This window comes from Callospermophilus lateralis, unplaced genomic scaffold (assembly GCF_048772815.1).
Source record: "Callospermophilus lateralis isolate mCalLat2 unplaced genomic scaffold, mCalLat2.hap1 Scaffold_45, whole genome shotgun sequence".
NCBI lineage: Eukaryota > Metazoa > Chordata > Mammalia > Rodentia > Sciuridae > Callospermophilus > Callospermophilus lateralis.
This window is the reverse complement of record NW_027514398.1, coordinates 10,998,000-11,070,088: the sequence shown is the minus strand read 5'-3', so window position 1 is coordinate 11,070,088 and position 72,089 is coordinate 10,998,000. Positions and strand designations below refer to the sequence as shown.

The 72,089-nt window shown below is 33.6% G+C and overlaps 1 protein-coding gene and 2 pseudogenes across 1 annotated transcript in view; 2 read left to right on the top strand and 1 right to left on the bottom strand.

The window, feature by feature from the left end:
- Positions 1–11,420, top strand: part of LOC143388964 (coiled-coil domain-containing protein 144A-like) — an 11,562-nt gene extending 142 nt beyond the window's left edge. The window contains exons 1-4 of the mRNA XM_076842364.1: positions 1–242; positions 5,958–6,230; positions 6,933–7,103; positions 11,242–11,420. The exon at positions 1–242 is cut by the window's left edge and continues 142 nt beyond it. Of these exons, the coding sequence (XP_076698479.1) occupies positions 1–242; positions 5,958–6,230; positions 6,933–7,070 (653 nt within the window). The 3' untranslated portion in view covers positions 7,071–7,103; positions 11,242–11,420. The remainder of the gene's footprint in view (positions 243–5,957; positions 6,231–6,932; positions 7,104–11,241) is intronic.
- A 44,668-nt stretch (positions 11,421–56,088) lies between these two features.
- On the bottom strand, positions 56,089–56,564 carry LOC143387478 (small ribosomal subunit protein uS12 pseudogene; annotated as a pseudogene).
- Positions 56,565–62,137: 5,573 nt separating this feature from the next.
- LOC143387477 (small ribosomal subunit protein eS7 pseudogene) lies at positions 62,138–62,821 on the top strand (annotated as a pseudogene).
- The last annotated feature ends 9,268 nt before the right edge of the window (positions 62,822–72,089 follow it).

The following is a 72,089-nucleotide window of genomic DNA, read 5'->3' as shown; positions in this document are numbered from 1 at the left end:
CTAAACTACGAAGAGAAACTATATTGCATGAAGACCAATTGCATGACTATCAGAACAAAAGTGACAATAGAATAGATGGAGTTATTAATGTCCAAACGCAATTTTATGATGTTATAAAAAAACTTCAAGCTCGGAATGACAGGTATCGTCTCATGGTGGAAAACAAATATTTGGAGTTAATCAATGAAACTAATCATTTAAGAGAACAACTGGATCAATATGGAAAGGAGAAAGCAGAAGAAGTAAGTATCAAGCAAGATATCTCTATAAAGAGTCTTCAAAGGAATACTCAAAGTGATATCTGCTTATGGCTAAATGTTGATTCTTGATGAATATAAAAATGTAGATATTATGAATGTGTTTCTGTATCAACACAGAACTACAACCTGTTGTCTAGCAAAAATAACTTAGACATCATTTGCAGCACAACCAATCTGTGTTTGAAGTGCTAAGTATTCCAATTTCCCTGCTCTGATTCTTACACACTGTGTACATATTTTAAAATAACTATAGGTACTCATATGTCAACTAAACACAAAAAACTTAGTTAAAATGGATTTTAATATTTAAAAAGGAGGAAATTTTTGAAACTTGGGCCTGACCCTTCAATTTAAGAAATTGTTTCTTATAAAGATTTAAGAGGTTGAGTTAAGATTTTTTTGTAGGTTTATATGCTGCCATTAGTAATATGGTCTCAATAATGCTGAAACAATATCTAATTTTGGTGCCATTAATTCAACCCAAAGTTTGCACATGCTCAACACATGTTCTACCAATGAGCTACATCCCATTACTGAATAACAATTTTAGTGTCTTCTTGTTGCTATACTTGAAGATCACAATGAAACAAATAATGGAAATGCTCATACCTAGTTTCAAATAAATTAGTTACTTTTACAGTTCGTTCCAGATTTTCCAGTTGAACTGAAATGTAGATGCTGTGTTTTGTAATAGACTTTCTTCAGTATATTTTTGTATATTTCTAGTTGGTAAATTAATAAGTCATTTAAGTTTAACATAAATCTGAAAATAACTGTCCTGATATTTTTTGTTTTCATTCATGTCTTGTCCACCTCTTTAAAAGCATCTATTTGTCATTATCATAAACTGGGACTAATGTGATGAATTGCAGCAAAGCCACAGTTGATTTCATCTGTAATTTGATGCATATATTCATGATAACTTGCTAATAGTTTTCTTCATTTCATGGCCTAATTCCTATTATAGAGTGACTTTCAGTACAAAGATAATTGTAGCCATCTAAAATTCATTAATTTGGCACTGAACCCCCATGCCCAGACTAATGAGTGTGGCAGGGTTTATGTAAAGCAGGAGTAGTCTGAGGATCAGTGAGAAATCTAGGAGATGTGGACAGGCAGTGAGGTGGAGACCAGGTTACCTAGCATCTCCTTTATTCTTTGTGAAAGTATATTGGAATTATTTTAGCAAAACTTTAGAGATGTGAGGATGTGGGGTATTAATTTGAGTCTCTAATAAGAGAGGGATAATAACCTCTGTAGAATTCACCACTACCAATGAGACCTGTGTAACCATTATTGATTGAGATTTCAATAGTTTGTTAAACTATGCAACTTTATCAAGGGCAGTATGTAGAGATACAGGGCTCTCCCTGTTGTGTAAGGAATGTGATAGTGACTCAGCAGAAGTACACAATCTTCTATTTTCTTAAGGGAATTCAGAAATAAACAGCAGCTTACTGTTGTATGTAGTGATATTTTTTTCAGAGTAAGCATCATTATATAATAATAATAATAATAATAATAATAATAATAATAACAATAACAATAATAATAAATTTTTAAAGTGAGCTGAGTAACAAAATCATTAACAGAAATATCAGGTAGTTGCGAGACATCTTGAAAAACAGCCAGCCGGTACCCTGAAACTACAACGCGTATCAGAGTCTTCTCTAGAAGATTTAGCATATTTTCACATAAATTTAAAATATAAAGACAGGATTTAATGAAGAAACTAAGACAAATGACAAGTCAAGTATGTAGAAAATTGAACATGTCATCTGTAAATCAACACCTGCTTAAGTAAAAAAAGTTATTCTGGGATACTAATTTCAATGAACAGCTTTCTTTATATTTTCATTATAATTGATTTTTATTATATTTGGGGATCTTTATACTGCACTTATTTCTTACACTTAAAATTTTCTTTTAGAATTTTTCTCTTACAAAATCAGCATCTTTCATTAAAATATCTAGTCTGAGGAAAGCTGAGGCTTTTTTGTATAACCCAGCAGCTTTTCATGCTGTCTCTACTTCCATGGTACAACAAGGAAAGCTAAATTAGAGGTACTATTTAATAGAATGTTTCAGGAAAATTTGTTATTTTTACTTCATTTTTGTGCATCTATTCAAAATCTGCAAGTAATTACTAAATTGACTTTAAAAATGTGTACAAATTGTTTTATGCTTTTCTCAAAATACAGATATGTTTTAGGTTTTAGTTTAATTATTGAAAAACTTAGGCTATTTCTTTATTTTTTTCATTTATTTACATACATTATGAATCATATAAATATTTGTATTATGTCTGGACTGATATCCAAACTAGAGAATGAAAAATGTTAGCTAAGTGTTTTTTCAGTACATCTCTTAAAAGGCATTTTTATTATATATGTAATGCACCTGACATCGAAATCACCCATATAACATGGAAAATACAGTGTATTTTAGTACAGTAACAGAGTTGTGTAACCATTTACACAGTCAATATTAGAACATTTTCATTTTCTTGAAAAGAAACCTGGAACCTCTTAGCTGTCAGTTTTCTAATCCCTACACGTCCAAAGTCCTAGAAAACTAACAATATATTATTTTAGAAATTAACAAATGTAAACAATAGTACTTTTTATTTTTTATTTATTTTTTAACTTTAGGAATGACTCTATTTTATTTTTATGTGATTTTTAATTTGTTTTAATTAGTTACCCATCACAATACAATGACCTTGACATATCATACATTTGAATCACATGGGATAAAATATCTCATTTTTCTAAGTATACAGGTTGCAGAATCACATTGGTCATGCATTCACATATATACACATGGCAATAATAATGTCCGTTTTATTCTACTATCCTTCCTATATCCCCAGCCTTCCCCTCCCTTCCCATCACTTCTCTCTACCTAATCTAAGGTAACACTATTATTTTTTTCTCACATGTTCATACATGTATTTTGTATAACAATGAATGTCTCCTTCCACCATCCATGGAATTCTCTTTCTCACTCCTTTCCCCTCCCACCCCTCTTCCCTATGTAGAGGTAATCTTCTTCCCATGCTCTTCCTCTCTTCCCCATTTTGAGTCACTCCCCTTATATCAGAGAAGACACTCGGCATTTGTTTTTCTTGGGATTGGTTAACTTCATTTAGCATTATCTTCTCTAATGCTATTCATTTCCCTGCAAATGTCATGGTCTCATTATTTTAAGTGCTGAGTAATATTCCACTGAGTACATATGCCACATGTTTTTATCCATTCATCCATTGAAGGGCATCTAGGTTGGCTCTACAGTCTAGCTATTGTGAATTGTGCTGCAATAAACATTGATGTGGCTATGTCCCTGTAGTACACTGTTTCTTTATTGTTCTTTTTAGATATATATGGCAGTAGACTGTATTTGAATATTTACATCATAGATTATAACTTCACATTTTTATATTTGTACATAATGTGGAGTTACACTGGTCATGTATTCACATGTGAATATAGGAAAGTTGTTTCAGATTTATTCTACTGTCTTTTCTGTTTCCATTTTCATTCCCATTCCTTTTGTCTTAATTCAATGAACTTCAATTCTTTTTTCCCAAATTCCTTACTGTGTGTTAGCATTCACTTATTAAAGAGAACTTCCAGCCTTTGGATTTGGAGGATTGGCTTATTTCACTTAGGATGATAATCTCCAGTTCCATCCATTTACTGGCAAATGCCAAAATTTCATTCTTTCTCACTGCTTATTAATATTCCATCCTGTGTACATGACACATTTTTTAAATATATTCATCTATTGAAGGTTTCATAGCTTCAATATTGTGATTTGAGAAGCTTTAGACATTGTTGTGGCTGTGTCACTGTAGTATGATGATTTTAAGGATTTTGTGTGTAAATCAAGGAGTGGGATAAGTGGGTCAAATAGCGGGTACATTCCAAGATTTATGAGGACTCTCCATACTGCTTTCAAGAGTGATTGCACCAACTTGCAGTCCCATCAGCAATGTGTAAGTCAACATTTTCCCCACACTGCCACCAACATCTATCATTATTTTATTCTTTTCAGTTGCCATTCTGATCCAAGTGAGATGGAATCTCAGTGTGGCATTTGCGTTTCTCTAATTGAATTTTTTTTTCATATATTTTCTGAACATTTGCATATGTTCTTCTGGGAAGTGCCTTTTCAGTTTCTTTGCCCATTTATTGATTGGATTATTGGTTGGTGTTCTTTTGGTGTTAAAAAAGTTGAATTATTTGTACATCCTGGTGATTAATGTTCTATCTGAGGTGCACATGGCAAAGATTTTCTCACATTTTGAAGGCTCTCTGTTCATAATGCGTGATGGTTTTCTTTGCTGTGAAAAAAGTTTTTTAGTTTGATACCAACCCATTTATTGATCCTTTTTTTAAAAGAGCAAAATAGTTGTATATAGACCACAATATCTTTATTTTTATGTGGTGGTGAGGATCAAACACAATGCCTCACACATGGAAGGCAAGCACTCTACCATTGAGCTACAGCCCCAGCCCCAGCCCCATATTGATGCTTTTAAAAAATATTTTTATTTGTAGATGGACACATTATCTTTATTTATTCATGTGTGGTGCTGAGGATCAAACCAAGAGCTGCACACATGCTAAGCAAGCACTCTACCACTGAACTACCAGCCACCATTTGCTGATTCTTGATATTAACTTTTGCTTTTTGGAAATCTTGTTTGGAAGTTGGCTTATAGTTCTAACTCTAAAATTACTCTGTAATGGATATTTCATACAAGTGAATTTATACAACAGTAGGTATTTTGTTTTTTACCAGTTTCATTGACTTAGAAAACTTTTTTCAAGGATCCTCTGTGTTGTAGCAAGCATCATTATTTTATTTGTTTATGTTGTATAACAGAATTTTGTTTTATGACCATGTCACTTAGCCAGTTATCAGTTGCTAAACCACAAAATGCTTCCACCTCTTGACAATTCCAGTACTACATGACTGGGGGCATCCATTTACAAGTCAATATTTGGACATGCTTTTATTAGACTTTGTGGTCTTCATGAATTGTGCTGATTGTACCATATCTCTGTCTTATTCATGCTGTACTTTCTGACTTGTCTGTTTTTATTCACTTGATCATGTTTATTCAGAGATCACATAAAATGAATTTTTATTTTTCATGCTCTTTCTCTGACTTTTCTGTCACCAAAAGTGTTTGCATGGTGATTATCTTATTGAGATATAAATTCTCCCAAGGTGAGAGTAATATCTGATATCCACACCTATTCTAGAATGAATGGAAAATATTAATGCCTAATAGTTGCTTTAAGAAAATTACTATTTGATATCAATCAATATTTTTTATTAGTAGATTGGCCTGTTAAGACTTTTATTCTAACTATATTTCAGTGACAAAATATAAAATTAAATTCACTTAATCCAGTAGAAAATTCAGTATGGGAAAAATCATCTTCTATATAGATTTCCTCAACATTTATTATGTAGCCAGAATTGGGATTTATAGATGTGTAATCCTTACCAACTGAAAAGCTAATATACCTTATTATAGAAACTTAATCTACTCTTAAAAATGCTGGTATAGATTATGTTTTGTTGCAATTGAAATTATGTAAAATTTGTTGTTTGAGTTTGTGTCGAATATTTTCAGTATCTTACTTTCATATTGGGTTTTTCATACTTCTTTTATTCATGCAGATGGATGATCTTACTACAAAGATGAAAAATGCATCTTCAAAGCATTTACATTTGAGAACAAACTATGACTGTTTTATGCAGAACTTGTTTTTTATAAAAAGTATGCAAGATACATTTGAAAAAATAGAAAGGAATCAAAAGAAGTTGGAAGAAAATGTAGTAAACTTTCCAAGGCACACACGGAGCACTCGAGTAGAACGAGGCCAAGGAGTATGGTGGGAATGTGACATTGAACATCGAGCAAGATGGAATTTAGAGGAGAAGCAAAAACAAGTATTTCTGATTTTACAGGCTATCTTACTTATCTGCAATTTGCTTTAATTCATTTCATTGTAAACTGTATTTTGGATATACATATTATAGGTGTATTCTATATCTCTTGAGGAAGGATGTTGTGTAGATTTCAAAGAGAAGGAAGACATTTGATGCCCCTTCAAATACCACAATTTACATCATCCTTTCAGCTAATTTGATCTGAGTAATAATTTTCATCAGATAACTTTTGAATATTTGATAATAGTAGGCATAGTAAGAGTATGAGGAGAAAAATGTGATGCAGAAATATACTTTTGAATTGTTAAGTTAAAATTTTCAACTTTCATATTTTGAATTGATTCTATTATTCTTTAAATTGTCAGATAATCTGAGTGCTAATATGAGAATGATTCATTACTTTGAGCACAGATCAATGGTAGATAGCCTAGCCTGTGCTACATCCTGGGTTCCATTTGCAGTAGAAAGCAGGAGGAGGAGGGCAGGGAATGAGGAGGGAAAGGGGGAGAGGAAGAACTCTATTATTATTGTTTCAGATTTAATGTAATTGATACTGATGACAGAAGTTAACAGTCTAATATTTTTTTCTTCACATTTAAAATTGCTGTCTGAATTTTTTACACAGAACTAAATAAAATAACTACATAATAATTATTTGGGTTCTAATTATTTTTAAAATATATTCTTTTTTATGTTCTTTAGACACAAGAAGCAGCTGCGGAAATTACAGAGCAGTTCAGAAAGACTAATTTTACTTCAATAAGAAGTCAGATGGAACTCAGAATTAGCCATCTGGAATCTGAACTGAAAATTCTAAGAAATGCAACTGAGAGAATATAGACACTTCCATATAGAACAATCCAGATTCCACAAGTATGTCAGAACCTAGACTGAAAGAGAGCAACTTAGTCTCCTTAATTTGTATCTACTGCATAACTTTGAGACAGGTTGATGAGATTGGTAGCATGCAAAAGCTAACTAGACCCTATAATTTGTGTAAGTAATGTTATGAAATGAATGTACTCTTGAAATATTAGTCTAGGAAGTTTATCTTTCACTCACCTTTGCATTTTACATCTGAAGGTAAACTATTAAGTTTTCTTCCCTTAGTGTTCTCCTGTATGTAATCTGGTCTATTAGACTTTTAGTTAAGTATTTTTGAAGTTTTGTGATTCACATATTAATATTGTGACTGTTTCTACAGTCACAATTTTTGAAAGATTATAACTGAAACCTTAAGTGTCCAGTGTTGCTATGACTACACTCTGAGCACATTCTGACACCTGACAGATTAACTGATTTTTATTTTAATTGTTTAATATTATCCTTACATGGTATCTAGAGACAAAATGTTGTATATAATTTTTTTCTCTCTACATTGTCATACTTGTGATGATGGGAAGTATAACCTGCAAAGTGGTTAAAAATATTCTGATGATCCTTGTTGGGGCCTGTGAATGACAGAATGAATGGGCAGTCTCCTGAAGCCCTGGTAACAAATTTATGGGCCAACTTTCTAGGCAGCAGCTTTAATCTATCTTGATCAACCACTTACCTATCTTGTTCTGAACCAGTGGCTATTGCTCTGAATTGTCTCAGTGTCAAATGCTTAATTTATCTAGGTAATAGGTAGAATATACATATGATGGTAATAAATGCTTGACAATATCTTCAAGGAACATTCTTTAAGTGCTTGAACTGGTTCACTAAATATGAATCTTTCTAGCTTTACTAGAATTTTCTAGTTGCATATGTTTAAGGAAACCATAATGATTTAATATACTTCAACATAGTAAAATGACTTTAGTAGTCAAATAAACTAAAGTATACATCATCTGCTATATTTATCTTTAAAATACCAATATTTCTAATGGCATCCTCAAGAATCTTCCAAGGAGAGTCTTTCAAGAAGGCAGCATTGTTACTTGCAAAGTCATACATCGCTGATTTCTGTCTCTCTTCCACCAACATTGCTTTAATTGGAAGTTTGAAGCCCCCTAGAAATATGTACACTTCTTTAGAGAAATTACAAACCCATAATTGCATACACTGTCTCTGTTCTGATTCTTTTCAGTGTTGTGCCAACATATGGAGAATTTCTACCTACTCTCTTTTTAAAATATTTTTTTAGTTATAGATGAACAATACTTTTATTTTCTTTATTTTATGTGGTGCTGAGGGTTGAACCCAGTGCCTCACATGTGTAGGCAAGTACTCTACCACTGAGCAACAATCCCTCCACTTACTCTTATGGAAAATTTAAATTATTCTTTTATTTGATGAAAATTTTGAAAGTGCATTTTGACATAAATAATATTGAGGTTAATTTTGACATAATTTAACAACATGAAATGTAATGTGCTCTAATTCAGTAACCAGTACTTCCACTTTATCCCTCCTTCTTCCTCCTTGTGTTCTCTTTCTTCTGCTCTACTTATCTTATACTTATTTGTAGTTTTTACGTTTTTTTTTAATTATGCATTATGAATATACATGAAGGTGAAATTCACTGTGATATTTTCATATGGATTCACAAAAAACTTGATCAGATTCATTTCACAATTCCACACTGAGTGCTCTCCCCAATTCCCTGGCTTGGGTTGGGTTAGGGATAGGATTAGAGTTGCATTGTGTAACAGGAGCCCTTCAGTACAACCAGGTGATTTCCTTCATACTAAGACTTCATTTGAGTGAGTCAAATATTAGTCCAACAATGATGAGTTATATTTTTAAGAGTTGAAAAGAAAAACAATGTCCAGCTATTTTGAACCCATTTGAAGATATTTCTATAATATTTGACAATTTTTTATCAGGGGTATTATTACAATAATGAAATATCTGCTTGAAAATGAACAAATAAAAGATACTACTTTGCTTTCATGGCAGCTTGGTTTAGAGATTCCATGTTTTTTTTTCCATGTTTTTTTGTTTCTTTGTACCAGGGATTATACTCAGGGACACTTGACCACTGAGCCACATCCCCAAACTATTCATGTTTTATTTAGAGACAGGGTCTCAGTGAGTTGCTTAGGCCTCATGGTTGCTGAAGCTAGCTTTGAACTCAAGACTGTCCTGTCACAGCCTCTTAAGCCACTGTGATTACAGGCATGTGCCATAACACCCTGCTTCAATGTGTTTTGATGAACTTCTTAACACACAGTAAAGCCATGCATATCTATGTTAAATGTGACCTCAACTTTATTCTTTTATTTGGCGTTTTGACCTAAAAAATCACAGGAGAACAAATCTAAGCTTTATAAAACAATGCTGAAGTTAAATAGTTATGACAGAAAGAAATAATTTTAATACATAAATTACAATTTAATTTAATAGCTGATATATGTTTTTTTCAGTTTCTTAGCTTACATGAATATCTTTCTGAAAAAATGAGAGAATCGGTTTTGAAGTGCTTCAGAGTCATGAAATTGGATGACTATATACAAAAAGAGAATGAAAGTTAGTTGTTATGCATGTTGCAAGTATAAGTTGTTCTTATTAGTTCTTACCAGAAAAAATGAGATAATTTACCATTTACAAAACAATGATAAATTGTGTATGAATGTAGACACAATCCAAAGGGGATTTGGGAGGCAACTGTTTTTCCAATGTATTTCTGGGAGAAAGTGATGATTCTTTTTTACTTATGCATAAGCTAGTTTATTTAAAACTTAATGTAATGGTTCTACATTTCCTTGTGGAACATTAGTTTGCCATATCATGCTAGCCTGAATAGAAGAGTGTTTTTTAAACTCTCTCATCACGATACAAAGATATGTCTCCATAATCACTGTAGAATGCCTTCAAAGGTGAAGGGAGAAGGAGAGGAAAAAACTACTAGAGAGGAAGAGTGATCAAATTATTTTATGTGCATCTGTGAATATGTCATAACCACTTCCTCTATTATATATAGTCAAATGCACCAGTAAAAATTTTTGTTTAAAATAATTTTCTTTAAAAATAGAACATAAAGACAGGAATGGGAATTCTGTCAGTCAAAATCATTTGTTTTCACATCAAATGTGTAAAGGCATTAGACACCACCTTATTGTTATCACTACAACATACTTACTATGTTCAGTAATATATTTTAGACCCTACTTGGGGAATTAGTAATAGAAGAGTTTTATAAAAAGACCTTAAGTGTGAAACTGCTTTTTTCCCACTTCTGCCCCACTATGAAACTCTCACCCTATACACTGACATTCTTTGGTGGGAAAAAAAATGGCATCACCCATATTCTGTGGTTTACGGCCAAAAGCCCAGACTGACTTAGTAACAGTCACACATTTAAAATACCCTGTCATGACTCTGTCATTAGTTTACATTTGCCTCAAGAAAAGTATGAAATTTCTTAGCCAAAAATTAAAATATCCAAATCAACTGGATTTTTGTCAGGTTACTCAGCCTATCTCATCTCACTTGCTTTACTGCCACTTTGCTCTAGATTCTAGTGACACTGGACCACTGTGATTCCACAAGTGTTCTTTCTCATCTCGGTGTCTGCATGCACCTCTTCCCTTTCTCTCACAATTTCTCCTTTTACTTCAGGTGTTAACTCATGTATCACTTCCTTTGAAGGACCTCAAACACTGACACAAATTTGGGACAGAAATCCCTTCTAAGTGTTCCAGTAGTATCCTGTTTTATCATTGTCCTAATGCCAATGACTCTGTATGGAAATTTCCTGGTTGTCTACTTTTGAAGCTATGGTATATGACTGTTGAGAGGTGTCCATTATCATCTCCATGTTGTCATCCCAATTCTTGCCAGAATACCCTAGCATATGGTTGTCAAATTTATGCATAAGGGGTGGAAAACCCAAAGCTCTGATACTCAGTCATAATGACAACTGTGTATGAAAATATGGGCAGACTGCATTCCATAGTGATTTTGTATTGTGGACATATCTATTTTTCTTCTTATAAACAATGAAAAGTTCTAAACTTCACTGATTTATACTTATAAAATGTTTGAGAAAAAATATAATTCTTTTTCTCTTCACTTGCTGCAGAATTTGAGTCCTGACCATGGGAGCTTCTGCATTAAGAATTACTAATAAGACAAGACAAGATCTACTTTTTGAAACATCATAAGGATATACAGAGATTTTAAGAAAAAAAAATGAAAGCTAATATTGTGTTTTTCAGATTGTTAATATAATATTTAAATTATTTATGAAATGTGATGTGATGTAAATACTTTATTGAAATGGATGTGTGTAACATATATATGATGAAATTATCAAAATATGAAAATATTTATATCTGTAAGAAAATTTGAAGTGCAAGTGCAAACCAGTTTTTATGGAGATGTGTTTTCAGACTATCTAAATGTTAGCATTTAAGCTCAATTCAGCAACCAAATCAACACTAATTTGGTAGATCTAAATATCACATTAATGATGGATTATTTATATTATATCACTGAATATGGGTCCATAGAATTAGGCAACATTATTTTTACATGCTGGTTACTATATTCACTAATGGATTAATTATTATACTGCCATCTTTAAATTTATATTTGAGGCACTGACTTAATTTTTCTAATAAGAATATTTGCTTAGTGGTTTATCTATATATTTTTTTCCTTTTCTGTTTGTTTATACAATCTTGGGAAATAATAGTAAATTTACAGGTTCTAATATAAAGTACTTTTGTCTGCTGAAGCATTTTAAATTGAATTGCTTACATATGCTATCATTTATGATATTTTTAGTATTTTGTACAAGTCAGAACATGCTAGATAACTACAATTCAACATTCATTCATTATGAATATATTTTTCAAATATTAACAGGTAACAGCATAGTTATTAATTATATCAGTTTCATTATGAAGGTTATATTGTTATCTAGCATGTTCTGACTTTTAGGAAATACTAAACTTATCATGAAAGATGGCATATGTTAACAATTCATTTTAAAGTGCTTCAGTGGGAAAAAGTACTTTGCATTAGAACCTGCAACTTCACTAGTATTTTCCAAGATTGTATAGAGAAAAAAAGCAAAAAAAAAAAAAAAAAAAAAAAAAAAAAAACATTAAGCAAATGCTGTTTCTCAAATCAACACTTATACATTCTATCATAATGCCTTCGACCACTTAATTCTCAGATTATTTTCATGTTTTTCTAGTAGCCTAATATTGTTCTTTATAAAAAAAATTTCATTCATAGACATGAAATGAACTTAATTGTTTTATTTTATAGATGCCTTCTGATTTAAATATTCCTTAGTCTTTTCTTAACCTTCATGACCTTGAATTTTTCAGGAGGAAAGCTTGTAGAATGTGCTTAAAATGGACTCTCTGGTTTCTTTATGATTGGAGCTAGATTACATGTTTTTGGCAAGAGTACCACAGAAATCAATTCTATGATTTTCACTTTGAATCACATCATGTGACCTATAATATCCTCATTACTGCTGATGTTAATATTGGTCATTAATGTGGTATTTGCAGGATTTTACTTTGTAATTATTATTTGTGTGAAGATAGTTTGAGACTATAAATATTAATATAAATATAATTGGGTATCATTCACCACTAAATTTGTTCATTTATTATACCTATTCAGATTCATGGTTTATTGTATTGTGTTTGCTGTTACTTGTTAATATTTAAAAAAATTATTTTTCTTTCAGAAATGTTCTATTTTGATAATCTCTGATTTATAGAAGATTTAAAACAGTAGTGAAAGGAATTCATAAGAAACATTACCCAAATGTTATTCTTCATTTCTAGATAAGTCTAGGTACATAACAGTTTTTATCTCTGAACCATTTGCAAGATGCACACAATGTCTTTTTATTTGTAAATAAAAAAACTCACATTTTCTAAAAATGAGAGATTATCTCTGAAACTATGGTGCAATGATCAAAATAGGTAAATTATATTGTGAATATCTACTCTACAAATCTTATTCAAAATTTGACAGTTATTTTAACAATTGTCACTGAACCAAAATAAATCCAATTTGGGGAAATTTTAATATCAATTATTCACTGTGTCCAGTGGTCTTGTTTGTTCTTCTTCTTTTTTTTTGTTTGTTTGTTATGTTTTTTTTTTTTTTAAATCTGGGATGATTTCTGGGCATTTCTGGGATATTCATGATATCTTTGATTTTGATTTTTGAATGGTGTATTTCAGTAGTAGTTCTATAGATGTTTCTTCAGTTTATAATTAAATTTTAATTTTCATAACCAGTGGATAAATGCTCAAAATATTTGACTCTCAAATTAACCTGAATGCTGCTGGTAGATTGCACACAGGGATCCCTGTTCCACCAATATGTCAATATATTTGGTGATATTAAAATTAATACCAATGAAATTTGCAAAATATTTCTTTAGAGGAGCACATGATGAAGACTTTAGGCTTTGTGGACCAGCAGTTCTCTGGTCATAGCCTAAAATCTGCAATATATAATAATTGAATGCCTGATGGCATTCCAATAAAACTATATTTTCAGGGTAAGTGGGTGAGGCTCAGTGGTAGAGTACGTGTACAGCACATATGAAGCCTGAGGACAAATCTCAGCATGGCAAAAGAAAACAACAACAGAAACACTTTATTTGCCAAAACAAGCTACATTCTGGATTTAGTCTTGATTTGGTGGTCCAATGTTCCTCTAATGCTGTGAAACTTCAGTGGTGACCTGCATGCATGTCTTTTGTATGCAGGACACACTTCATATGCACCACATCATTCTTCTACAGACTTTCTGTACAATTCAGTTTATGAAATAAGAATATTTTCTGAATTTGCTCTCAGGTTTTGTTATTGAGTTCACCATTTCAATATTAATAAGTTCTTTGCATATCTGCCCTTGAAACTTATTCTGTTATCTTTTTTAAAATATTATTAATTATTGATAAACCTTTATTTTATTTATTTATTTATATGTGGTGCTGAGTATCAAAAACAGTGCCTCAACCATGCTAGAAAAATTCTCTAACACTGAAAAACAACCCCAGTCCTGTGTTATCATTAAAAATAAGAAAATTAATACTCAGTTTATCTAATAAATCAGGAAGAAATTTTCAAGGTGACTGTAGATTAAATTGTTATGAATTTATTATTTAATACATTTTTAACATTTTTCGTGTTACATATGTAATTTTTAAAATGTTCAGAGTTTTACATATGATCATTATGTAAAGATTGAAAAATACAGTTAAGGAAGAACAAAGATTATTCTCCATTATTCCACTTAGATACAATGTCTTTCAAAAGGAGGATCTGCAAACACTAAAATCAGTTTTTAATTATTTTATTTTATTTTATTGATTGATGATATTCCAATCTAATCCAGAATATGCTCTACCCTAAGCCATATCCCAAGTCTTACATTCATTTGTGAATCTCACTCTTGTGTTTTTCTCTTCCTGCATAACTCTAAGGATTACTTTTCCCAAAGTTACCATTGAATTTTACTTTAAACACATCTATACTTAATTTCATGCACTTAATTTTACAATTACTCATTCATCAATGGAACATTTCCATTTCTAATAACAAGAACTCCCAAGTGGCTGAAGGGAGTTTAGACTCCACAAAAACAGCTATACAAATGATTTCTCTTTCCCACAACCACACATAAATATATATAAACAGCCTCAATACCCAGCTAAATAGTTGTAGTAAAACTAATAAGAACTGGAGATAGAGGGCAAAACCAAGAACAGCCTCACTAAATGGTAAAGGAAAACTTTTGCCTTTCTCACAGATCAGCTTTTCCCCCAAGTTGACACACCAGTATGATCAGGAGAAACTGCCCAATTCTCAGTTTTCCCCTTTTGGCATCAGAGAAAGGAGAACGTAGCTCCAATATTCTGGATTTTTAAGGAACTGTTTTCTGTCTATTGTGACACAGAACTGGTGGCATATTTTGATAATTAGTCACACTGAGAAAGGGGAAAAACATTGAACATCAAAGAACCTACAGTGCAGACACCAGGTGGAAGAAAAGTTTATATACTTTTGATAGAATTCCACAGCTTTCTTCCTGGAAAGCTAAGTGTCTGAAGAGAGTGTGTCCACATAAAGGGTGACAAAGCCCTTAAATACTTAACTGGGCTTGCTGGTGAAGATCTTCCCCTGTGTGCAGCCACCAGGAGAGAGAAGTTTGAAACTAAAATTCTCAACCAAAGGCAAACTAGTTCAAGGAGCACCCCAAGAAAAGCCACAACACAGAGCCATGCTATCCTGTTAAATCTGTGGGGCCTAGAAAATGAGGTTTCTTAGTGTTTCTGTTAACAAACAAGAATGTCAAAAACTACAGTTATTAAAGTATTAAGAAATACTAAACAATGAAAAATAAATGACAATAAATTAAATATTAGGAATAAATCTATCAAATATATAATTGAAAATACAAATGATCATTAAATTTGTGGTTCTCAATCTCCCTGACCCCCAGTACTGGGGATGGAACCCAGGGTACTCCACCACTGAGCTGTACACACCATCCTTTTTAAATGACCACTTTTAATTTTGAGACACTAAGTGCCCAGGCTGGCTTCCAACTTAGGATTCTCTGCTTCCTTCCACCTCTACCATTCTGGGATTAAGGGCATGAGGCACTGTGCCAAGCTTCTCAAACTTAAATAAAGGGAAAAAATAAGGCAAGTGAAACTTTAATACTAGTATTGAGAAAGAATAATAACCACAGTCCAGTAAAGATAATTTAACAAACAAAAAGTTCAGGAGATTGACATGTACATTTTTTCCAAATGATTTTACTTGGGAGGCTGAATCAGAGCACAAATTCAGGGCCAGTTGCAACAATTCAGCAAGGACCTAAGCAACAATGAGACTCTGTGTCAGATTAGTATATGAAAAAGTTTGGGATGGATCTTGGTGAAAGACTACCACTGAGTTCAATCTCCTATACCAATGAATAAATTAATCAAAATCACAAAAGAAAATGGCAGGTAATTAATAGAAATTCTCTTGAGAACCAAGAAGAAGGACTATTTTTAAAATCAATTTCAAACAAAAATAACTCAGTAAGTAACAAATATGAATGGATAAATTATATCAGAAAGGGGACTATAAGCTACCATTAAGTGGGCAAGCAGACAGTATAGGTTAATAACTGAGTTCTAGGTGAATTGAAGGATCAGATCATTATATTCTAAGGTGTTTCAATATGTTCTGGACTGCAGAATTTTATCGTGGAAGTGTTGTTTTATTTTATTAATATAAAAAACATGAATATAAACTTAATGGCATAAAAGTTGTACAAATGAATGGAAGTGGAAAAATTTAATTAGAACATCTGTAAAGAGAATCTATAAAACAAGAAAAATACATTCTAGATATAGAAATCCATAAGTTAAAGAGATTATTCTCATGTCTAATCAACAGTTTAATGAGGAGTACAGATAAAGGTGCATCTTTGTGAGTACTTCTAATTAAAACAGCACTGAAAGTGAAAAAGAAATGAGCACCACTTCTGCAAATCAGGAGACAGTACCATTTTTAGATGGCAAAACACTTAATTTGTTCAATTAAAATCTTGAACCTGAGGCATGCCAGCTAATTCTGTTTATATACTTAAATAGAAAATAGAAACATTTAAGGAAAGAAAGGAAATAAATGACATATACACAAGAAAGATTAAAAGTTTTTATTATTAATCTTATAATGTTTCAATTAGAAAACCTGATATATTGTAAAAAAAATCCTCAATATCTTAAAATCACAATGAGATATGAATAAGAGATAAATTTGGAAAATAATTTTATTTATGTTAGGAATTGGGACACAATAAATTTCTGTTGCAATTGTCTGAAATCTGTAATAGACAATAAATGAATGGGAATGGACTCATTCCAAATCTGTTTATTACTGGAATAGTGGCAGGGTGATTGCCTACTATGAGTGTGCAAGAAAGTCCCTGAGATTGATGCCTAGCAGCTATAAAATAACAAAAAATAGTCGAGAAGATGCCTTTATTTACACATATGACCATGCTGTGAATTGTTCTACAGGCATGAATTTGATGATCTTCATGCAATATCCAACTTTCTGCTAATGTACCAAATCACTTTAAAGGTACTTTATGTAACTCTCTTGCTCCTTTGTAAGCATATCTCAACTTGTGTCGCACAATATTTTTTATGTTACTATGTAAAATTCTCAAAAATTCAGATTTCTAAATGACATTACTTAAAATTTTTCTCCTCTTTTATTTCTGTTTTTGAATTCAATTAATCCATATGACCAATTTGTATATTTGAATAGTACAAAATATCCTGGAATAAGCTAATTTGTGTCTACAAAGAAATATTATCTTTGAAATATTTATTCTTCATGGAGCTTTTATGTGCACATATGAACAAAATGTTAAAATTAGCTTATATAATATATTACTAAGAAATATTCAAGGGGTCTTTTAGTTAATTTATATCTGTTTGAATTTATTATTAACTACCTTGGTCTAATGTGGTTTCTGGGCCACATGCATGTAATGTTAAAAAAAATAGTGACTGGGTATAACGGTGCAGGCCTGAAATCCCAGTAATGGGAGAATAAATCAGGAGGATCACAAAATCAAAGCCAGCCTCAGCAACTCATTAAGAACATCAGAAACTTAGACCCTGTTTCAAAATAAGAATAAATAAATAGGCTGGGGGGTACAGCTCAGAAGTAATGCAATCTTGGGTTCAGTCCCTAGTAGCACCCAGAAAAAATGCTATATATACACTACACTATCATCCTGTTATAATTGAAACATATAATCAAACAAGAACAAAATGAGATCTGTCCTCATTATGACATTTTGCTATGTATTTAAAAGAAAGCCTTGTTGTCAATCTTTAGCAGTGAAAACAAATATGACTCATCAATAATATGCTGAAGAGACTATAAAATGGGTACATTATATTTAATGGATACTAAAATAATGTATATTTTATGAGCTAGTTAATATAGGGGTGTGCTTAAGCAAGCAGAAAATCACTCAATAAAAGAGAGAAAAAAAACCAAAAAGGAATATTTCTGAGTATTGCCTGAGTATTAAAACATAAAAAAATAAATGTGACATGGTATTATTTTATTTATATATATATCTACTTATTTATTTCTTACATATATGACAATTGTGGAATTCATTACATTCATATTTATCCATTCACAGAATAATTTTTCATAACTCTGTATATAAAGTATGTTCATGCCAAATTATGCCATTATACATGAACTCTCTTTTTTTGCATTACAATTCTTAATACATCTTTATAACACAAATCATCATATCTCTGTTTATATATAAGATATGTTGACACCAAATTCACATCTTCATACATGTATTTTGTATAATGATGTCTGTCTCTTCCACCATCCATGTTATTCCCCTTCTTGGCAGCTGGAATAAGAACATTAATACTAATATTTGAGAATACAGAGGTTTCTTAGACCTGGAAAGGAAAAGAAGGCAAGGTGAGGCTTCCTTCTGACAGCCCAGGGAAGTGAAAGCAAAGCAGCATGGGTCAAGGGGAGCTCAGCTTCCCCTCTACAGACAAGTCTTTAAAAGACAAAGCAGCAAGGATGACAAAGGCTTGGCTTCCTCTTCATAGCAAAGCTACGGGCAAGGACAGGAACAGTGAGACAAATTTAGCTTCCCAATGACAGCCATCTCAAGGTAATGCATGACAAAATGCAGAAAGGCCAGGCTTGTTTCCCCTCAGTAGCCAAGCCATAGCAATGCAAGAAAAGAAAGGTAAGGTGAGGAAGAAAAGCAAACAAGAGTTGGCTTTCCTGATACAGAAGGCAAAGTCAGGCCAGGCAAAGCCTGGCTTCCCTCATGACCAAGCCATGAAAGTTTGGTCCAGACCAGGGAAGATTTGGCTTTTCTTAGATAGCTCAATCACAGCAAGGGATATCAAAGGAAAAAGAAATAATAAGGCAAGGCAAGTCTGGTTTTCCCCTTCATTGCTAAACCATGGTCGGTCAATGAAGCAAGCCATCAATTCAAGTTAGGGAAAGCTTTGACTTCCCCTGATGAACAAGCCATGACAAGGTTGGAAAGACAAGTCAAGGTTATGCTAGGCAAGGCCAAGCAAGTCTTAACTTCTCAGCAGTCATGCCACGAAGGAGCAAGGCAAGGCCAGATTAGGCAAGGCCAGGCAAGAGTCAGCTTTCCCCTAATAATCAAATCATGGCAAGAAAGTCAAGACCAGACAATACAAGTGTCAAATAAAAAAAACAAAACAAAACAAAAAAAGAAAAACATCAGACTGTGTCTCACAACTGATTCCTCAGCTGGGTCTATCAGTGAGATCACCTAATATAACTCATTAATATGGTCTCAGCTACCTTCAGCATGTGGTATTTGGGTAGCCAGACCTTTTTTATGATGGCTTGGGGTATCTCAGGATAGAAGGCAGAGGTGTGTCTATTGTCTCATTTGATTTACTCTTGGAAGTCACAAAGCTTCTTTAACACTGATGCAATTGGTCCTGGTCCTGCCCATATTCAATACAGAAAACACACTACCTAATTCTTAGTGGGCAGGTAAGAAGTGGTCAAACAGACTGCTCACTCTGCTCAAAGTTGTTTTACCAGGACAAAAAGGCCTGTGACTCCACTCTTCATTACACTTTGATGTCTTCAACTATCACTATAATGTTTAAGTTTCCTGTGTATTCAAAAAGAATGAAGTTATGCATGATTCACTAATGGTCTTAAAATATTTTGGAATAAGATGGAAAATTTGTACTTTATGTATCTGCCAGAATACTTAGTTGCAGGAATTAAACATTTATTGAAGGGCATTAGGTAGCTTACAGATTTTCTAAAGGGGTCTGAGAATCTGGGTTGGAAATTATACGGTTGGGAGAAACCATAAAGTTATACTGTATATTGCTTAGGGAAGTTTCTGATGCCACTGATACTGAGCAGACATTGCCTCTCACCCAGCACAATGTTCCAGAACCTCTGGCCATTGCCATCTCTGAAATCTCATGTCCCATGCCTTTATTCTAGCCAAGGTGGATCTGTGCAGAACCGACTTCTGAATGTTATTTGCATCCCAAGAGGTGTCTTATGCATATGTACTCAAAAAGCTGATGTTAGCCCTTTTTCTTTGTGTGAGATGCAGCCATGGGAAGAGAAACTGTGTCCCATCGTCCCAGATGTGGAACACGTATGAAAGCCTAAATACAGTATATGACATATAATTCTGTGATATGTAATGGTTATAAGACTATAAGTACATTAAAATAAATATAATATTGATTAATAGCAACGTGATAATATATAAGTTCTCAATGATAAGTTCAAACCTATTTTAATGCACCTGTATTGATTTCATTGAAATAGTCATAGAATTGAGTTCTTGGGAATTTAATGGGTTAAGCCTGAAAATCTACTCCAGGTCTACAAGGGATGCATAAGGTTTTACTAGACAGAACAGAGCAGTAGGGCATTCATTTAAAATCATTACAGAGAAGTAGGAGGCCAAGAGAGGTCAAGAGCAAGTATTGCAGCATATACTAAAGGCCTTTGCACTGAAATTATGCAGAATATGTGTATAGTGATGGTCAAGATAGGAGGTTAGTATAGTTTTTTCATTCACTAGAGTACTTTTCGCCCTTTACAAATTGTATTTTCCTTTTCACTATTTGAAGGTAGTGTATGCCATGGCAAATAAACATGCATTACTGATTTTGTTACAAGAAACAATTCCAGGTACTCAAGAGACACTAGCATAAAGGTTCAGATAAACAGGCCTTAGTTCTAAGGAAGTCTTTATAGATATTTAGTTTCAGTTTTTGTTGCAGGGCCTGACCTTGAAACTACATGGAGGAATGCTTATCTTACTCATTGTTCAACAGGGAAGTCCTAACATAGAACACTATATTCGGGGACAAAGTTCTGTCAGAACACTGCCAAGTGCAATTTACTTGCTCCTTTGACAAGGAATTATTCCCCTGTTGGGGCAAGGTCAGCCTACATGTCAGTTTCTGGACTCTTGATGTCTGCACACCCATATGTTGTGAATCACCTCTGGCATATCATGACTGTTATATGTAAATTGGCACACACTCACTGTTAAAGCTATTTTTGCTGTGAAATAAAGCATATGCTGTTCTATGAAACAATCTCTGGAGAGGTTTCTCCATGCCCTCAAGCTCCCACAGTAGATGTTGGAAGGGCAGGCCCTTCAGCATTCTGGTGCTCAAACATTGGATTATCAGGTGATTTTGCTTGAGGGATCCCTGGCCATAAGGAAACTCAAAGCTCAAAACATAAGCAGTCAGGGCAATGGGTAATTTACCTGGTTCACATAAACATACTCATCTACTAATTACAAAACAGGTTTTAAACCTCCAGGGTATAAAAGTGAACTATGAGGAATTAGAGACTTTTTGGCAAAAATTTTTTAGCTACAAATCTATGGTTTCCTTTTGAAAGAATATTCAATACCATGTCTGGCAACCAACTGGCTCTGAAAAATGCTCTTCAGCAGGAGTGGCAAATACATAAACAAGCCTCAAACTTCTTTTATGCTATTTTTCTAGCTGTTATTGGCTCACTCCTGGGTGGAGAAGAGATTGCCCACTGTTGTTTTGGAGAGACAGCTATCGCAAGAGAAGATCAGAAGAAAAACGGGGGAAGCTAACAAGAAGAAAATATAGTAAGAGGAGGGTAACACAGATATAGAAGAAAATGGGTATATGATGTGAGTTGTTGAGATTTAAGTAGAAATGGAGAAAGAAGAGGAGAAAGAATGTAGAAAGAGCAAGGAGTCTCCTCTTTGGCTATAAGCTCCTATATCCTTCTTTTTCACAGATGTTGCAACAGTGCCATCTAGAAGAGTCAACTCCTTCTGCATACATTAAATCAAGCTGTACCATGTCAGAGATGGCAATGTTAGGCTTAACATAAGGCATGAAAACCAGTTCTATTATTTGTCAATATTATATATTCCAAGCCTTGGAGCCTTTCTTCAAGGTACCAGACCTCATGATTATACATTATATGGATGACATTATTTTAGCCCACCCCTCTGCCCAAGACCTTATTAACACTTAAAGAAATTGATTTAAATAGAGCTCCAGGAAATGTTCAAAAATTAGCCTATTTTCACCTTTTGTGAATCATTTATTAACTCTTGCAGAGATCTTAATACAGGCTCCCAACATTTACATAAAATCTCCCATTACATTAAATGAGTTACAAAAGATTTTAGGAAACAGAAATTGGCTTACATCATTTCAACAGGTTCTTTGAAGGGCTCTACCTCCCGTTCCAATGTTTGGAGAATGATCCATACCCTTTGTCTTTCAGAAGATTACCTCCTGAAGCTTATAAAGACTTTTAAGAGGTTAATAATCAGCTTGCTGATTTGCATCGTAGCCAATGGGATCCTGACAAGGACATTATTACTATAGTTTAGACACCTCACCTATTTCCACTGGTCTTCTTTTCCAGGAATAAAGTAGAATTTAGAATCAGTGCATCTTTCTGCTGCTTTTTCTTCCAAAATTACTCCAAAATTAGTATGTTTTGTCCAATGGTATTACAACTACAAACTAGGACTCTTCAATTATTTGGGCTAAAACCTGATAAATTTGTCTTGCCATTAATTAAACAGGAAGTAAACCTCAATTTGATAATAATATCCTGTTTCAGGATTCAATTATGACTTTTCCATTGGTTAATCATTTACCTCATTGTAAATCTATCCAAGATTTAATTGATACAACAGTTTATTTTTAAAGATAATTTGTGATGAACAAATTCCTGGAGCTGACCTTATCTTTACTGATGCCAGGTATTCTGGTGGCCTATTAATTCTTGTTTATAATCTTACCAGGGATGAATATAAAACCTGAACTTACAAGGAGCTACCTGCCTCACGCTAATTATTAGAGTTACAGGCCACCACTTGGGCCACTAAAGCTAAGCCACAATCTATATGTATCTTTACTGATAGTGTTTATTGTGCCCAACTTATAGCCAGGTTTCTCTGTTCCTTTATTAAAGGAAAAGCAAAATCAGCTTTAGATATACTCCTTTATTCTTCTCAAAGAGTGCTCCAAAAATGTACTAACTCACTGTTCATCACTCATATCAGAGCTCATATGTTGAACCCAGAATGCAAAGCAAAGACCACTGACTTTGATTTTAAACCAAATTAAAGCAAGCTTATATTGTGTTCACAAGAGAGCTGATCAGTGAACTGCCTCACCCAAGGGTAGGATCAGAGTACAGTGCCTGGTCTAAGATCAGGGAAGTTTTTATAACATAAAAAGTTACAAAGGTAAATGTATTGGCAGCTTACAGCTGACAGCGTCCTGGGAAGCATAATACAAAGGCAGATAGCAGGTTAATGATCTACATGTTTTAACATCTCAAGGTAAGGTGTAAACTCAGATTCCACCATCATAATTAATAAGAAGCAGCTGAGATTTTTAGGAAGGGTTGTTATCTGGTCAGGGAGAGCCAGGCATAAGTAAGTTCAAAGCTTTGGCAGGAGTTCCAAGCAAGTTTAAAACACCAAAGTGTGATCAGGCGAAATAGAAATATTAGTATATTACATTAAAACATTAATGAAATTTTCATGACCTTGTGACAAATGGCTGCCAATCTTAAGATGGAATTAGGCTGGATTCATCACATACTGTTTTTCCTGGATTTCACTCAAAGTTTAATAATTTAACAGATCAAGCTATGTGAAATGCATATGGCACTGATTGGGAATCTGCAAGAGTTACACGCTCAATTCCATCATTCAGTTCACTCCCTCAAACAGTTGTTTTCTACACTCAGTATCCTACAAACTAAACAGATAGTGAAAACTTGTAAAAGTTATGCTTCTTTTTTTTTGGGGGGGGGGGGACCCTTACAACTTCAAGGAGTCATTTTATGGGGTTTAAAGGCATACACTTGTTTGGTAAATTAAACACAATTGACACATATTCTGGAATACTTACAGCTACTCCTATTGCTAGAGAAAAAACTAACAATGTCATTCAACATATGGTCAAATGCATTGTGAAAAAATAGTTTCCACATAATATCACAACACAGAATGGTTAGGCTTATACTTTCAAAATGTTTGCTCTATTCTTTGTACAATGGAACATCAAATATTTTCCTGGAATTCCTTATAACTCCCAAGGACAAGCCATTGTTGAGACAGCCCATCAAAATTTTATGGCTCAAATCACAAAAATTAGAGATGGAATCCCTTGCTAACTGATGCAATTCCTCATGTTAACCAAAATAGGTTTATTTACCTTATTTTTTTGAAATTTAATGATGTTATCCATAACCCAATACAGAAATATTAGCCATTAACAAGCCCCTCAAGTTTCCATAAGTGGTCTGGAAATATCCTCAGAAACAACAATGGCAACCATCAGCCCCTTTACTAACCCTAGTGAAAGCTTTTGCTTGTGCTTTTCCAGAATATGTAGACATATCTGGATTCCAGCAAGACTTGTGCAACACTTGATGGCTGATTCCCTGGATGCAGCAACTGACTCTAAAGATGAGAAAGCATCATCATTGACAATGAACCACAACTTTCAAAAACCTGTGGTCGTGTCAAAGGGTTGGTCAAACAATCTGAACAGATGGGAGAAATTCACATCAAAATGTCTCCCAGGCTTCTATATTCTTAATATGTTCTTTAACTACTTTAATCATTAATAGCACACGGACTATTTCTTTGTGGACCTTCATGGCTCATGCTCCTTTCCTTATAGGTATAGAAAGGGATGGACAATTTCCTCAAATTTTTAGCAATAGTTCTCAACTGTTTGAAGATATTGCTCATCCAATAGGTTTCTCCAAAGTACCCTTGAACTTCTCCATTCCCTTGTCATACAGAGCTCCTTTTGTGGCTGTTGTTGTTGTTGTTTGTTTGTTTAAATTGATTTAAAACAAAAGATGACAGCAGAATGCATTACAATTCTTATTACACATACATACCACAATTTTTCATATCTCTGTTCTTACATATAGTATGGTGAAAACAAATTTGTGTCTTTATACAAGTATTTTGGATAATGATGTCTATCACATTCCATCATCCTTGCTAATTCCCTGTCCTCTCCCCTTCCCTCTCACCCGTCTGCCCTATTTAGAATTCATCTGTTTCTCCCATGCTCCCCCTCCCTACCCCACTATGAGTCAGCCTCCTTATATCAGAGAACACATTCACCATTTGTTTTTGGGGGATTGGCTAAATTCACTTAGCATTATCTTCTCCAATGCCATCCATTTACCTGCCAATGCCATGATTTTATTGACTTTTATTGCTGAGTAAAATTCCATTGTGTATATATGCCACGTTGTTTTTATCCATTCATCCACTGATGGAAATCTAGGTTGGCTCCACAGTTTAGCTATTGTGAATTGTGCTGCTATAAACATCAATGTGGCTGTGTCCCTGTAGTATACTGATTTTAAGTCCTTTGGATATAGACCGAGGAGAGGGAGAGGTGGGTAAAATGGTGGTTTTATTCCCACCTTCCCAAGGAATCTCCATACTATTTGCCATATTGGCTGCACCAATTTGCAGTCCTACCAGGAATGGATGAGTGTACCTTTTCCACCCACATTCTCATCAACACTTATTGTTGTTTGTCTTCATAATAGTTGCCATCTGACTAAAGTGAGATGATATCTTAGAGTAGTTTTGATTTGCATTTCTTGAATTGCTAGAGATGATGAGCATTTTTTCATATGTTTGTTGATTGATTGTATATACTCTTCTTATATGTACCTGTTCCAGGCCTTAGCCCATGTGTTGATTGGGTTATTTGATTTTTGGTGCTCAGCATTTTGATTTCTTTATAAACCCTAGAGATTAGTGCTCTATCTGATATGTGAGGGGTAAAAAGGTGTAGGCTTTCTGTTCACTTCACAGATTATTTCTTTTGCTGAGAAGAAATTTTTTAGTTTGGTTCCATCCCATTTATTAATTCTTGGTTTAAATTCTTGAGCTATAAGAAAGTTGTGGGCTAATCCCACATGAAGAAGATCAGAACCTACTTTTTCTTTTATTAGACACAGAGTCTCTGGTTTAATTCCTGGGTCCTTGATACATTTTGAGTTCAGTTTGGCCCATGGTGAGAGATAGCTCTTTATTTTTATTTACTTTTTGCTGATAACAACATAACACAACAAATAAGAACTGCTTTTGAGATTAAAAAAGAATCAATAAAAAATTACATGCTGCTATCTTGGTTCTCCTGCAACAAAATAACCTTCAAGAAGAACAAATTAACACTGGCCTGGTGGTTCCAGGCTCACAGCAGTCCCATTCCACTCTACCCTGGTGGGGCATACACCCAGCAGAGCCTAGCTTCTGGTGCAGGACCACCCCTTCTGCCCACCAGAGTACTGTGGAAGCCAAATTTCAGCCCATACCACCCACAGCCACCTGACTGCAAAGAGAGGTCAAACCCAGTGACCCAGATTCACCTGTCATGTTTCTCATGATAAACACACTAAGGGTAACTCCAGAACAACCAGGCTGCATGAAATAACCACACAAGAGACAGAGATACCTTTTTATTCGGGGGGGGGGGTCCTGTGATGCCTCCTCTAAGTGTCTTCAGAGAGAGAGAGAGTGTATACTGAACCTTTTTGTTGAGGAGAAGACATTCAAATGAGGCAAGAGATCTGGTTTCAGGGATTGAGACTATCTTTCTGAACTCTGCTGTCAGCAGGTTGCCTGACATCTAAGAAGGCCATACCCAAAACCAGGGCAAGACAAATGGACACACAAAGGGCATTTCCATGGAACTTCTATCCCAAAGAGAGCAAAGGGGTAATATCACAAAAGAACAGGTGAGCATAGCTCAATCCATGGAGTAACATGCCTACCTCTGAAGATGCATCCTCAACCTCCAGGACTGGGGCAATGTCCAGGTCACATCATAATGTAGTGATGATGAGAACCTCTCTGCTCCAGGCAGGAGAATGTGAAACATTCAAACTGGCTGCCCACATTTACCCACACCAACTTATGCAGGACCCAGATTCAGTATGCAGAAGCATTCATTGAAGGACACCAGTGGAGTCTGGGAGCCCAACATCGAGTCAAGGTACAGACAATATGCACAGGTACTACAAGAATATAGGAAAAAAAGGTAATATCTCAGATCCAGACTGCAATAAAGGAAGACACAAACACAACTTGAAAAAAATAATGGAAGAAAGTGTCCTAAACAAACAAGGACGCTATAATAACAGAACCCATGGACACTGAAGTTGATGAAATGTCAGAGAAGTAGTTCAAAATGTTATAATTAAAATGATCTGTAAATTTATAAATTACCTGCAGGAGCACACACAGGCAGAAATTGATCACTTCAACAATAAGATAAGAGAGAAAATACAGGTAGCACAAGATTACTTTAAGAGAGAGATAGAGACTCTAGAAAAAAAAAGTCAGAAATCCTTGAAATGAAGGATACAATAAAACAAATAAAAATTTCAACAGAGAGCATAACCAATAGACTATATCACTTGGAAGAAAGAATGTTAGATAATGAGGACAAAGTATACAATCTAGAGAATAAATTTGGTCACACAGCGAAGATAGTTAGTCATCATGAACAGAACATCCAAGAATAATGGGACAGCATCAAACGACCAGATTTAAGAGTTATAGGAATAGAGGAAGGCACAGAGTTTCAAACCAATGGAATGCACAATCTCTTCAATGAGACAATATTAGGTAATTTTTCAAGCATGAAGAATGAATTGGAAAACCAAATATGAGAGGCTTCCAGGATACCAAATGTACAAAATTACAACTGATCTACACCAAGTCACATTATAATAAAAATGCCCAGCATACCAAATAAAAATATAATTTTTAAAGTCACAAAAGAGAGAAATCAGATCACATATAGGGGGAGATCAATTCATATCTCAGCAGATTTTCCAACTCAAGCCCTCAAAACTAGGAAACTGTAGATAAACATATACCAAACTCTGAAAGAAAATGAATGCCAATGAAGAATCTTATATTCACCAAAACTAAGCTTTAGGTTTGATGATGAAATAAAAACCTTCCATGCAAACAAAAGGTAAAGGAATTTACAGTTAGAAAGCCTGTACTACACAACATCCTCAGAAAAATATTCCAAGAAGAGGAAATGAAAAACAATGATTAAAATTATCAGAGGGAGGGATTACATCAAAGAAAAATCTAATCAGAGGAGAAACCAAGTCACATTAAATATCAAAAGTAAACAAAAATGGCTGGAAACACAAATCATGTCTCAATAATAATCCTGAATGTTAATGGCCTAAACTCACCAATCAAAAGACATAGACTAGCAGATTGGATTAAGAAAAAAAGACCAACAATCTGCAGCCTCCAAAAGACTCATCTCATAGAAAAAGATATCCACAGACTGAAGGTGAAGATGGGGGGAAATCGTACCCTTCACATGGACTGTGGAAGCAAGCAGAAGTTTCCATCTTCATATCAAATAAACTAGACTTCAAACTAAAGTCAATCAAAAAGGATAAAGAAGGACACTACCTTCTACTCAAGGGAACCATAGACCGATAATTAAGACTAAACAATTATAAATATATATACCCAAAACAATGAAGCATCTACATTCATCAAACAAACTCTTCTCAAGTTCAAGAGTCAAATAGACCACAACACAATAATTTTGGGTTACTTTGACACACCTCTTTCTTCACTAGACAGACCTTCCAAACAGAAGCCGAGCAAAGAAACTATAGAACTCAATAATATAATAAATAACTTAGACTTAACTGACACATATAGAATAATTTATCCTTCAATGATAGAATATACTTTCTTCTCAACAGCACATGGATCCTTCTCTAAAATAGACCATATACTATGCCACAAAGCAATCCTTAGCAAATATAAAAAAGTAAAGATACTACCCTGCATTATATCATATCATAATGGAATGAAATTAGAAATCAATGATAAAATTACAAAAAAAAATTCCATTCCAACACCTGGAGACTAAATAACACTCTAATAAATGTACAAAGTGTTGCCAAAGACATTAAGGAGATAATTTTTTAAAAAAATAGAGGTAAATGAGAATACAGACACAATATATCTAAATTTCTGGGGTACTATGAAAGCAATCCTAAGAGGAAAGTTCATTGCATGGAGTTTAATCCTTAAAAGAAAAAAAAAAGTCAAGAATTAAATGACTTAACATTACATCTCAAAGCCCTAGGAAAACAAGAGCAAATTAACACCAAGAGCTGCAGAAGGCAGAAAATATTTAAAATTAAAGCTGAAATCAATAAATTTGAAACAAAAGAAATAATTGAAAAAATTGACAAAACAAAAAATTGGTTGTTTAAAAAAATAAATAAAATTGGCAGACCTTTAGTCATGCTCATGAAAAGAAAAAGAGAGAATACCCAAATCACTAACATATGTGATGAAAATAAAAATATCACAACAGACATTATGGAAATACAGAAGATAATTAAAAAATATTTTAAAAACTTCTACTCCAAAAAAATAGAAAATATTGAAGGCATCAAAAAATTTCTAGAATCATATAATTTGCCCAAACTGAATCAGGATGATATAAACAATTTAAATAGATCAGTTTCAAGTGAAAAAATAGCAGATGCCATCAAAAGTCTACCAACCAAGAAAAGCCCAGGACCAAATGGATACACAGCCAACTTCTAAAAGACCTTTAAATAAGAACTAGTCTCAATACTCTTCGGTTTATTTCAGGAAATAGAAAAAGAGGCAGAACTTTCAAACTCATTCTATGAGGCCAATATCATCCTTATTTCAAAACTAGGCCAAGACGCGTTAAAAAAAGAAAGAAAAAAAAAAAAAAACTTCAGACCAATATCTCTAATGAACATAGATGCAAAAATTCTCAATAAATTTTGGCAAATCAAATAAAAAACATATCAAAAAGATTGTGCAATATGATCAAGTGGGATTTATCCCAGATATGCAAAGATGGTTCAACATATACAAATCAATATATATAATTCATTACATCAATAAGCTTAAAGATAAAAATCATATGAACATCTCAATAGATGCAGAAAGGGCATTTGATAAAATACAGTACTTCTTTATATTCAAAACACTAGAACATATAGGGATAACAGAAATATATCTCAAAATCATAAAGACTATGCTAAGCCCCAGGCCAATATCATTCTAAATGGAAAAAAAATTTGAAGGCATTCCCTCTAAAAACTGGAACAGGTCAGGGATGCCCTTTTTCACCACTTCTATTTAACATAGTTCTTAAAACACTGGCCAGAGCAATCAGACAGATGAAAGAAATTGAAGGAATACACATAGTAAAGAAGAAATCCAATTGGCACTATTTGCTGATGATATGATTCTATACTTAGAAGACCCTCAAAGTTCTACCAGAAAATTTCTAGAACCAGCAAATAAATTCAGCAAAGTAGCATGATATAAAATTAACACCCACATATCAAAGGTATTTTTGAGTAACAGTGATAAATACTCAGAAATCTGATACAAGAAAAACTACCCCATTTACATTAGGCTCATAAAACATAAAATACTTGAGAATAAACTTAAAAGAAGGTGAGAAAACTATGTAATGAAAATTACAGAACCCCACAGAAGGAAGTCAAAGAAGACCTTAGAAAATTGAAAGTTCTATCTTGCTCTTGGATGGGCAGAATTAATATTATCAAAATGACCATACTTCCAAAAGCAATATACATATTTAATGCAATTACAGTCAAAATTCCAATAGTATTCCTCATAGAAATATAAAAAGCAATCATTAAATTCATCTGGAAAAATAAGAGACCCAGAATAACTAAATAAATCCTTAGCAGAAAAAGTGAAGCAGGTGGCATCACTATACCAGACCTTCAACTATATTATAGAGCAATAGTAACAAAAACAACATGGTATTGGCACCAAAGCAGACTGGTAGACCAATGGTACAGAATAGAGGACACAGAGTCTAGCCCACAAAATTACAATTATCTTATATTAGACAAAGGTGCCAAAAACATGCATTGGAGAAAAGATAGCCTTTTTAACAAATGATGCTGGGAAAACTGGAAATCCATATGCAACAAAATAAAATTAAACCCCTATCTCTCACTATGCACAGAACTCAACTCAAAATGGATCAAGAACTTAGGAATAAAACCAGAGGTCCTGCAACTAATAGAAGAAAAAGTAGGCCCTAATCTTCATATGTGGGATTAGGCCTCAACTTCCTTAATAAAACTCCTATGGCACAAGAATTAAAATCACGAATCAATAAATAGGATGAACTCAAATTAAAAAAAAATTCTTCTCCACAAAAGAAACAATCTGTGAGGTGAATAGAGAGTCCACATCTTGGGAGAAAGTCTTTACTCCTCTCATATCAGATATAGCACCCTTCTCTAGAGTAAATAAAGAACACAAAAAGCTAAACACACACACACAAAAAAAAACACAAGTAATACAATCAATAAATGGGTGAAGGACCTGGAGAGACACTTCTCAGAAGATTATGTACAATCAATCAATCCATAAAAAATGTTCATCATCACTAGCAATTAGAGAAATGCAAATGAAAACCATTCTAAGATTTCATCTCACTTCAGTCAGAATGGCAGCTATTATAAAGACAAAAACAATAAGTGTTGGCATGAATATGGGGGGGAAAGGTACATTCATATACTGCTGGTGGGACTTAAAATTGATGTAGCCAATCTGGAAATCAGTATGGAAAGCAGTATGGAGATTTCTTGAAAAATTGGGAAGGGATCCACCATTTGACCCAGCTATATTCTCCTCGATATATACCCATAGGACTTAAACACAGCATACTACAGGGACACAGCCACATCAATGTTTATAACAACACAATTCACAATAGCTAAATTTTGGAACCAACCTAGATGCCCTTCAATAGATGAATGGATAAAAAAATGGCATATATACACAATGGAATTTTACTCAGCAATAAAAGAGAATAAAATCAGCATTTGCAGGTAAATGGATGGAGTGAAAGAAGATAATGCTAAATGACGTTAGTCAATCCAAAATAACCAAATGCTGAAGGTTTTCTTTGATATAAGGAGGCTGATTCATAGTGGGGTAGGGACAGGAAGCATGAGAGGAATAGTTGGACTGTAGATCGGGAAGAGGGGTTGGAGGATAATGAAGGGAGCATGGGACTATAAATGATGGTGGAATGTGATGATCATTAATATACAAAACACATGTATGAAGACAAAAATTGGTGTGAATATACTTTGTATACAACCAGAGATATGAAAAATTGTGCTATATATGTGTAGTAAGAATTATAATGCTTTCTGCTGTCATATATAAATAAAAAAATCAAAGCTCTACATCAAACTTAAAGACTGCTTTGTGATGTGTATTGTATTCACACTTATTGAACTCAATTTTCCTGAAATGGTTCTCTATAAAATTATACTATTTTATCAAATTATATTCATGGACCTTGGGAGAATCAATTCCAACAAAATCTCTTTAAACTAACTGCCCAAATTGTAAAAACTAATTCTATTAAAATTAACATGCCTATGGTTTTCACTTTCTTTTAAGGGTCGGCTAAACACTTACTTGACCAATGACAAAAGTTAATTTCATGGTTTAATCACTACAGTCTGTTAACATATAGCATATTAGATATACTTCTCTTGTTAACCTTGTTTGTTTTCAAAAGTCTTATTAACTGTATGCCTGAAGCTGAATAAAAAAAATGTCTTAATAACTCAGATTATTCAAGACTTAGAGTTGAGAACTGTTTCAGGCCCTGATCTTGGACCTACCTGGGGGGTCTTGCTTATTGTGCAGCAGGGAAATCCTAAAATAGAATGCAATGTTTTGGGACAAAATGTTGTCACAATATTGGCAAGTCCAATTTTGTTGCCTCTTTGACAAGGAGTATTTCCTCTGTAGGTGTAACTTCATCCTACATGTCAATTTCTAGACTCTTGGTGTCTGGATTTCCATAAGATGGTATGTTATGTATCACCTCTGGTCTATTGTGACTGTTTTATGTAAATTGGCATATATCCACTATAAAAGCTATTTTTACTGTACAATAAAGCAGATGTTATTCTCTGAAACCTTCTTTGAAGGAGTTTCTCCATGCCCTCAAGTTTCCACAGTCGATGCTGGACAATGGCAGGTCCCTCAACAATTTTTTCAATCATTGAATAGACTTCCTTTCAATACCTGTGACAAAATAGGAACTAGGCAAATGCAATTCTGCTGCACAGCAAAGCATAATGGTTGCCTCAAGAAAAGGTCCTTGTATGACTGTACAATATACAAATTCATACTTGGGTATCTGGCAGATAAGTTCTTAAAAGTAAACCAAGTAAAACTGTTACCTCAAGAAAAAAAAATGGACAGGGTATATTGAAAATGCTAAAATTTGAGTTTTCAGGCAAAAGTAAGAATTTTGAAAATTTTAAAACCTTCCCAATACTTAAAATTTTTTTCTGAAAAGATCAGTGGTGATGTTATCAATATTTTTTAGTTATACATGGACACAATATCTTTCTTTTGTTTATTTATTTTTTTGTGGTGCTGAGGATCAAACCCAGGGTCTCTCATGTGCGAGGCGAGCAATTTACCACTGAGCTACAACCCCAGCCCCCAAAGGTCTCCTTTAAAGAGTGAATAATGAAATGCACTAATCTCTAGAAGGTCTATATAGTTGAGACTCAATATTTTCTAAATGAATTATGGGTACTGTTACAAAAGCAATTATAAGTAAATCCAATGTGTAAGATAAATCAAGGGATGGAAAGTTCATCAGTGATACCAAACCAACTAACTTTTAAGAAACTATGTTTAATCTTAGCTGGGAAAGCAAGTAACTAAAATACTCAAAATAATTTGTGAGGGAAGTACAAAGGTGAACTCATACTTTTTTACTTTAAGGGTCACTATTCTTATAGAACTGTGTATCTAGGGGTTGAGGCTGTGGCTCAGTGGTAAAGCACTTGCCTAGCATGTGTGAGGCACTGGATTCGATTCTCAACACCACATATAAATAAACAAATAAAAAAGGTCCATACATTTAAAAACAACAACAAAAAAGAACTGTATATCTAAAACTATATATTTTATTCTATCATAAATTATATTTAAATAAAGCTGATTTGAAAATAAAATTGAAAAGAAACCACCTGAGTTTGGTATGGAATCAAAGAAAAGCATCCACAAATAGCTAATACATTATTAAAATATTACTCCTTTCCCTAACTATATATCTGTGTATGGCCAGATTTCCTTCATATACTTCATTCAAAATAAAATATCACAACAAACTTAACAAAGAGAAGAGTTCAGTTGTCTTCTACTAAAACAATCATGAAAAAATATCTTGCTAATTTCTCTTTGTTTTGGAATATATTTTCATAAAGATCTGTTCTTTTACTAACAGAACAGACTTATTACTATTTTTAAACAAATTAATATTTTAAAATTTTCTGTCTTCATTTCAAATATGATTAATATTAACAGATACAACCCACATTTTTAAAAAGTTCTTTGAGATTTTTGAGAGCCTAAAGAAGTCCTAAGAAGAGCTGCTCTATAAATGTACTATCACAGATATAATTATAAGCCACTAGTATCTATGAGTAGTAATGGAGCCATGGACTTTCCCCTCAAGTATGGAAAAAATAATAGCATAAACTGACAGCACACTATGCTGGTAACTGTCAACTGCAGTCTATAAAAGAAGGACTGATACTACTACTTATCTTGTACACAGCCATTTTCTAAGTTATTCCTTTTCAGAAACTTGTTCAAAATATGAGCAAACTAAGTTTCCTCCTTTACCAAAAAAATCCCAAAGCAATCATTTACTGCCCACACTTTATCTTAAAACAGAGATGGCAAACTTTTTCTGTAAAGGTCCAGACAGTAAGTATTTTAGGCTTTACAGGCCATATGGTCTGTCGCAACTACTCAACTCTGCTTGTGAAGCACAAGAGCATCCACAGACAGTAAATGAATGAATGTGGTTGTGTTCCAATAAAACTTTATTTATGAACACTATAAAAATTCTTCTAATTTTTGCATCTAAAATTTTTTTTTCAAAATTTTTCAATCATTTAAAGATGTAAAAATCTTTCTTTAGGCTGCATTTGACCCATAGATTGTGTGGTCTGCTACCCTGTCTTAAAACAATGTCCTAATTACAACAGAACAGCTAACTTGCCTTGTGTTTATTTTGTTAGGGATGGGTATCCTGTGAATTTTAATCATTTCATTTGTGTTAAAATACCACTGTATAATTACCTTCAATTTATGAAAGAAGTTTCCACTGAGGCACTTTAATACCCCTTAATTTAAATAAAACTGAAGAACAAAGAACCCTGCCCTTTGCAACTCTGGTGTTAATTCCAATCAAGGAGTGGCTGCCTGGAGCACTGTACTAAAAGGGATTTTGAGGATTTTTCTGAAAGGATTTTACCATTTAGAATGGAGGAGAGCAACACCAATGTCACATCAATTTAGACAGAGTAAATTTAGATAAAAGATAAGCTAATGGCCATTTTATTTATTTAAAAAGTATTCATACTAATTATTTTTTAAAGGTAAACAATTTCTGAGTGATTTTCTAGATGCAGACTATCATTTTATTGATATGAAATATAGGCAGAGAGAAAATGTCTTATGGAAAAAACTATGACAATCTCTCTACTACTCCTCAGGCTTATCTGTAATCAGTTTCTATGCTATCACACCTCTAACTAAACACTAAACATAAAGAGGTACTTATAAAATAAAGCAAATTATATATATTTTTATATTCTTAAGCTCACATTGTAACTTTAAAGGTGTGGTTTTAAAAAGATGGCAAAATAATTTACATGTATTAGGTTTTAATGGCAGGTCCTACTTTCTGAAACTTCATATCTCTCTGAAACTTCATATCTATCTATCTATCTCTATCTCTCTCTCTCTCTCTCTCTCTCTCTCTCTCTCTCTCTCTTTTTGTGGTGCTGGGGATTAAACCTAGGGTCTTATACATGCGAGGCAAGCACTGTACCAAGTGAGCTAATATCCCCAGCCCCTGAAACTTCATGTTCCTATACAAAAGTGTATTCTATCAAAAATAACTCCATCTGCTTAATGTTGTCATTTTTAAAAGAAATAAACATACATGAAAGGTACTCATTCAGAGTTAGTACAGTGATTCTTAAACAATGATGTACATCAGAATTCCCTTTGTATTTTCACACATTCACATATTAAAGCGCTATTATGTCCTGGAAATGCAGTAGATGAAAAGTACATTTGGGGGATACACACACACACACACACACACACACACACACACACACACATACACATAGTATTCGGTTTGTGTTCTTTTTTTCTAATGTTCATTCCAAGTTAAGAACCATTGGCTTAATAGGCTTTGGCCTGTACATGCAGACTAGTTCACAAACTGCTGCCTTGAACATGCTAGCAAATCCCTCAATTCAATTTCCAAATTATTTTCCAGATCCATAATTCACACTCCATCTTATTACAGAAAATTTAGCCAGGTGGGTCCAGCATCAGATTTAATTTAGATAATGTTTATATTATCTAAATAATATAAACATTATCTAAATTATAGTTTAGATAATATTTATAATGGTTATGCATTGAAATCTAGTACTAACTGTTGCATTCGTCCTACCATTAAAATATACATACATGTGAGCGTGTGTATGGGGTATGGGGGCAGTGGGGTCAACACACAGAATTTGATATTTGGTAGATTACTGGGCCATAAAATAACCTTGAAGAATTAATGTTCAGGGCTGGGGTAGTGGCTCAGTGGTAGAATGCTCACCTAACACGCATGAGGTACTGGGTTTGATCCTCAGCACCACATAAAAATAAAATAAAGATATTATGTCCACTTAAAACTAAAAAGTAAATATTAAAAAAAAGAATTAATGTTCAATCTAAAATGTTTTTCCTTTGCAAAAAAAAAAAAAGAAAGAAAGAAAAAATTTCACCTAAAGCAACTGCATCTGAGGACAATTCAAGTTTTTTTTTCTTATAAAAAACAAAACTTAGTCCCTAGGAATAGAGAGGAACTGCCTCAGTATCATAAAAGAATATTATACTAAAAAAACCTACAGTTGACATCATACTTAATGGTGAAAGACCAAATGCTTAGGAAACAAAGTAGTAATAGCCACTCTTATCCCTCTTATTTAAAATGGTACTCAAAAGTTCTGGCTAATGCAATAAGGTAAGAAAAGGAAATTAAGGGGATACTGGCTGAGAAAGAAGAATAAAATTGTCTCTATTTTCAGATGATGTTACTATTTATATAGAAAATCACAAGATTCCTTAAAAAAATAATCTCCTAGGATAAATGAGTTCAGTCAGGTCATAGGACACAAGATCAATAAACTAAAATCAACTGCATTTCAATATGCTGACAACAAGGTGGAAATTAAAAATGCAATACCAGTTACAATTTGAAGCTATAACCTAACAAACATATCATATATAAGATCCCTATGATGAAAATTATAAAATGCTGATGAACCAAAGACCTAAACAGTTGAAGAGACATACTAGGTTCATGTCATGGAACTGAGACTAATAAAGATGTCAGTTCTCCCTAAACTTACATACAGTTTTAGTGCAATTCATACCAAAATTCAGCAAATTTCTTTGCATTAAACAAGCTTCCTTTAAAATTTTTTTGGAAAAGAAGACTAAAGTGAGAGAAATCACTCTCCACTTTCACAATGTTAACATTTACAACACCCCTGAAGGCTTAACTGTAGTAAATCAAGACAAGTGAAGTATAGGAAGAGGAAAACACACATAGATCAGTGGAGCAGATAAGACACCAGAAATAGATCCACACAAATATGTTCAATTAATTTTTGCAAAATGGACAAAGCAATTCAATGGAGGAAGGGTAGCTTTTCAGAAACGGGTGCTGGAACAACTGGATCTGAAGCAAATACATCTTGAATGCCCTCCCCCTCACTATATAATGTTATTCTAGTAATTCCTGAAAGTCCAGCTCTTTCAGAAAGCCACCCAGGCAAAATCTCATGTATGTGACAGTTTGCAACTTTTCTTAAGATACACATATCAAAATCCTAACTCTTTTAATCAGGACTCTTTCTTCTCCTAAAGTGCTCACTAACTGATCCAACATAAATTGTTTTATACTTATTCAATGTTTTTAATCAGCTATTTATATATGTACTATTACATATCAGAATGCTTTGGGGGGTTAGATTTTAAGCATTCTCACCACAAAATGTAAGTATGTAAGGCAATGCATATGTACATAAGCATCATTTAACCATTTCATAATGTACACATATTTCAAAACATGGTGTACATGCTAAATGTTTATCATTTTGTTTATCAACTAAAATGAGTCAATAAAAAAAAAAAACATATGTCCAGTTTAAGAACTGGGGAATATATGAGTTATACTGACATTTCTTTTCTTTAGACAGAAGATACAAGGTGATGATATAATACTGTCTGAAACTACTACTATGTATAAAGAGGTACGCCACTGAAGACCTACCCTAAATTTGTGCTTCCTATAAGCAATTCAAGTCTTCTAGGAAAGGTTAATGAAATTTCAAATATAATAAATTCAACTCAAAAAACAATTCTTATTTCCCTTTCACATATCATTACTCTTGCCACTTTATGGACAGACTACATGTTCAAAGAATCAACTATGGAAGACAGATCACAGTGAATGATGTTTTTTAATCCAAAATATCTTCTAATCAGGCAGCCCTCAATATGAAGGATCCCTAATTTTCCCCAAGAAGATTTTTTTTATCTTGACTAACCTCAAATATACAAATTTTTTATGTTTACTTGATACAGTTTAATGTATACTGAATTTGTTAATTTAGCCTTATGTTTTAAATCACAAACACAAATTTAATAAAATAATTACTTTCAAACTTTACCTGTATCTTCAACAAGTGTCTTATTACTTTCTTTTTGAGTCATCAAAAGTATCCTAAAAGGCATAATCTTCACTTCCATTTAAGTTGTTTTGAAAAGCAATACATTTTAAAAGTCATATATAATACTCTCAATAAAAATATCTTTTCAGACAAAAATATTCATTCACATAATACTAAGGCAGTTAGTTTTTTAATAGTTCTATACGTACATGTTGTGATTTCCATTAGTAACGTGTTAAGCATCCTAATCCAAATATCTAAAACACAAAATGCTCCAAAATCTGAAACTTTTTAAGCAGCAACATGATGCCACACATTGACATCTCACAGTCAAAACAAGGTGCATTAAAGATACTGTTTAAAACAAACAAACAAACAAAAACTTCAGGATATGTATATAAGATGTATACAAAACTAAAATGAATTTTTGGGTCCTATCACTAAAATATCTCATTATATATGAGAAAATACTCCACAATTCTGGGTCCCAAGCATTTAGAATAAGGGTTATTTATCCTTTAGTTCTGTTAAAAATAAAATAACAGAAGTTTCAAAATATGAAAAATCTTGTAAAAACTAAAATATAACACCTTATTTTAAGGAATAAATTTTTAGAGAAAACTGCTTTACATTGGATGTATGCAGATAAAAGAACTGATCATACACTTGTTCCATAAATAAAATCACCAAGATAAGGGCTAGATAAATGTAGTAGGAATTTGGAAATGATAACCTAGGACCCCCATTAGAGTTTAACAAGTACAATCACAACCTCTGTATCATCAGTGGCTAACACCATATAGACACTCAACAAATGTGCACTAAATCAATTCACAAAGACCTAGAAGAATTAGAAAAGACTGTATGGACAGGTGTGATGGCACCCACCTGTAATCCCAGTGGCTCAGGAGGCTAAGACAGGAGGATTGCAAGTTCAAAGTCAGTCTCAGAAACTTAATGAGGCCCTAAGCAACTTAGGGAGACACTGTCTCAAAATTTAAAAAAAATAAAATAAACAGGTGTAGCTAAGTGGTTAAGCATCCCTGAGTTCAATTGCTCATAACAAAAAAAAAAAAAAAAAAGAAGAGAGAGAATGAAAATTAAAAGGATTTATGGAGGAAACGGGACTAGAGTATGAGACAGAACTAAAGTAAATATAGGCAGAGAAGATGAAACTATAGTCAAGGTTGTGAACAGTGTTTGCCCTCATTGGATGGAAGCATTTCATATTCTTTAGTACTGGATAGGGTACACTAAAGGAAAAAAAACGTCTTAGAAGACAACAAAAACATAAAATTGCATTTTAAAGATTGATCAGAAAACAATAAGTAAACTGTGTTGGAAATGGAATGAAACTCATGAAGCCATACTAACCAATCAATAAAAAACAATGGTCTATAATATGCATGTCATAGGTATCATCAAAAGGATTAGCAAATTAGAGTACAGAGATCAAGTTTTTGCTTACTACAGTCCCATATTTAGTCTCTCTGAGCATATAAAAGTAATATATAAAAATGAAAAGGCTTATTAAGTTGGATGGGCTGCATTTCTTTTTTTCCTATATTTTTATTAATGCATAATTATATAATTGTGAGATTTATTATTATATATTTATACATGAACATAACAATACACTTTGGTCAATATCATTCCCCAGTATTTCTCCTTTCCTTTCTTTTCTCACAACTCCTAGTCCCTTTCCTTTATTAGGTAGCTACATTTCTAAATGTTTATCCAACTTCCAATAAAACAAAGCTTGCTTCCAAACATGTTTATCCTATGTTTCCCTGTTGCTCTTTTCCTGATATTTACACTGTCATAAAAGATATGTAATGCCCAGGATAAGTTAGACATCTTCAAAGAAAAAGCACAAAATAAAGTATTTTTTGCCTATAGCCACAAAACATGGGGTATATTTATAAATGCCGAAGTCTTAAGATTAAAATAGTTCTATGTAGTCTTCTGGCATTCATTCAAAAGATGCTTTACACCAAAACAGGAATAAGTAAATACAAGTTTTACTAAGATTTTACAAAAGATATTTCTGATATTAGATATTCATTTGCGGGCAAGGAAAGGGAATCATGAAGACTGTAGCTGGAGGCCAATAATCCCATCAGATTAATAGGTTATTTTTTAAAAATATACAAAAGCCAAAACTGAGCATAAATTTAGGGGGGAAAAAAGATGAAAGGTAGATTCTTAAAATCACAACAGAGCTCCTAGTAGACAGATGAAGTACCCAAACACATAATATTTCTATCATTTATGCTTACTATAAAAGTAATGTGAAATATAACCCTTGAAGAATCAATCAGCAGTGTCAAGAGTGAGAAAAGTGGGGGGGGGGCGGGGGACACAGCATGACAGCCACCATAAACACTCTCATCAAAGCAATATCTGAAAGTTTAAAGGAGAGCTTAAATAATAATAATAATATTTGTTAAAAGTAACTTTTAATAGCAACACAGTAGTTATTTTAAAAAGATGTAAGCTGATAACTCACTACGACATTAAATAACAGATGGATACGAATCACTTAGCTAAGCTTATTTTTTTTAAATCACCAGCTTTTTTTCATATGTATAACTGTGTTGCTTCAACTTACAAAGAATAGAATTTCTAGTATCAAAAAAGAACTAAAATTCTTGTTTATTACATTTGTGCTACATAATTTCTTTCCTATTGAAGACTCATTAATTTGTTTCTGTATGATTATAAATACATTTTAGGTCTTTTGGTGCCTTTCTTTCTATGTTAACACATAGCTTAGAGGTATCACCTTCCCTATTTGGCTGCTCTGGGCTGTATTTAAACCTTACAAAAACTTAACACCATCCAAAACTTGCCCTAAAGTCTAATTTGTCCACAAAGACACCGAAAAGTTTGAAATATGATGAAGGAAATATTAACTAGCTCAAATTTTCTAAAAAATTACGAAGCTAAAAATAAAATAAATTCAAGTTAACTATATAAATCATAAACAACAGAATTAGAAAATCTAAACCAGGATTTTTAAAGGAAGTGAGTGTCACTGAAGTAAGAAAGTTATTACTGCAAGTCATCATTATCTCTGCCTGAGCTATAAGCAATACTCTTTTTACCTGATTTCCTAGCTTCTACTTTGTCCTATACAATCAGTACTTCATGCATAAACCAGACAATTCCTTTATTAAGGTTAAAACAAAAAATATCAAGCCACTCCCCCAACTTAGAGCCATTCATTTAATGGCTGCCTGCCACACTTGCCTTAAGATAAAAAATCTTTAGCAAATATAAGAAATTTAAAAATCTGGCTCCTCTTCAGCCTCAATTCCTACCAAATGAACTTCTTTCTTTAAATATCAAACTCTCAGGTGATACATTCTACCACTCTTCCATCATCCCCAAATCTCCTCCCCCTCCTTGTGTTTCAAATCCAAAATTATTTATTTTTATTGGTTCTTTTTAGTTATACATGACAGTAGAATCCCTTTTAATGGGTGAGATAATGGAAGGAAGTAAAAACATTGAGAAAGTGCTGAAAAAGTTTGCTATGATTTGAATGTTTATCACTCTAAAACTTCTGTCTGAATTTACAATTGCCAATAAAAGGTACTAGGAGATGGGTCTAATGGGAGGTGTTTAGACCATGGTTTTAATGCTGTTATAAAAATGGCTTTTAGAAGTAGGTGCTTCCTCTTGCCCTGATACTATGTAAGGATACAGTAAGAAGGCCTACACCAGATGTTGGGACCTTGAGCTTGAACTTCCCAGCCTCCAGAACTATGAAGGAATACATCACATCATTTATAAATAACTCTGTCTCATGTATTCTATTATAGCAGCACAAAAGAAACTAAGTCAAACTTGAAAAAAGTTCACCAAAAAAAAAATGCAAAACATCATCTCTAATTTAGTTTCTTAAACTACTAAAAGCACAATTTGATTGCATTTTAAGTTTTTCAAAATACATAAATTATCATCTTCTCCACTCCCATGAAATTACTTACATCTTTAAAACACTTAAAATCAGTTAAATTTCTGATAGTTGTATAATATTACATCTCCCTTAAAAAAAGAAAGCTAACTAACTTGCTATTTAATTTATAAGAGACAAGGGAAAGCCTTTAAATCTAAATCTTTCTCTTAAAGAAAAACAAGAGAGAGAGAAAGAAAGCGAGACTATTCCTTTAATAACATGAACATGCACCCTTTCACAGAAAATCTGGAGAAAATCAACCAGAAACTTCAGATTTACATTCTACATCAAATGAATATCTGAATCTAGTTCACAGTTCTGAATTCGTGCTTAATAAAAAAGTAAAAAAAATATATTAACAAAAGTAATATGTGCCCATTTTAAAGACCTTTCAATAATTACTAAAGTTGTTTTAGATTACTATCTTGTCTAGATATCATAAACAAAAAGTAGCAAGGACAAAATAAACACAACTTTTTACTTAATATTACAAACTACAATTAACCGATGACAATGGTATTAAAGTAAACTGAAGAATGGCAAATAAAGTTAAACCATTCACTTAAACCCACAGTGAATAAAAACCCAATACATCCTTGTCTATATTCCTTGTGAATTTACATGTCACCTTTGCCCAGAGGTCTTGCTAATCTTTCCTATATTGTTTCAATTTAAGTACTTGTGCCTTATGTTTTAAATAAATGTCCTAAAAAGAATTCTGTAACTTTTGTTAGCCTATCTTGAATGCCATTCCACTGTTTCTTCTACACAGAAATGTTTATATCCATCATTATCTTAAAAAGAAACTTTAATAATTATTGGGGCTGTTCTCAATCTTTATTTGGAAACATTTAAACGAAGCAAAAAAAGTCATATTTCTAGACCACTGAAAGAAACTAAAATAAGACTCAAATAAGTTCAAGTGATAATGTACTTTATTCGAAGTCAAAAACTACTTTGGAATGCTAGAAACTAAGTAAGGCCATGGCTGGCCAATTTTTTTAGTTCAGGTCTGCCCTCAGAATGGAAGCCTGAGATAAAGATATATGTTAGAGAAAACAAAATAATTTTGAAACACAGACAGCAGCTTTAAATAATAATACTCTTTTTTTTTCATACTCAAGGATGCATGTGTGTGCTGAGGAGATGGGAAAGGGACAGGAGCAAAAGACAGAAGCCAACAAAAATGAAGTTGAAAGAACAACTGTATCCATCAGAATTGTTCTCAGTTAAGCAGCTGGGTGGAGGATGCGTCAAGGGTCAACAATTCTAATCCACAGTCATTATTAAATCTGAAAACCAATTCCTGGTGGAATTCACACACCCTCTTCCCATTTATCACTTACATCCATCCACCTGCTCCAGTTTCCAGGGAAGAACACTTTTACTTTTTAAAGAAAAATTAAGAAGCGGGAACAACTGCAATAAAGGCCCACAGGAACTTACATACCTACAGGTATTTAAAACCTTGTTAAGTCTGATAAAGACAAGGACAGTGATAAGCTAATGAGAATTATATACTTAAATGCCAGTCTAAGAGCTCAGTCTTTAATATTATAATTTTTCAAACACACATAAGAAATTTATGGTATATACCTAACTGAGGAAAGGAAGAACAGTGATATAAACAAATAAAATGAGTTTTATCAAACCAATTTCTTATCAGGTATGACCTACAGATAGTGGGTTTGTCCCTTCATTTGACATCTCTATAAATATCATCTTGAGTTCCCGTGGAAAATACACATGAACACACATGGCGTTGTGATGTCCAACATTTAAATGTTCAAGCTAAAATTATATTATCTCCAACTTACATTAAAGTCAGTACCTATAATCTGTGTCTCTGGAGGCATCAAGAAACAAGAGCAATGTTTCTCAATGTGTGGGCCCTGAACAACCTTCATAAAAATAATTCAGCCAAAAAGTTGAATTCTGAGCCCATTCCAGATCCACAAATCCAATTCTCTAATATAATGCTGTTTAGCTGAGGCTCTACATATTTAATAAGTTACTTTTTTCATATCCAGAGAGAAATAAAAAGGGGTTCTATTAACTATGTATAGGAATTAAATAAGAAAATTTATAAGTATGAAACACTGTAACTAATACAAGGTAGATGCTCAATAACAGTCTGTACTCTCTGAAAATGGAGAAAATAGAGGATATTTTATCTCCAAAAAGTACAGTCATGATGGAGTGGCTTTTTGTTCTGTGTTGGTGTTTTTGTTTATTTGTTGAGGGCAGAAGAGGTTAATTGATAGAGAAGGGTTATTAAACATAGATTATAAATAATCCTAAATCTGGATAACCTCCTTTAAACAATTAAGAGTCACAAAGAGCTGGGATCGGTGTCAAATGCCTGTAATCCCAGTGGCTCCAGAGGCTGAAGCAGGAGGATCATGAGTTCAAACCCAGCCTCAGCAATGTAGCGAGACCCTAAGCAACTCAGTAAGACCCTGTCTCTAATAAAAATATAAAACAGGGCTAGGAGTATTGCTTGGTGGTTAAGCACCCCTGGGTTCAATCCCTGGTACCAAAGAAAAAACAAAACTCAGAACCCCCTGAAGATACCAAAATCCAGAGATTTTCAACTCCCTTATTTAAAGTGATATAGTATTTTCATATAACCAACACATATTCTCCTGCATACTTTAAATCACCTCTAGGTTACTTAACATACCTAATACAATGCAAATGCCATTTAAATAGTCATTGTACTGGACTGTTTAGGAAATGACAAAGGGAAAAAGTCTGCAAATGTTTAGTACAGAAGCAATTTAAAAAACATACATTTCAATCTGTGTTTGGTTAAATCCACAGAGGCAAAACCCATGGACAGAAAGGGAGACTGTATTCATCTAATTTGAATATCTATAATTCTACTTAGATTCTATGAAACTAATAAAACCAAAAAAAAATTTAAAAGGGGATAGGGATATTTAAAAACACATAATTTTGTGGACTGCAATCATGCACCAAAAGCTATTTAATAAGAACTAAGATTCACCAAAACTCAACTAGTACAGAAACCATTATTAATAAGTCACTACCACTTCGATTTTAATCTACAGAAGTCTAAAATTTAAATATCTTTTCACTTAATCCTATTTTTACAAACTTAAAAATCTTAGTTGATCCTTATAACAATCCTACAGTGTTAAGAGAAATAGATAACATCATTCCTACACAACTCCTAATCCAATAATAATATGAGTAGATGCTTGCTTGAACCAAACCAGATCTTTAGAGCCATCCTTTCCAGTGGTTCTCAAAATCCATATGATGTACAACAGATACAGTTGAGTGTGAAATAAAACATTCTTGGCTCTACCATTAGATTGATTCAGTAGGTCAAACATGTAGCCTAAGAATCTGCATTTTTATCTACTACTCAAAAGTAATTCTAATAATGAAAGGTCCTCAAATCACAGTTTGAAAAACAATCCCAACTATACCCTAAAGAGATAAGGTGATTAGGTCCACATACTCAATCCCAGACTTCTCATTTTTATTATCAACACAACTCACAAAATGAGATTTAGAAAGTACTTTCTTCACCTAATATAATTTATGTGTAAAACAATGTTCATCAATTACTGATCAAGAGGTTTCACCAAATCTTGAAAACTGTTCCTCCCTTAAATAAAGTGTTTATTACTCCATTCAACAGAGAAAAAATTGCAAGAGAAACACTCAAGTACAATAGTATTTCCTGAGTAACAATGACATGGTTTCCTTGGATCTTGTTGAGATACTCAATGATCATACCAATATACTGGAGGACAAAGGTTTCTTGTAGGAAAAATATATAATGTGATCTGAAAGGTGCTACAGAAAAATCAGGAAATTATGAAACAAAACAATTATCCTAACTACTGAAACAGTTTTTTTTCCTGTAGATGGGGGCCTTCCTCTTCTTAAAAACTGCTTTAAGGGGAGAGACAGTGTGAACATACATTCCAAAAATACATGATAGTCACTCTTTTATCCCCTCTGATGTCCCCAACTAAAAATAATAACAGGAAATCTGCCATACTAGTCAAGGTCACTACATGCAGATTCTGTATTTAATTCATACAATTTAATCCATACAATTTTTTTGGACGAAGAAATTGAGGCTTGGGTGGTTGTAACTTGCCAATGAAAACAAAGTGGCCCACTCAGGTCTTAACTACATTTATATTCTATGGCCAATGACTCTACACAAGGCCCTCTTAGTCACTGCCTGAGCAATAAATTTTGATACCATATTCTGCATGAGCTTTCATTTGCTCTTAGGTCACCAAGAACTTTGTCCGGTTTTTACTCCATAAAAATCAATCATTTACCTCAGACTCTTCCTCTCTACTGTATTAGTGTAAATCATCCTCTCTGCCTCCTTGCTACCCACATTATGCCTCTGCAATGAATTTTATCTGCTCATCTCAATAGTTTCTCTGGGGTGTCATTATGAATGACTACCTTTCTCCTTCAAACTTTGTAATGATGACACAGCCTTGGATAAAAAGCCCTTAGTAGGAAAAGATGTTTTTCTTAAAATGATAATCAGTTACTCTGGTCATCTTAAAATAAACTGGTAATTGTCAAGTTCTGCCATTTTCTATTTTCCTGAAACCTTTTAAATTTCTACTATTCTTAACTTCCAGACAATTTCATCATCATTTACCAAAACTCTGTTTCATACCAATTTTTGATTCTCTCCCAAAACAATATGCATACAAAACAATTTCATACAACATTCCCTTCATGAGGTAGGTCCTAAGAGTTTCATGTGTGTTCATCTTTGGCCTTCAGCAATTTTCTAATTACCATAGTTTTACCTCACCACATGCTTTAGATTTGAGCAATCTAATACAATGGCCACTAGCCATATGGAGTTATCACACATTAGAAATGTGCCTAATCTGGACTGAAATGTGTTTAAATGTAAAATACATGCTGGATTTCAAAGACTTGGTACAAAAAAATTCTCATTAATAATTTTCATACTGATTACAGGTTCAAATATTTTGATGTAGCTACTAGAAATCTAAAATTTCCTTTTGTGGCTCACACTTGTGGCTTGCACTATATTTTTTGTGCAGCACTTTTCTAGACACTCCATCATTGCAAGCTTGGCAGTCCATCAATATAATACATATAGCAATATAAGGCCTTCTTAGAATATACCCTCTCTTATATGTTCAATCATCTCCTCAAAATTATATTAGTTCATCTGATAAAAAAACAATGTTTCATCACAAATAATATATATGTGCATTTGAAGGAACACATCTGGAAATGAAGCTACTATGAATGTCTCCAAAGTGAGAAACTACAAGTTAGGTGTCAAATGGGCTATTCCAAAGCACATAAACCACTCTGCCTTCTCTACAAATAGTCCTGTACCTGGAAATTATTCTGTGCAATTTTTATTATTGCTTTTTCTCCTATGTACTTAAAAAGGTTCCTCCAAGAAGGTAAGGCAATGGTTATTTCTAACAAAGGAAAATCCTAAGAACTATTAAAAGGTAAGTATTACTTCTATTACTAAAATGTTTATATATAAAACCAAATATATCTAAGATACTGGGAGTTAGAAGACATGTTAGTAATAAGGGAAATCATTATAATTTTCAGAAAGAATGCATTTAACAGCAGCTGCCACAAACCTTGCTCTACTAGATGACCTAGGGACAGTGGTGGGTGACCCCAGACTCCTACCATGGTCATCCAGTAGCATTCCTGTCAAAGGAAGAGGTCTAATCAATATTTCTTCAATTGTATGAGCCAAAATTGCAATGTTTCTGAATTTGTAGAAGTGGCAGTTTTACCAAATCATCAGATGAAAAATCATGGCAGTCTGCTGTTGTCAGACTGAAAAAGAAGCAAGAGAGAAAGATGTCTGTTCAGAAATACTCTGATAATATAAAGTATAATACAATGTAAGCTACCAAGGTTTTAAATCAACTGCATAACATGCTAAATACTCATGAAATCAACTTTCTATTAGGACCTAAGAAACTTTTATCATAAAGGCATGTTTTACTTCTAATGAGACTTGACTTCTGAATGTTTTTCTTAGGACACAATATCATCTTTATTTTATTTATTTATTTTTATGTGGTGCTGAGGATCAAACCCAGGGCCTCACACATGCTAGGCGAGCACTCTACCACTGAGCCACAACCCCAGTCACTCCTGTATGTTTAATATGGAAAAAATAATGTATTATTTGATTTGATGGATACAAAACTAGTAAGTAGAGAGCTAGTAAGAAGGCAGTTATCAGTCTTTAAAATTGTACTGTAATAGAATGCATACATAAATACCAAACCATGGACTCATGTTTTTAATGCTAATTTGTAAGAGGAAATGGAAAGTATACAAGCAGGTTTGCTGCTATGCTGGGTAAAAATAACCTGTATCTGAGAGCAAACAATCTTTACAAGTAAGAATCCATAATACAGCTGAGGAGTGGTGGCACATGCCTGTAATCCCAGATGCTGAAAAGTCTAGGGAAAGGGAAGCAACTTAGAAAGACCCTGTATCAAAATCAAAATTTTTAAAAGGGCTGAGGATGTAGCTCAGTGGCAAAGCACTTTCCTAGCAAGCACAAGGCCCTGGGTTCAATCCCTAGGATCATATTTAGGGGCAAAAAGAGAAGTCCCTATTATAGTAGCCACTCAAATCATTCTCTCTCCTACTCATGTCAAAGACCATGAAAAAACAAAATCATCTCATAAGGAATGCAAATGGAAAAAAGAAATGAGAAGAGAATGAGCAGAAAGATCAATAAGGTGTCACTCTGAAGAAAAGCAAGATGCTGGCAATATAAGCAGCTCTATGGGTGACCCCCAAAAGCAGGCAGCAAGCTTTAAAACAAAATCTTACCAGATGGCCAAGGATGTGACTTAGGCCTCAGAATATTTATATAACAATTTTTTTAAATACATATCTGCTCAAGTCCACTGAAACTGAAAAGACAGAAGATGTAAGAGCAGCTGTTCTATACTTTTGCTTGCTACAACTTACCCACAACAGAGAACACAGCTTTTTTTTTCCTTCAAAAATATTGATATATCTGTTGTAAAAATGTCTTTGTAATTAGACACATGACATATACATAAATGCAGAGGCATGTAGGCTAGACATTCTATAAATTTTCTTATTTGACTAAAACCCTGACTTAAAATGCACAGCACGTTAAATTATTTCTTGATGACCCTTCAAGTCCTTAGAATTTAGGAATTAAAATGCAAAGAAAATGATTAGTAGCAGGTAAATACAGAATAAATATTACTTAACAATTTGATTAATTTGCTGTATTAACTTGATGACACTTTATTTACTCAAAACTAATATAAAAAAAGAGAGAGAGAGAGGGAAAGATATATATATATATATATATATATATATATATATATATATATATATATATATATATCTTTCTTTCTAGGTACTGTTTAATATCATTAAAATCAACAAGTATTGGAACCAGAGGACTTTCAACATAGGTGAGGCACCTCTCCATACATGAGCTGTGTGAGCACTCTGGGCTCAGGAGAGGAGACTGAGCATCAGACATTAACCATATCTAAATGCTCAAAGTTGGCAAAACATTAGGAAAACACACCAAAAGAAAAGAGTCTTTTTCTGCCTAAGAGAAATCTGAAATCCATTTTGAAAAACAAACATATCAAAAATATAGGAATTATTTAAAATAATTTGTGTGCTTACTGGCAAACAAAGTATAAAAGAAATGTGAAGAAAGACCAAAAAGGATAAAAAGAACCAGTTAGAAAAGACGCAGTATATGGAAAAGATTCTAGCTATACGTAGAAAGCAGAAAAAGAAAGTATAAAGTACAAAGAAGGAAAAGGGTATGGCACATATGGAGAAAGCAGCCCACAATGAGAAGCAATGAAAAAAAAACTCATTAAAAGAGACAAAGGAAATATGGGGTCTCCTTCATGATACAGTCAGTGGATTAAATAGGAGAGAATGAAATAAGTCAGGGTAAACAGCTCTTGCAATTTAAAAACAGAGTCATGATAATTATGATATTTACAGTCACTGTACAGTTACCAGGCTTAAAGGTGTTATGGCTAAAGCATAAATCTCCAATATTTAGAGCCAACTCCCTTGTGAATAGCCCACAGGGGACTAGATAAGCCAAAGATTTGTACAAACTGTGACATCTGCTCTCAAGACATAAATGTTTTAACAAGAAGAATCAGAAATGGCATGTTAAATGAGGCATTCTGGCAAAGGTATAACTTTACTCAAGAACTAATTCAAAAAGGGCAGATAAATCATGAAATTCATATGGAAAAATAAAAGACCCAGAATAGTAAAAACAACTCTAAGCAGGAAGTGTGAATCAGGCGGTATAGCAATACCAGACCTCAAACTATACTACAGAGCAATTGTAACAAAAACAGCATGGTACTGGTACCAAAACAGGTAGGTGGACCAATGGTACAGAATAGAGGACACAGAATCCAATCCACAAAACTACAACTATCTTATATTTGATAAAGGGGCTAAAAGCATGAAATGAAGGAAGGATAGCATCTTCAACAAATGGTGCTGGGAAAACTGGAAATCCATATGCAACAAAATGAAACTGAATCCCTTTCTCTCGCCATGCACAAAAGTTAACTCAAAATGGATCAAGGAGCTTGATATCAAATCAGAGACATGGCATCTGATAGAAGAAAAAGTTGGCTACGATCTACATACAGTGGGGTTGGGCTCCAAATTCCTCAATAGGACACCCATAGCACAAGAGTTAATAACTAGAATCAACAAATGGGACTTACTCAAACTAAAAAGTTTTTTCTCAGCAAAAGAAACACTAAGAGAGGTAAATAGGGAGCCTACATCCTGGGAACAAATCTTTACTCCTCACACTTCAGATAGAGCCCTAATATCCAGAGTATACAAAGAACTCAAAAAATTAAACAATAAGAAAACAAATAACCCAATCAACAAATGGGCCAAGGACCTGAACAGACACTTCTCAAAGGAGGACATACAATCAATCAACAAGTACATGAAAAAATGCTCACCATCTCTAGTAGTCAGAGAAATGCAAATCAAAACCACCCTAAGATACCATCTCACTCCAGTAAGATTGGCAGCCATTATGAAGTCAAACAACAACAAGTGCTGGCGAGGTTGTGGGGAAAAGGGTACACTTGTACATTGCTGGTGGGACTGCAAATTGGTGCAGCCAATTTGGAAAGAAGTATGGAGATTTCTTGGAAAGCTGGGAATGGAACCACCATTTGACCCAGCTATTCCCCTTCTCGGTCTATTCCCTAAAGACCTAAAAAGAGCATGCTACAGGGACACTGCTACATCAATGTTCATAGCAGCACAATTCACAATAGCAAGACTGTGGAACCAACCTAAATGCCCTTCAATAGATGAATGGATAAAAAAAAATGTGGCATTTATACACAATGCAGTATTACTCTGCATTAAAAAATGATAAAATCATAGAATTTTCAGGGAAATGGATGGCATTAGAGCAGATTATGCTAAGTGAAGCTAGCCAATCCCTAAAAAACAAATGCCAAATGTTTTCTTTGATATAAGGAGAGTAACTAAGAACAGAGTTGGGAGGAAGAGCATGAGAAGAAGATTAACATTAAACAGGGACGAAAGGTGGGAGGAAAAAGGAGAGAGAAGGGAAATTGCATGGAAATGGAAGGAGACCCTCAGGGTTATACAAAATTACATACAAGAGGAAGTGAGAGGAAAGGAAAAAAAAGGGGGGGGGGAGAAATGAATCACAGTAGATGGGGTAGAGAGAGAAGATGGGAGGGGAGGGGATGGGGGATAGTAGAGGATAGGAAAGGCAGCAGAATACAACAGACACTAATATAGCAATATGTAAAACAGTGGATGTATAACCGATGTGATGCTGCAATCTGTATATGGGGTAAAAATGGGAGTTCATAATCCACTCGAATCAAAGTGTGAAATACAATATGTCAAGAACTATGTAATGTTTTGAACAACCAACAATAAAAATTTTTTTAAAAAAGGGGCAGACAGGCAGAGTTATTGAAACTAACATATTTTATTAAATAAATAACAAGGCAGGATGACCAAGTAGAATATTAAAGGGAGAAAAAATAAGCCTAGGCTTAATTTGATGCTATGCTACATGAGAGTAGGACAATGGGCATTTCTAAGTATCTAAGATTTTCTTCTATTTTATAGTCTACTAAAATATGTTTTTGCCTGAAAGAGAATATAGTAACACATACACCTCTTCTCGTATCTATCCCCACATACCACCTTGTACACCCCTAAACCCCTTACCCTCTATTTACTCTGACATTCAAGACCCTACATAAGTAATGTGGCAATAATTTAGCCTCTCAATCATACCCTCTCAACCTTATCCCTGTGCCAGTTTTAATTCCTACACTGCAAGTATACCATTCTTGCTGTCCCTATCTTAGTTCAAGCCCCTACCTGCAACCCACCACACACCACCCACAACCACATTCCATCAACCTGAATTTTAACTCATCTTTCAAAGTTCACTGAAATCCCATTTTCTTCATGAAATGTCCAGGTTATTTTGCCTCTTGATGTTTTTCATTGTCCTGGATTTCCTACTTACTTGACTAGTATTCAGCTGGTTTTTCATGCAACCTAGCATTTATATATAAACTACATTGTAACATTTATTGTTGATTTATTAATAGAATTCTCTCTTCAGCTACAACAAAGCCACAGCTTTCTGTTTTCTCTACAGAAACACAATAAGAGACACATCCCTTTTGTATGGCTGCTAACTCTATACACTATTCCCCTCTTTGACATAACTTGTCTATATCTCAAATATATTCAGTCCCTGGATATACTTCCATGATTTCAAAATATCACATTTAAATATATCGAAATACAACTGGGGATCTTACAACTACAAATTAGATGCTGGCTTAAGGAAATAAGCAAAAGTCAAGGATGAAGAGTTACTCCCCCTCATGAATGATGTAAAATCAATCTTTGAACATTTTTACAAATAACCTGAACAAGCAAGCATATGCACAGCAAAATTTGCAGATTTACAGATTTCCCCAAGCAATTCTGAGCAACAAGTTATCAAACCAAAAGGAAGCAATGTTATAAAGTTCTTTAAGGGGTATAAAAGTAGGTGAATATTAGAGTATTTTCTATATTAAAAGAAAAATAATGTAAAATGCCTTGTTAAATGATTATCTCTGAGTAAAAAAAAATCTAGGAGTCATCAAGGTCTGAGGACATGAAAACACAATGATATAAAGTACTTGCATATTCAAAAAGGGCAGTACCATTTTAGGAAGGTAATTAAACCTTAATAAAAAACAGAAATTATTAAAATGTGGCACAACAAGACAGGGTTATCCACATCTGATAATTCCAGAAGACACAGAACCTTTCCTCAAAATTCAAGAATTAGTATTATTTCCCAGATTAATAATAAAAAGATTTGCCCATTGTTACGGTGAAAGAAGAAAAACCTTAAAGCATGAGATCCCAGACTCCATTTCATCTTCACTCAACTTATTTTTCTAACCGTATCTTCTGTTATATTTTCTACCTCTTCTCTCCTGTCTAAAAGGAGTATTCAGCATATTGTAAATATTATCAAACTTACTGCCTCAATGCTTTGTGATTTGCCAGCTACAGTAAATAGAATGTTTTTCCCATCAAACGCCACTTGGTGAAATTCAACCATTCCTCTCAGGCACAGTGACAAGCCACAACATACATGCATTACTCTCTTCAAATCTCAATGAACATGAGTTAAGCATCAACTCCACAATCAGTAAGGCAGGCAACAAGGACAGAGATGAATTAGAAAAATTCCTATCGATCTAATATGAACAGTGAAAACTGAAGAAATGTCAATCACATAGAAAGTGATTATATGATATTATAGAAACACAGAAAGGAGCATCTAACAACTGGGTGCAGGAGAGAGGAAACGGGGGAGAGGGTCCCCAAGGAAACTGCAAGACGTACAAAACAATGGAGTGTGGAGGAAAAAACAAAAACAAGTATGTAGGAAAGGGAGAGAAGAGAAATTATAAAGTCTTATTAGTGTTAAAAGATCAAAGTGATTGGCAGTATGTGGCAGGAAATGAAGGTGGAAAAAAATCCCTAGGTTACTGCTGTACATCATATTAAAAAGCTTGACCTTCATCATTTGTTGGTGACAAGAAGTCAGTGAGGAGTTTTAAGAAGCCGAGTGTCGGGCTGGGGATGTGGCTCAAGCGGTAGCGCGCTCATGCGTGCGGCTGGGGTTCGATTCTCAGCACCACATACAAAGATGTTGTGTCCACCGAAAACAAAACTAAATAAATAAATATTTAAAAATTCTCTCTCTCTCTCTCTCTCTCTCTCTCTCTCTCTCTCTCTCTCTCTGTCTCTGTCTCGCTTTTAAAAAAAAGCTGAGTGTCAGGGTCAGATTTGTAGATCCCTTAGTTTCTATAATCTCCATGGTTTCTATCAAAGACTGTGAAAGATAGGATTTCTTTTTCCCTGGTGATTTTTTTTTTTTTTTGCTTACTTTGTTTTGTTTATGGAGTAGAAGAGGAAAAGATCAAAAAGGTCTATTCAAGACTTCAAACAAGGGATGGTAAGGGTGAAACTAACACACTGATGATGGGAATGGAGAAGCAAGTAGTAAACAGAAATAAGAAACACAAGGTCAAGTTGGCAGGATTTCATAATTATACAGATTTGAAAGAACAGTAAAAAGAACACAGTGAAGATGAAAGCCAAGTTTCTGACTCCAATTTTGATTTTCCCTTTTCTGTAAGCACTCTCCTGAACCAATACTTCAAGCAAATATACATTTTTACCCTAACTCTTCTCCAATCTTTTTTTTTTTCTGGAATATGAAAATTTCTTACTATGTTTTCATCAGCAAAATTTATACTCTTGGTCTTTCCTTCTTGCCTTTGTATAGGGCCAAAAGGGAGACATGACTACTTTAACAACCTTGAAGCGGACTCCAGGAATGTCACCAACAACATGACCTTTTCGACCAAATCCAGCAACTAGAACTTCATCATTTTCCTCAATAAAGTTCAGCCAACCATCATTGGGTACAAAAGCCGTGATTTTCTTGCCATTCTTGATCAGCTGGACTCTGACACACTTCCTGATGGCAGAATTTGGCTGTTTGACTTCAACCCCTACTTTTTCCAGCACAATTCCCTTTGCATGGGAAACACCTCCAAAAGGGTTGGCCTTCAGGGCTATGCCCAAATGGGCCTTCCTGTATTGTTTATCATGCCACTTTTGGTCCTGTCAGTGACTACAGAGCTTCCTGGCAGTACAAAGACCGCGACACTTGCCCACCTTGTTGACGCCACGGGGCCGAGCGAAAGAAAGAGTTCCCCCCATCTCTTCACAAACTTTCTCAACCAATATTTCTTAAAAATAATGGATCACACCAGAATACACTTCCTCATCTACATTTCACTCCTCATTTTACAACATGGCTTTTGTCTCCAGCACTCCACTGAAAATATTTCTTGTTAAAGTTACAAATAACTAACCTCTAACTGACAAACCAGTGATGAATATTCAGACTCTATCTTATGACACTGTTTAATAGTCTCTCTACTTAGGAGGGAATGAAACTGCTTGTTTTCTTTCTATATTTCTGGACACATCTTCGTCATCTTTGTCCTCCTCCCCCTCTGCCCTGTTAATGTTCATATCCCCCTGAGTTTGGACTTTGACTCTCTTTTCATTCTTCATTCTGCCTATTTGGATTCTATGCCTATACATATACTGGCTGGATATTCAAATGCCTCTCCCCAGCTTAGCTCTATAAGTCTACTCATATGAAATCCCTATCAGGATTAGCCACAAGTACTTAACTTGATAAAAATATAATGTATCTCTTTATTCTAAAGCACTAATCTGATGAAACATTCTACTTCTGAAAATGGCCCCTCCACAGCCTCCATCATGAAGTTAACATTCCTTAGTAAATCATCATGCCCTTCATAATCTGGCCCTACTTAACCTCTGCAGACTCATCCTCCAACATGCTTCATGACCCACTTATCCCTTATGATCTAAGCTTCCTGAACTAATTCCAGTCCCTCAAAAATGTAACATTTATTCATGTACTCATGTAAATTGTTTCTTTGGCCTTAGTCTGGACATTCTTGGCTCCTTTAATCTCTTTTTATTCAAAATACAGTCCCTAAATAGACAGTACAGCAACACTGCAAGCTTATTAGAAATGCAGAACCTGGGCCCCACTCCAGATATATCAAATCAAAATCTGCATTTTAGCAATATCTCCAGGTGTCTTGTGTACATATTAAAGCCTGAAAAGCATCACTTTAATCTATCATGATCACTACTGCAATACACAACAGGTATCACAGTAAAAGGCAAATCCAGCACGCACAACTTTGAGAGCTTTGATCTAAATCATTCCCTTACATAGGCTCTTTGAATCAGTAGTAATGAAAATGTTATTAACTTTCTTGTTTTCACAGTCACTCCTCTCTCTATGGATTTAACTCTTTATACAATTTTGCAAACATGACATTGGCTTACAATTCTCAGTCCCTGCTGAGGTTGTCTTTCATCTGTTATCAAGGAACTTGTCCACACTGAGCTGTCTCACCCCCAGGGAACATAATCACTAGACTTGTTAGAAACAAAATTATTCTTCTTACTTTATTCATCTGGTGAAATCCTAGTCATCCTTCACGATTTCTCTAAGCATTACTGCAACAAAACATAACCTGATCCACTCCAAACTGAACTGGGCCATCTTGTTCTGTAATCTCAAAGCATTCTAATGTATGTATGAGGTGCTGTATAATCGCTAGTTTACCAATCATTCTCTTCCAATGAGGCTGTGAATCCTCTAGAGTAAGGTAGTGTCTTATTTATCCTCATAGTTGCAGACGTCAATATACTTACTAGACAACTAAGAAGTCTGGAGCTCAAGAGGGAAATCAAAGTCAGAGACATAACTCAGGACATCTACATTTAGCTTTAAAAAAATTACAAGAGATGGGATTACTTCAGCAAGGAAGGGTATACTGAGTAAAAATTACATAAGGATTAAACTCTGAACAAACAGCAACACAAAAAGAATGAATATTAAGGTGGTGAGGGCCTAAAGTAAGAAGTTAAGGAACAAAAGAATTTCAAGAAGGAACAGGCAGACAATAACATCAAACTTACAAAAAAATTAAGTCATAACCAGATACACCTAACAATTTTTTAACCAATTAGAAAATCAATCTTTGAGGTAATTATTTCACTTATTTCAGGTTAACAGTAAGCTGAAGAGAGAATAAAAGGTACAGATGTGGAGCCAGGTATAGATAAAGAGCCATCTGAAGAAACTGGACCATGAGAGAAAAAAGGAAGACTCTTTCCCATTAATTTATTTGACAAATACGTATTGAACACTACAAATGCAATGATACACAGGTGGACCACAATCCTTATATGGTGCTTTTTTTAGCAGCAATAAATTCAGGAAGAAACAATAAAAAGAAACATCCAAAAAAGCCAGGCGGAGGAAAATCTAAAATGCATCTCTCACCTAGTCCTAAAGGCAACCAAACGAAAGAAAAAAAGGAAAGAAAAAGAAGGACGGTCAGTCAATAATTTGGTGCTAGACAGCATTAATATTAGTAATGAAGGTGTTGAATTTTTTATACTGCATGTTCAGAGTATGTACTGTGTTAGAAGGCAAGGGTATCATTCCAAAGTGACTAATTTCTTAGACAATCAAAGACTATCCTTCTTTAGTTAAGCTCTGCAGAATCTACCAAACTTGGAAGCCCATAGTAAATATCCTTAATTGTTGGTTGATATCAATTATAACTAAATGGACCATGGATATGACAATATTAGTTTTCCTATAAATTCAGTTGCTTAAGTTCAAATAAAACCCCATGGATTTATTATTGCCTTCACTACTCATTTAACATCTTTTATTCATACTTATCATTCTAAAAACTAGAGAAATAAGGGATTTCCTTTTTTTCCTATTCTCTTCATCACATTTCAATTTCTGTAAGCTAACCTATGCTTTAAAAATTATAGTAACAGAAAATTGAGGTCCTTGGATTTAGAAAAATAAATTAATCTATTTATCAAGCCATCTTAATATAAATGAAGGGAAAGAAACCAGACTATTCATGCTTATCTAACATATTCTTCCTCATGAAACCAGAATTTGTAACAGGCACCAAGTGAGTAACTAATAACCACTATCATTAAATTATTTTCCATGTATGAGTCAAAAAGAACATGAATTTGTTTCCTTCTACATGAGCAAATTTCAATTAACTCAACTTTTCTGAATCAAGGTGTATTATTTTAAATAGACACAATTACTTTATACATTTGATTCACTAATTCCTTCAAGAAGTGATCAGAGCAAATGAATTCTGACCTACTTCTGATTCTGGTTCATTGTATAACCAAAAGAAACAACTTCTTTTTCTCAGTCTTTAAACAGCTGTGCACAAACAATTACTTTTATTTAAGAGGTGGAGAAAGCTCTGCTTTATCAGTCACCACCAACCATCAACACCTCAACTGGATAACCTACCATTTCTGACATCATAAATCTCAAGGGGTGTAAACAACAGCAGTTTTTGTTAGGATAGGGGGAAGTGGAAGGAACTTTGGTAGAATGGGTTCAAAGAAAATCATACTGCCCAAGAATTGGTAACTCATCTTTTAATAAATGTTTTAGAGTATCTGAATATGTGATTCAATATAAAGAATAGAATTAAGTCCTGAAAAATCTAGATTAGATACTCTAACTCTGCTACTTAGTTATACGACCTTCCACAAGCCATTGACTCTTGGTTTCCTCATTTATAAAATGGGGTAATATTTATCTTGTACTGCAAATCACACATATTATCACTAAAACTTCAAAGCACTTAGCCCAAAGCATGTTATAAAAGATGGATGCTAATAGTGATGGTTTTAACAAATGATAATCCTAGTAATATTATTGATATATACAATGACTGTGACATAACTTGCCTGTTTCAAATTTGACCAAAGAAATATAACATTGTAAAAGTAAAATTATGGCACATGTGTAATGAGATTGACTTGATTATGAACCATTAGGAAAACAATTTAAAACATTCACAATCAAAATACAAAAGTGACTGAGAAAAGCACTTCTTCAGCAATCAAGGACAGGATTTATCTACAAATTTCCTTCAAGCAATAATCAACACATGTGGATTCTTAGTCACCATCAAGCTAGCCAAGCAAGAGTATATCTGTCCTAAAATTAAAGCTCACTTTGGTACTTTCTATTGCTGCATTGCTGTTTCCAGCTCTCTGGGCTCTAAACATGGATTTCTTAAAGTCTGGTACAAAAGATTATCTGCAAAGCAACCACTCTAAATTACTGCAAACATTTCCCCCACTAAGGGTGAGAGAGGGCAGTGGAGTATTCTCTAAAAGTTGGTAAGCATAAAGAACCCTGAACTTAAAAGTCAGGGTTTTGGTTCTAGTTCCATTCATTAGTGACTTCAGGCAAAATATATTATCTCAGAGTCTGAGTTAAAGCAAATAACAACATAGAACCTATTTCAAATAGGTTCAGATAGAATCAAACAAGAACAAACATGAAATCACTTACAAAACTATAAAGCATTAATAAATGAAAGCTATTTTTCCAGAAACGTTGGTATTTGAATACTGAGAAAATAAAACAAGATATAATTTGGAAATTTCAAGTTATTCCCCTAACACAACCATTCTGCTTTATCTCATTTGGGAAAAAAAAGTTTTGAGGTGCTCTCATTTGGGAATATACTACTAAATTACATACTATTTCATTCTATAATATTCTGAAAAGATTCCCTAAAAACTTCTGTATAAACAATACCACTAAATTATGAAACAGAAAATGTCAGTATTCTTCCCTGAAAACCAACTAAACTGATGATGTTCTAGATTTAAATCAAATAAATATTATAAAAATATAAATAATATTAATAAGAAATTATTTGCATCCTGAACACAATAGTGTGGCCAACTGTAAAAATGTAGTTTCTTACTAAATATATTGGAGTGGCTTTAGTTGTCAATTCACTACACTCCAACTTGTCATATTCAATAAATGGTTTAGAGATAGCCAGCCACTGCTTAGTAAAAAACAATAAGCAGTATTAACAATTAATTATATTTAATAGGATTCTGTCATATTTCCATTCTCTAACCAGATTAAATATGGTTTTGTTACTTTTCTAGTGAAGAACAATAGTCTTTCCATCTATTTCTTCCAAAACTATGACAAACCAAGGTAGAGATCAGAATTAGCATGAACTTGTTTTCACGACATTTGCACTCAATATTTAACAGCGACAGAAATGTCTTAATGACAAGTATTATGATTTTTAAGTATTTAAAATGGGTAACTGGGTAAATAAGTCCGGACCTCCAAGTTACCTGAGAGAGACTTTTCCCTTAATATAACTTTAAAATTTTTTTCAATTAGCATATCAAAGCTACCCATCTCCAAAGCCAAGACTTCTGCTTATACAATTTAACAGTAAGTCCTGTTTTACCTACACCCACTTGTAAATTGCCATATGGGAGCAGCAAACCCATCTTGGTGACCAGGTGTCCCTGCTACTTGGGTTTCCCCTCTCAGTTAACGCCATGATTATACTACTCTTCCTCACTAAACCACATCCTCAATTCCCTGCTATTTCTAGTATGAGTAAAGAGCCCAACTGCTGATGAAAAATGAAGGAACAAAGAGTATAATATAGAAAGAAGAAAAACTAAAAGTAAAATCTCTCCTCTTACACATTCATTTGGACAAAGCACAGAACAATGTGGAACCCAAGGATAAAACTTTTTCTGGTGCCTGTAAGAAGCTTACAAGCAAGGATATTAATTCTGAATTCCCAGAATTTCAGATGTAAACAAAAATGCCTAAAAGTATCATGTGCCATTACTCGTATAGATTACTACACATTTATTCACACCTTTTCAAAAGCTCTATCACTGAAGTCAATGCCTTCAAGAAATCTAGTGAGCTGCCACCAACTTTTTGTCCTGCAAAACATAAAGTTATGAAAATTATGAAACCCACAGCTCAGAAGCCCAATGGGCAACAAGAACTCTTAAAGCTGGAGATAAACTTGGACCTCAAAGCCCAGCTGTGGGAGTTCAACAGCACAACAGTCAAGGGAACTGAATTTGGTGGTGGTCAAAAAGCTATCATAATATTTGTTCCAGTTCCTCAACTGAAATCTTCTCATAATATCAAAGTTCGGCTTGGCATGAATTGGAAAAAAAGTTCAGTGGGAAGCACATGGTCTCTACTGCTCAGATAATTCTGCCTAAGCCAACTCAAAAAAAAAAAAGCCATCTGAAAAACAGGCAAAAGCATCCCAAAAGCTGCACTCTGACCAGCTGTGTACAATGCGATCCTTGAGAACTTCGGTCTTCTCAAATCAAACTGTGGGCAAGAGGATCCCATGAAGCTGGATGGCAGCCAGCTCATAAAGGTTCATTTGGACAAAGCACAGAATAATGTGGAACCCAAGGATAAAACTTTTTCTGGTGCCTGTAAGAAGCTTACAAACAAGGATATTAATTCTGAATTCCCAGAGTTTCAGATGTAAACAAAAATGCCTAAAAGTATCATTCACAGTTAAAAAAAAAAAATCATACATGCCTTCTTTCTTTCATCCAGGATATAAGGAATGAAGCACACAATCTACTCTAAAATGAAATGAGTCTGTTTGAATCTCAGTTATAAAGTGTATTAGCTATATGACTCTGTTTTTTCCTCCTGTAAAACAGGTAACTACCTCATAAAGTAGCTCAGTACCAGAAACACACTGCAGTAAGCAATCAAGAGGCTTCCTTTATGTATTTCATTTGGCTCTCACATACAATAAAAAAATTAAAAAAAAAAAGAATCTCAAGATCAATATCCCAAACCCTTAGAACATAGGCTTTTTAAAAATATTTATTTATTTATTTTAGGTGTAGATGGACACAACACAATGCCTTTTATTTTTATGTGGTGCTGAGGATCGAACCCGGGTCCCGCCCATGCTAGGCGAGCAGTCTACTGCTGAGACACAATCCCAGCCCCAGAACAAAGGCTTTTAATAAAACTTTTCTGACCACAAACTACAGTAAGAAATAAATTTTTCATTGAGATCCATTACATACATATATATTAATCACACACAACTGAAGATTCACAAAACAATACTATCACTTGTGTGATACATTTTAATAGTTTCTATTTTTTCATCAAATTGACGCTCTACAATGATTTCGTGACCTCTAATGGTTTGTGACTTCTAGTTTGGAAAAAAAAAAAACACTACCTTGTACTCTTCTCTCTCCTTGATTTTCTCCTCCTATCTTTTCTACTCTAACCAAATGCACAAAGTGTTTTTAGTCTTCCTATGTCACCCTACAGGAGCACCCAGAAGCAGGGTATTTCCTAAGATGTAAAGCCCAGAAAGCAAAAGAGAGATCATGGAAAGAGGAAGTTTTGAAAATAATGGGGAGAGTCTTTATTAAGGTCCAAGAAGGATTATTAAACCCATTTTCCCTCAGAGATAGCATTATTCCTGACGGTAAAGTCTATAGGATTGCTGGAATACAATACAGATGGTTAAGTAGGTTTGCATATTAGTCTAGGAACTTAATGTTTTTATAAGAAACATGATTTTATAAAAAAACGATTTTTAATGATTTTATAAGAAAATGCTAACTAGTTTCCAAAGAAAGTTTCTTAAACATATTTCTAAATTGAGGGAGTAATGCCATCCATACAACCAACAAATGCAACCTACAGCCAACAGGTCAAATCTACTCTGTGACCTGTTTTTTACACAGCCCCTGAACAATGGTTTTTATTTTTAAATAATAGAGAAAAATCAAAAGAATATTTGTGACACATTAAAATTACATGAACTTGGGGATTGTGGCTCAATGGTAGAGCGCTCACCTAGCACATGCAAGGCCCTGGGCTTGATCCTCAGTGCCACATAAAAATGAATAAATTAAAAAAATAAAGGTATTGTGTCTATCTACAACTAGAAATAAGTAAATATTTTAAAAATTACATGAACTCCAATTCCTGTATGCACAAATAAAGTTTCAGTGAAAATCAGTCACACTAGATTAATTTACATATTGCATATGACTGATTCTGTGTTAAAAATGGCAGAGTTAAATAACTACAAAAGAGACTGCCTAAAACATTTACTATCTGGTCCTTTACAAAAAAGTTTGCATACTCCTGTCCTAAGCACTTGAAAGCATTCAGCATTCATTCACAAATATTTGTTAAGCATCTACTATTTGCCAGATACTGGGCACAATACAATAAATAAGTCAGCTATGGTCTCTCTTATGAATAGAAATGAAAGGCAAGTGGAAAAAAGCTCACAGAGATAAAAAGCAGTTGATTTCTTGTAGGAACTACCAGACAACAGATATGGCAAATGTGGTTGGACTTGGGCCATAGTATGCAGTGTCTTTAAGGTCACTGTAAGGAGTAAATACTCTTCTAATGTTTTATATTCAATTGCCTATGGAATTATTACCTGTATTCACTGACAGCTTAAAGATGAATTTCTACTCATTAATAATCACAAATTCTGAATTAGAAGTATTATCATAGTTCCCCTGAACTCTTCCTATTATTCTATACTCCTTGAAAACATTGGTGTATTCCTTAAAAATATTTGCTATAACATTTCAAAGTTTTAAATGTTTCATGTATATATGTATATGAGTGTGCTTGGGCTTTTGTGTGTAACCTTGAATCCTCATTGTAATCTTATGAGGTGAGCAACATAAATTCCACTGAAATGTAAAAAGTCCACAGAGTTATGGAATTTCCCCAAGTTCACACAGAACCACACCATGGTAGAGAAAGGTCCAACACCCAAGGTTTCTTCCTGAGAAATGTCTGCTCTTTCTAATATACGATTCCAAGAATGCAAAATATATGACTTACATTGAATTTGAAGACAAAGGAAATTCTTATGGCTGTTTGTTTTAGACAGCCATTTTTGCCAACAAACAACTACTTGTACCAATATGTTTTTGTTTCTGTTAACTAGTCCTTATTGGTAAATCACATGCTCCAATAGCAGAAAATTCTATAATCTATAATATATTGGGTCAGCTATTCTTCTGTTCTCTGGCTTAGTGAGATCATGGAAATAAGGGTAGTTATTAACTATGAAAATACTTAAATTAGGGCTGCTAAATACATGCTGTTAGAGTAGTTAGAAATTATAATTCTTGGTATAGTAATATTCTTGGGATACAATACTAAAAGACCTGAAGATAAAAGATCCCAACTATGCTTCACTGACTCCAAAGAGAAAATAACAGTCCAACTAATTCTCTTCTGACAATAACCTATTGCTTTTATCCCATACTTCAGAAGTAAGGATCAGCTTGAGTAGTTTATTCTTCTTAAAAATCATCAGAGGTAGTTACTGGAGAAAATGGTACTTGACAGGCTGTTAGGCCCTCTCAGTAGTAAGAGCCTCCTAATTTCCTAATTAACACCCAAATCAAGTTATATATCTAGAAAGAACAAAAGAAGAAAATAAGAAAAGATACCAAATAAAATTTGTCATATATTTATATAGAATAGAACTATTGTTAGTTTCTATTCAACTTCTTTTTATTTCCTGGTCTTTTAGAAAGGTATTTTATTCTGTTTCTGAATACCTGCTAAACAAATTGTTTTTCTAATACTATGCCCATCTTGCATAAAACTACCATCTAGGAACTGTCTGTCCTCATTGGTTATTTATCAACATTCTCTTATACTTTTCAACTTTTCAGTTCTCCCCATATCATTTTAAAGTACACTTGTGCAAGTTCAAGTTCATTATAAAAATAATTAGTAAATTCTACTAACTAGGGCTTGGTTTGTAGCTTATAAAGTGCTTGCCTAGCATGTGTGAAGCACTGAGTTTGATTCCCAGCACCACATATAAATAAATAAAATAAAGTTCACCAACAAAAATAATTTTTTTAAAATTTTCCACTAATCGTATAGTATCAAACTCCACTAGAGGGTAACACAAAGCCTAGCCACCCGTTTTTTGTTTTGTTTTGTTTTCCTAGAACTACTTTACTAAAGGTAATAACAAACAGAATGTCCTATAATATTTACAGGGTGTGAAACTATACTTCTTTATACAAAGTGACTCAAATATAGTTAGTTTTTCCTACTTCAAATGATAGACATCAAATGAAAAGGTAGCCACCATTATATTTTTTAAATTCAGTAAAATTTTATGTCTCTTCTGCTTTCACCTTTATGTAATAATGCAGTTATTTCCTAGTCAAAGATGCTGTTCAACTTGGTGCCATAATAAAAGCCAATATCCCTGCCCAAAGCATTATTTCCCTAACCAAGAGTAGAAGCTTGAAATCCTTCCAGATAAGAATACTGAAACTGACTACCTATAATTAGAGGCTGTAGCACTAAGTAAAACTAACAGCCCAAAGTATTAACTATTTACATTTCAGAATTTATTGTAAGAGCTTAATTACCTGAAAAAGATCTATTCATAATAATTAAGATACAAAATACAATATATTACATATTTCAAACAATAAAGAGGTAGTGATCCTATGAAAAAATAGTACAAAGGATTGAAGTGGAGCAAATTATGTTATATGCATTTATGAATGTCAAACTGAACCCCACTATTATGTATAACTATAATACACAAATAAAAACATTTAAAAATAAGCATTTGAAGAAGAGGAAAGCCAAAGTTTCAGAAGTGGGAATGCTTAAATAAGAATATAAATTAGCAGATGCACAAAATATAAATATAGAGATTTATTACAAAAATTCAATAACCAAGTCCAAGTTTTATTATCTTTTTTTTTACTTTTTTTGAGACATTATATTCAAAGTTCTTATGTCACACACAAAAAAACCTTTTTTCTAGTAGAAAATATCAGATAACTAAATAATACTAGAGGAAGAGTGATAAGTGTAAGCAAGCTGTACAATACAGAGAACGTTCAATGCTAGGAGAGATCTTGGAGAGTCTACTCACATTGATGCAACAGACTGCTAACTAGTCTTCACCTCTTTACTCCTATACCCTCCCAATATATTTTTCAGATAGTTGCAAAAGGGATCTAGTTCCTCCTTAAAATTCTTTGCTTACCACTGTTCTTTGCATTTTTATTCTAATCCCATCCCCTATTAGATCAAAGTCCTGTATTATCTTGTTCCTCTCTCTCCAGATCTCCACATTTACTTCTTTGGGCAGCCAGTTAAATATTTCTTTTCTTTTTTTTTTTTAAGAGAGAGAGAGAGAGAGAGAGAGAGAGAGAGAGAGAGAGAATTTTTTAATATTTATTTTCCAGTTTTCGGCAGACACAACATCTTTGTTTGCATGTGGTGCTGAGGATCGAACCTTGGCCGCACGCATACCAGGTGAGCATGCTACCGCTTGAGCCACATCCCCAGCCCTAGTTAAATATTTCTTGAGTTTCTATTTTGTGCCAGAAACTGTGCTATGTCCTGGAGATATGGTGATGAACACATACCCTGCTTCACTGTTGGAGCTACTATTAGAACCTAAACTCTAGCAGTGAAAATGATAAATAATAAATAGGAAGGTAAACAATTAGAGATTGTGATGTGTGATGTGAGGTGAATAAAAAGCAATCCTCTCAGCACCCTGCTAGTTTCAACAGTAGTAACTATGACCTCTATATTTAGTTGTTCACTTGACTGCTTCTTGACTGCTTACTTCATGACTATAAGCTCCATAAGAGCATAATATGTCTGTCTTGTTCACTGCCAAATCCCAAACACTTAGCAAACCATCCAGAATTTATTTGTTAAATGAATGAGCACCTATTTTATCATCTTTAATTTGGGGATAGTGAGGTCTTAATGGTTGTCAAAGGTCAAAGAAGAGTCACTAGGAAAGTAGGAATTTGAGTGAAAGATTCTTATTAAATTTTACTCCAAAATATTATACCACATTCAAAATACTGATTTTAAAATTCAACTAATTGTGTTTTCAAAGCTTAAGTTACTGGCACCTAAAAAAGACCTGAGAATCTTTCAAACACAAAAAATTCTATATCAAAAAAGAAGTTTTAAAATACCTAAAATTGAAATGAAATAATCATTTTTTTAAATTCTGACAAATACAGATGCAGATTTATGCCAATGTTTCTTTTTAATGAGTGAGAACAATGAGACCTTAAAGAACTCTTTGTAAACAACTATGATATCTGAATGTTTATTTCCTGGCATCTATCTAGCACTCTATACTGATATTTTGTCTGTATCATTTTTAGTTAGAATATGATTTCACATTAGTTTATAAGTAATATACCTGCAAATTTAAAATTATCTTCCAAGAAAGCCAAACATGGTGACACATCCTTGCAATCCCAGCAATCTGGGAGGCTGAGACAGTAAGATCACAAGTTTTGAAGTGAGCCTGGACAATTTAGAGAAATCTTGTTTCAACATAAAATAAAATAAAAAGACTTGGGGATGTTACTCAGTGGTAGAACATCCCTGGATTCAATTCCAGTACCACAATAAAAAAAAAAATCTCCCAAAAACTGTTTATACTTTTAAATGTCTTACACACTATATCCTTCTCAATTAGACTCAAAGACAGATTAATGATTAACATATGTATGTGAGAGCTACTCTAGATTTGCCACTGTGTTATGTGGTATAGTGTTCTATTTAATACAACTTGGTTTACACATCTAAAAAATTAATCTCAGAGTTTTAGAAACCTGCTAAGATCTCATAATTTACCCATGCCCTTTCCTCTTGAAATAATGCCTAGGAACAAGCTTGGTTTTTAATATATAGTCATAAAGATGTGAACAACAGATTTTTCCTAATAATGGCCTTTCTATAAAATATAAATTTTAAAGTCAATAATAACAACTAGGAAAAATCTTCCCTTCAAGCTTTATAATTAGACAGACTTATTTCTATCACAATATGTAAAGATGTAATTTAAAAATCTTTCATAAGGCAGCCCCTCGCCCAAATGTGTAGCTAGTCCAATTTAGTATCTCCTTGCTTAACATTTAGTAAGTATCTCCTTGCTTAACATTGTTACTCCAGCAACATTAGGGAATAAATTGATTCCCAGTGTGATAACAGACCCTCCCAAAAAAATGAAAAACTAACTGTATTAAGTACAAAACAATGATCAATGAAAGGTTTAGGTTTCAGGTATGAATAGTATATACCAAGATCAGAAAAATATCTAAATCTATTTCTATAGTACAGTATAATTTATTGCAAGGAAAATGCCTCACATAGATTTAGAAAAATATAAAAAAATATACAATATAAAAATCTAGATAACGAGTCATTATTGTAATTACTTGAATTTGACCATTATTTAAACATAATCTAGATGACCAGTTAAGACTCATTACTGTAATTACTAGAATCTGATCATTATTTAAGCACAAACAACATATTGAGCCATTAAAGCTCAGAATTCTTTAAGTAGGTATCACAATAAAGACATATTCATCAAACAGTGTTCACCACACAAGAGAATATCACAGGCTCTCCAGTTTTTTATGTGCGCTTTCATTTTTCCAAATCTGTGTGCATATTTTCATTCATAGTTATCACTAAATTCATGTCTATCTGTGTATTTATTCAGTTATGAAAGCTCTTTCTATTTTTTTCTGGCTTATAACTTCTTTACCAATTTTATTTAGTACTACCTCCATCTACATTAATATTCAAGTTGCTCTTCCATCCTATATTCCACATCATATATCTGAACATCCATCAGGATTTATATCACTTCTACCTTTTCTAAGTTTTAATTACTTTCATCTGCATTTACCCCTTTGACCAAGAATATCCCACCTCTTTAAGCAATTATGAATCTCTCTTTATTACATAAATCTTTTCTTCAGATTAGGTCAAAACTCCTCTATCCCAACATGCCTTCCAACCATGGTCAAGTCTACTCTCAACTGCTCTTGTGCTCCTGATGCTATTTTGTACTTTTTGCTTCATATAAGATGAATATTCTTCTAAACTCCTGGAAAGATACTATTTTTCTCTAGTATTGGGCTATAATTCCTCTAATTTTCTTAAATGAAAAAAAAAGTCTGAATTCCCCAAAATTATCTACAACACCTTCCTATGTACTTTAATTTATGCAACTAGTCCAGAACAAAAATAAAGTGTCCCTTGAGACCAGTTTTCCCTATATTCCAATACCTAGACACACATTCTCCATTACAGATTAAATGATGACCATATTTTTCAGTGCACAGTTTTGTTCAGTGTATATATTTTTGACTGAACATATTTCCTTCTCTGAAGTACTGGTTAGAATAAGAAGTTGATGAGCTAGGTCAGTGTGTTTTAGAAGTTTACAATCCATTGGCTGGTCACTGATTGATGGGTCAAATTCAACATTTTAAAAATGAAATCAAATTTTTTTAAAAAGTATCCTACTCACATTAAGATTATATAGTTCATGAAACTTTGTTCTGCTACATACACATACACACACACACACACACACACACACACACACCACATACACAAATACATGAGAACTAAGTCATGACACAATGTATAATTCTTATTGTGGATTATGGCCAAAAAAGCATGAAAGCTACTGAAACTTGAAGATATCTAACATATCTTCTAAGTACAAAATTTCAAATTATATTAAAAGATTTAGCCTAAGGAAAAAAGATAAAGCTTCTTTAAAAATGATCAGAACTTAAGGATATCAAAACAACTACCAGCAAAATAATTTTTCTTAACAAAATGTCACTACTGAACACTAATCCTAAAATTATAGAATCTTATATCTTTTAAAGCAGGGAAAAAAAATAGAGATCATCTAATTCAAGTCATCTAATCCAAGTTCATCTCTTAACATAAGAGGAAATCTCTGGCCCAGAAAAGTGAAATAATTTCATTTCATTCATTCTATAAACATTTGCTGAGTGCCTACTGTGTACCAGGTTATAGGAATGAGTATGTAGAGTAAGAGAAGATGTTTTCAAGAGTGCAAACAGGAAAGTAAACATCTGCACTAGTGTAAAGTAAAAGCAGGCAAGTAAACATTTGCAATAATTATTGAAATCAAGGTGACTTACAAGATGTTAGATGAACACAAAACAACTAACTGAATCTAGGTTGGGTGATAGAAAGTAATTCTAAAGAGGTGATACTTAGTCTTTTAAAACAACAGGAGTTAGCTAGGTAAAGGAGGAAGAAACAACATATACAAAGATACCCTACTGATACACAAGATGACATCCAGAAAACTGTAATTCAAATTTGTATGAATGAAGTATTGATTGAATCCACACTAAAGAGAAGCAATAGCAAAATATTTAGCATTTATGTGCCATTTAATCTCAAACCAATCTCTTAGGCAGGCACTGTTAATATTCCCATTTTGTAGATGAGGAAAATGAGGCACATGAATTTAAAGTGAGTTTGGCCAAGGTTAAGCTGTGAAGTAAAAATTTAAACCAAGGAAATCTAATGTCAGTGCCTATACCCTTAACTGCTATACAAAGAGATTAGAGAAAATAGGCAAGAACCAAAAATCAAAGGACCCAGTGTACCATTCTAATACTTTAGATTCTATAAAGGTGACTCAATGTGAAAGGTTTTAAGCAAAAGTGATGTCAGATTTATTTTTTAATGAGTCCACTCTGGCAGCTATCTGGATGAACTGGAAAGAAAAGTAGTGACAGGGAACTAACTGGACTTAGCTAAAAGACCAACAATGATTCAGGTAAGAGAAAATGACAGATGAGCTAGATAGTGATAGTACTGGCACAAGAACCCAAGTCAACCAACACTACAACCAACATTGTTGTGTA